Source organism: Fundulus heteroclitus, chromosome 2 (assembly GCF_011125445.2).
Source record: "Fundulus heteroclitus isolate FHET01 chromosome 2, MU-UCD_Fhet_4.1, whole genome shotgun sequence".
NCBI lineage: Eukaryota > Metazoa > Chordata > Actinopteri > Cyprinodontiformes > Fundulidae > Fundulus > Fundulus heteroclitus.
In genome coordinates, this window is record NC_046362.1 from 11,410,309 (window position 1) to 11,470,950 (window position 60,642).

General features: G+C 42.9%; 2 protein-coding genes and 1 long non-coding RNA gene across 7 annotated transcripts; 2 read left to right on the top strand and 1 right to left on the bottom strand.

Moving 5' to 3' along the window:
- The first annotated feature begins 1,591 nt into the window (after positions 1–1,591).
- taf3 (TAF3 RNA polymerase II, TATA box binding protein (TBP)-associated facto) lies at positions 1,592–10,871 on the top strand. Its single transcript, XM_012880390.3, has 7 exons — positions 1,592–2,069; positions 2,389–2,631; positions 4,391–6,228; positions 6,330–6,412; positions 7,052–7,325; positions 7,405–7,511; positions 10,666–10,871. The coding sequence occupies exons 1-7, from the start codon at positions 1,904–1,906 to the stop codon at positions 10,778–10,780; spliced, it is 2,826 nt and encodes a 941-aa protein (XP_012735844.2). The 5' UTR covers positions 1,592–1,903; the 3' UTR covers positions 10,781–10,871.
- A 4,974-nt stretch (positions 10,872–15,845) lies between these two features.
- LOC118566239 lies at positions 15,846–17,037 on the bottom strand. Its single transcript, XR_004932893.1, has 2 exons — positions 16,801–17,037; positions 15,846–16,006 (listed from the first exon to the last, which is right to left on the bottom strand). It is a non-coding gene; the product is annotated as an uncharacterized LOC118566239 (long non-coding RNA).
- Positions 17,038–23,235: 6,198 nt separating this feature from the next.
- On the top strand, positions 23,236–60,408 carry LOC105938553 (CUGBP Elav-like family member 2). Of its 5 annotated transcripts, XR_004932891.1 has the most exons (14): positions 23,237–24,037; positions 39,023–39,213; positions 44,029–44,111; positions 45,662–45,710; positions 47,749–47,883; positions 48,783–48,862; positions 49,971–50,132; positions 51,184–51,247; positions 52,840–52,974; positions 53,472–53,597; positions 53,690–53,866; positions 53,997–54,167; positions 55,583–55,762; positions 56,683–60,408. XR_004932891.1 is itself a non-coding variant. In XM_036147674.1 (13 exons), the coding sequence occupies exons 1-13, from the start codon at positions 23,925–23,927 to the stop codon at positions 55,708–55,710; spliced, it is 1,614 nt and encodes a 537-aa protein (XP_036003567.1). In that variant the 5' UTR covers positions 23,236–23,924; the 3' UTR covers positions 55,711–60,408. The 5 variants fall into 5 exon arrangements, 4 of the variants coding, with proteins under 4 accessions (XP_036003567.1, XP_036003576.1, XP_036003570.1 ...); XM_036147674.1 differs by having other exon boundaries at positions 23,236–24,037; positions 55,583–60,408; XM_036147683.1 differs by having other exon boundaries at positions 23,239–24,037; positions 54,024–54,167; positions 55,583–60,408.
- The last annotated feature ends 234 nt before the right edge of the window (positions 60,409–60,642 follow it).

Below are 60,642 nucleotides of genomic sequence, written 5' to 3' on the forward strand. Positions count from 1 at the left end.
TTGCTGCCCATTTGTCAGCTACTGGCCCCCAGTGCGGAGTGCGGACGACGTTTTGAGTCTGGGGTTGAAGGCGGAAGCCCTGAAACTAGCCATGGGTGTTACTTGTATGCCACGATTTTCGTGCGAAAACCACAGCGAATCTGTTTGGAGTGCTTCTTTTACGACAATGACGGCGCACAGACATCGACCATGTTTGCCCCTGACTGTTTCATCCAACGATCTGTTATCGACGGCAGGGCTTCCTGTATCCGCTCAGGATGTGCTGTTCGTGACCGAGCCGACTTGATCGACCGGTTCGATCCGATGAACACTTTCTCTCTCTCTCTCTCCCCCTCCCTTCTTACGCGTTATACCGACATTTGCCACACACGGTGTGTGACACACCAGTGGGTGGCTGTCAACTCTCACTCTTCTGGAACCAGACCTTACGACCCACGTCTCTCTCATTGTGCTCAGATAGAACTAGAAGAGAAGTGCGGAGTTAAACCCAAAGTGTGTGATCATTACATGCCGTGACTGCAGAGGGCGCTGTTGACTACAGAGGTCACATAGCTCTTACTACAAACATGAACGTCTTAAAACTAAATAAACTACAGCTGAACACGCTTTTTTTCTCTCGTGCGCCTTCTAAGGCCCGATGATATTTCAATTATAATATATACCGATAGAAAAAAAGTCAATAAAAAGTTCAATAGAACAGTTTTCCGTCTTTTTGCATTCTAGCCTATCATGTAGGTTAATACTACAGACATTATATCTTCCGAACCAATCACAGACGTAGAGCCAGGAACGCGCAGTCACCAGGCTCCGCCCCCTTCAAAGAGTTCAAAGAGCACGGTTTTTTTTTCTTCTACACTTGCAGTTTTGATAAAAAAAAAGTCGGTTGAATAAAATGTTGAGATTGAATTCAGTGTTTGTGTGTTTATCTAAAAACTGGTCATTATAAAGCAGCATAAAACGGCACTTATATGTTTAGAATTCATTGATAATTATCAGTAAAAATCAATATGATTTATGTTTTATCAATATGCTTTTTTTCCCCCCTATATGGTCCAGCCCAAGCGCCTTCCTTAACCACCCAGGCACAAGAAAATTGTCAATTTGTGTGGGATTAAAACATTGGCAGTCAGAAAAAGAAATGACTGAATTTGTGGAAAGGTTGTCATCTTTCCACTGCACAGACATATTGTGCAGTGGAAAGATGACTTCTAAGTGAAAGTGATTTCTAGAGTGATTCTTTTCAAGCTGTATACAAACGAAATTTCGTTCTGTATGCACTTTGTGCATACAGAATGACAATAAAGATATCTATCTATCTATCTATCTATCTATCTATCTATCTATCTATCTATCTATCTATCTATCTATCTATGTAGATTATATATATTCCCCACTGCATGTAACTAAAAGCCAACCTAAAGAAACCATATGTGTTTAAATGCTTCAAATGCTGGGGTGTACGGCATCTGTCACCACTTGGATATCACTATATAAATAAATATATAAATGATAATTAAATAAAATCAGACCTTATTATAAAAGTGATAATAATCATTAAAAAAAATCTTGAGTCTATTAAAAAGAGCCGCTTAGGAGCTGCACGATTCGTCTCTCTTCGCTGAGCCAAAGCGTTCGGATATCCACAAGCGCACCGAATTCCCACCGCTGGCCGACAGTCGCCTTTGCGCATGCGCGGAACAGATCTCGGGGATGGGTTTTACCGATGGAATCAAGATGGCGACTCTGGCGAAAGCGCCAATATATCGAGTGAAGTAAATGTCCGAAACTAACCGAGATAGCGGGTTTGGCCTCGTCAGCCGGGGCTTCGTCGCACCATGATGACCGGCGGCATGCCTCTGACGCGGAACTGACGGCGCTCTGTTACCGCCGCGAAGCCAGCGAGATGTGCGAGAACTATGCCCGCTCGCTGCTGCGTGTTTCGGTGGCGCAGATCTGCCAGGCTCTCGGCTGGGATGCGGTGCAGCTCACCGCCTGCGATCTGCTGTCCGATGTGCTGCACAGGTACATCCAGCAGCTGGCCAAGGTGTGCCACCGCTACTCCGAGCTGTGTAAGTGCCCCGTTTCACACTCCCGTCACTTTCTTTCGCTCCAATAAGCCAGAAGTTGTCGATCACGTTGTTGTTGACTTGTTCTGCAACTAGCGCCCCCTAGCACAGGTTGATGTGTCAAAAGTGCCGGAGCTGGACGCCTCGCACGCTTTCCTACCTGCTGAATTTTTTTTCTGTCATTTTTCCCCACTGAGAGCAGGATAAACAGGACACATTCGTTTATTTTCCACTCCTAAAACCTGTTGATCGCCTCTGGCTTCTTCCTCCTGCGGCAGACTGAGGGTGTGAAAACTGCTTGTTTTTGATCCTGTGGTTGCAGACGGCAGGACGGATCCGGTCCTGGACGACCTGGGCCAGGCCTTCAGGCTGATGGGGGTCAACCTGAGCGAGCTGGAGGACTACGTCAGCAACCTGGAGCCCGTGGCGTTCACCCACCAGACGCCGCTCTTCCCTGTCAACAAGAACAACGTGCTGCAGTTCCCCCAGCCCGGCGTGAGGGACGCAGAGGAGAGGAAGGATTACATCCCAGAGTACATGCCGCCTCTGGTCTCCCTGCAGGAAGGTCGGTGCGCCTGGTGACCACTCACTCACTCACTCACTCAGCCCTGGAACATGTATGGCGGTATTTGAATCTAGGACCGGGCTTTGACTAGGCCCCATCAGAGCCGTGCTCCTGTTTGCCGTCCTGCAGAGTCAGCTGACCGTGGGTCACAGGCTGACGGTCCACAGGAATCGGGGTTTCTTCAGCTCCAAAGAGCCGAAGGGATCATTAAGATGTTTATTTATTTTAGGACTGGGCGATAGATCGATTTAATCGATTAATTCGAATTTACAATTCTTTAAGATTTCATTTTTGGAAAATCTGGATTTTATTTTATTGGGTTTCCATGAAGAGAACAGCATGTGATGCTGAATATATGTTTAGGCAAATATATTGTCAACATGTTATTAAGTGGAAACTTTTTTTTTTACCATAATACGAGGTACTTCATTTACTTATTTATTTATTTTTTTTAAACTTAGTTTGAAGTTCACAAGTGCAGTGAAGCCTGTTCTTAGCTCAATGTGTAATACCACTAGCAGCAAATGTTTTGTTATATTTTCATTGTTTATAATTGGCATGGCTACCATCTTGTTTTGCATGTTTCACAGCTTGTTTTTAGTTGCACTTTGAATTCGGGTCAACTCCCTGATGAAATGCTTGACATAAAAAAGCAAGGTTTTAAAATAATTTCTTTAATTTCTTTTTATGAAACAAAAAGGAGGAAAAAATCGATTAATCGGATTTGGTATGATAAAATCTGAGATTTATTTTTTAATCCATATCGCCCTGACCTAATTTATTTATTGGTAAATGTTGGACGGGCCCTTTGTGCTCTGTTTAGTCGAGCGATGCCTACGGAGCTGTTAGCTGTGCTTCTGGGGTCCTTTGTGACGTCCCGGATGAGTAATGGACATCCTCTTCCCGTAGACTCGGTGGCCGGGCTGCTCCAGGGACGGTTTTCTACGTTCGTGGGTCGTGTTGTTGCTTTTTTTAATTTTTTTATGCAAATCCGGCGCCGGTCTGGAAGCGCTCGGCTTTAACTTCTGATCCGTTTTCAGAAATGCCAATTGTGTTTCCCTTGGCCAGCCTGGTGCATGGGGTATGTTTGACTAGGGCTGGACGATAATTCAGTAAAGATATATATCCATCGTTAGACGTATATCGATGATAGAAAAAAAAGGGTCAATAAAAAGTTCAATAGAATAACAGTTTTCCTTCCTTATGCATTCTAGCCTATCATGTAGGTTAATACTACAGTCATTACATCCTCACAACCAATCACAAACGCAGACCCAGGAACGCACCGTCACTAAGCTCCGCCCCCTTCAAAGAGTCCAGAGAGCACGCGTTCTGTTTTTCTTTTTTAAAAACGTGCAGTTTTGGTAAAAAGTTTGTGAAATAAACAGGAGTTGAGTTTGAATTCAGAGTTTCTTCGTGATCTAAAAATAAGTTCGCTAAGCAACAGCATAAAATGCTCAGGGCTGCACTTAAAATATATGTTTTGAATTTGTTGATAATTATCAATATGGATCAATGTGTTTTCTATTTTATCCATATGCTTTTTTCTCTATATGGTCCAGCCCTGTGTTAGACTGCTGTTGCTGTTTAAGCATTTTTACGGCGGCGCTGGACGAGCATAAACGCCTTCACGTGTTTATTGGCGTGTTTTTCTGCCGTTACGGCGCTCCTAGATGTACGGGCCGATCTCTCTGGGATCAGAAATGGCTTTGAAGGCGGTGACGATGGTTGATCTCGACCTGTTTTTGTCTCTGTGCAGCAGAAGAGGAGGAGGAAGAGGTGCCGCCCGACATGGGCACCTCGGCCGAGGCCATGCAGGTGGCCCTGGAGGAGGACGAGGACGAAGCGGACGAAGAGGAGGTGGTCAACGACGAAAACCACCCGCTGAAGCGGCACCTGGACAGTCCCGACGCGGCCCTGGGCATGATGCCCACCTCCAAGAGGCCGCGCATGTACCCCGGCCTCAGCCCGGAGTGGGGGGTGGAGCCCAGGGAGCCGCTCACCTCGCTCAACCCTCAGCGTGTCCCGCCCGGCATTCTGCCGTCCCACGACAGCCTGGACACGCTGTCCCCTGAGACGCCGTCCGGAGCCCTGCCTCCTTTCAGGCCTCAGCCGGTCCTGCCCAAGCACCCGGACCAGAAGGCGCTCGGCACGCCCGTCCGCAAGCCCAAGGTCTCGTCCCCCGGCAGGCAGCGGACTAAGTCCCCCAAAGGCGCCGTCCCTCTGGCGGTGGCGGGGAGCCCCATTCATTCTCCCAAGACATCCAAGGAGCGGAAGAAGTCGCCGGGCAGGACCAAGAGTCCGAAAAGCCCCAAGAGCCCGAAGACGGGTCCGCTGAAAGCCCCTCCCCCCCAGCTGAAAGCGGAAGGCCTGCACAAGCTGCCGCTGTCGGCTCTGAGCGAGAGGATGGGGAAGGAGAACGTCCAGCTGCGCGCCGCCGTGGACGACCCGCAGTTCCCCGAGGGATCCTTCAGGAAAGCCGAGCCCGACAACACCGCCATCGACGACTCCATTGCCGCCGTCATAGCGCGGGCGTGCGCCGAGCACGAGCCCGACCCCTTCGCCTTCTCCTCCGGCTCGGACTCCGACAGCAACGGCTTCTCCAGCCCGAGGAGGCTGACCATCATGGAGCCGGCCACGCCCAAAGCGCCCGCCGTGGTCGCCGCCTTCATGAAGGACACGTCGACGCCGCTCCACCCGCACGCCGGCCTGGGAAACTGGACCCTGGACGACTCCATCAACGAGGTGGTCCGCAAGGCCAACCAGGGCGGCCCGGCGCCTCCTCTTCCTCCGCCTCCCCCTGCCACGGTTCCCAACCCGGCCGAGTACGTGTCGTCGGGGTCGGCGTCGCCGCCCACACCCGAGCCGCTGCTCAAGGTGTTCGAGGAGAAGAACAAGATGGTGCCGCCGGCGGAGGTGAAGAAGAAGCTGAAGAAGGAGCTCAAGACCAAGATGAAGAAGAAGGAGAAGGACAAGCCGAAGGACAAGGACCGGGACAAGGAGAAGAGCAAGCTGAAGGAGAAGAACAAGGAGAAGAACCGGGAGAAGAACAAGGAGTTCTCCAAGGACGCCAAGATGCCCTGGAAGGAGTTTGGAGCGAAGGACGACGACTTCTTCATGCCGCGGGACTTCACGCTGCCCGAGGGCTCCATCAAGATCAAGTCCAGGGACGGCGAGGCCCCCAAAAAGGAGAAGGAGAAGCACAAAGACAAGAAGAAGGACAAGGAGAAAAGCAAGAAGGACAAAGACAAGAAGGAGAAGAACAAAGAGCGCAACAAGGAGGACAAGCAGAAGCAGTCGGCGCTGTCGAGCTTCGCCCTCAGCGACATGCCGCCGCTCTTCAGCCCCTCCACCTGCCTGCGCATGCCCTCCATGCTGCCCTCCCTGGGCCCCCTCCTCCACGAGAAGGAGGCCAAGAGCAAGGAGAAGGAGAAGAAGAAGGACAAGAAGGAGAAGAAGAAAAAGAAGGACAAGGACAAGGAGCGGGAAAAGGCCAAGGAGAAGGAGAGGGAGAAGGAGGAGAAGCGGAAGGAGAAGGAGCGGGAGAAGGAGAAGCGGGAGAAGGAGAAGGAAAAGGAGAAGATCCGTCTGGAGAAGGTAAGCGGCGGTTCTCGTGTGTCGACGTCTCTGCTTTGTGTGACGGCGCCTAACCCCCCCCCCCCCCCCCCCCCCCCCCCCCCCCCCCGACTCGCCTGCAGGTGAAGATGGAGCCTCCGGCGGTCCTCCCGTCTCCTGTCATCCCCCGGCTGACCCTCAGGGTGGGAGCAGGGCAGGACAAAATGTAAGTGTGCCGACGTTTCCCACAATCCCCCCCTTTGACCACGCCCACAACTCCTCGCGCTCCTCGCCGTTCCCTGCAGACGGCCGACAGACCCGCAGATTTTTTTTTTGTTAAATAAACTCTTTTTAAGCGGAACGGCTTAAATCCACGCAAATAAATCACAACTACAACTTTTACAAGCTGCTGTCTGCACCCTGAAATATTTTCTTTCTTGTCCTAAACATAAAAAAAACCCCTAGATTTTAGGTTGTTTTTGCTAAAACTCGTCTCAGGGATAAAAGTTCAGTATTTAGCCACGTTTATTAGTTTCATTTGATCATTTCAGCTTTAATTTGTAAATGTAACTATATTTCATTATTGTTATTATAATATGCTGGTGAAGATTCTCAGTCATCCAGGTCATGGTCATTCCAATAAAAGTAAAAAAACAAAGCAACTGGACATTTCGCTTCCTCTCTAGGAAGTTTTCTCAATTCAAAAAGTCAATTATTATAATAATACCTTCTGATTTTTGCAGTTATCTATACTACAAATGGAGTTTCTCCAAATGTGATGTGTTGTCTCTGTTTGGACCCTAAGTGTCCTTTAACACCACTACGTCCTGCCCTCATGCCTGACTTTCTGTCTTTGTGTCACCAGCGTCATCAGCAAAGTGGTGCCCAACTCCGAGCCCAAGGCGGCGGGTTCCAGGGCTCCGGCCGCCAAGTCGGGTCCCGGGAACCGTCCCCGGACGCCCCCTCCCCCGCCGGCGCTGCCCCCCGCAGTGCCGGCTCTGAAGCCCGCCTCCCCGCTGGTGCCGCCCCCCGCTCCCCCGCCGCAGTCTCTGCTCCCTCAGCCCGCCATGATGGCCCCCAGCGGCTCCATCAAGACGCCGGTCCGCAGCGTGGTGACCGAGACCGTCAGCACCTATGTGGTGGGTTCCCCCGTCTGTGGAAATGTTTGTATGTGTGAAGCCTCTTCCTGACCCGTTCCCGTGTCTGTCTGGCTCCCAGATCCGGGACGAGTGGGGGAACCAGATCTGGATTTGCCCCGGGTGTAACAAACCCGACGACGGCAGCCCCATGATCGGATGTGACGACTGTGACGACTGGTACCACTGGTAAGAGACGTGCTGGTCTGCCTCCTCACGTGTTTACCCTAAACTAACCCTCTGGATTTATTAGGCAGATGGAAATAATAGTCATTCTAATAAATAGAACTGTTTTCTACTATTAACGTTATTACAAGCTGACTTACTGGTTCCTGGTTCACTTTTTTTTATTCTCTCTGCTGCCTTCTTTGGTAAAAGCCCCAGAATGAACTTCATACTGGATGGTTATTCAGAGCAGGGAAAAAGATCTTTCTGTTTTTTTTTTTAAAACGCAGGTTGCACCGTCGCTGGTACGGCTGACGATTTCAAGTAAATATAACAGAAACACGATTTAACTTCTAGTTAAGTCAATCAGAATACAGGACTCAGGTCTCAGAAAATTAGAATATTGTGATAAAGTTCTTTATTTTCTGTAATGCAATTAAAAATCAGCGATATTAAAACAATAAAAGGCTTGCGATATTTCAGTTGATTTGTAATGAATCCAGAATGTATGACATTTCATGTTTTCTAATTGCATTACATTAAAATAAAGAACTTTATCACAATATTCTAATTTTCTGAGACAGTCCTGTATATAGGAAGCTTCATATATGTTACTATTCTATGACTTTCTGATTACTGATGACATGCACTGCAAAAACGGAACTAAATATAAGTAATATTTTCTTAAAATGAGTGTATTTGTCCTTGATTTGAGCAAGTAAATAAGATGATTTGCCATTGGAATAAGACTTTTGCACTTAAAATAGGAACAATTCATCTTCATCATCTTATTTCAAGTGCGGTATGTCTAATTAATTATCTTATTTTAGGGGTCAAAATACTCATTCCATTGGCAGATAATATTATTTACCTGCTCAAATCTAGGACTAAAACACAAATTTTAAGAACATTTTACTCATTTTTAGATCCATTTTGCAGTGTGGCTTTAACTTACCACCTTGCTGAGGGCGAAAGAGCGCCCTCTTGTGGTCCAACCGAGGCTAAAGATCAGCTTTTATCTGCCGAACACTGCAGCTGGATTTGCATCAAACGAAGGGTGGATATGTGGGGATATTTTTGATTAATGGTGCAAAGATAATTGTTCGTTCTCCTATTTAACTTCTACGAAATGAACTAAACAACAAGATCAGGATCTGGGTCACTCCTTGAAAGCACCCGCTGCATGTTGTCGGGTTTACTGAACGGGTTCAGTCCGCCTCTGGGTTAGAGCCGCCGGATGTTTGGATTTCTAAAACAATGCGGCTAAAAGGTCTGGAGAGGCTGTGGAAAGAGGAACGGTCAGAGGTTCCTACGTACCGTGAGCTCTACCTGGACAGGTAAAGCAGAAGTAGAAATAAGGAAATCAAAAAGCTACCCTCGCCACGTCACACCTGAGTTTCAGAGCTTTGCTTTTTGACTCGCTGCCTGAACACCAGGGCGGGAGCAATTAACCGGATTCATCCGTCATTGAAATAACCGTCAATTTAGTAATCAAATTTAGTATTTAATATAGTCACTAACTGGAGTCATTTCTACATCGGGTCGCTTTGGCGTCACAAAGTCATTAAAAGGGCCGGTTGCACGTGTATAGATGATACTTTTGATTTCATAATTTCATTTCACTTCACATAGAAATATATTTTAGTAAAAAGGCACAGTAACATAAAAGTAGCACCCCTAGGCTCAGTTTATACAGTTTATATGCAAGAAAAATTTATATTAGCGTGAGTTACATTTTAAACTCTTGTCATCCAGAGGCAGTACGCTGTTTCCACACCGTTAAAAAAAAAAACATTCCCTACAGGAAGCACAGTTTTAGCCCCTTTTATGGAATATAACAGGATATATGCCTCTACTTTATGACATGATATGCCCTTTTTTGGCTCGAGGGATGGATAAATTGCCTTGAAGGGATGGATACGGCCCGCGGGCCTTGAGTTTGACACATGCTCTAAAACATGCCGTTTGCTGTAAGAACAATCCACTCAGAGCAGTAATAAAGCCACAACTGTACAAAAAGTAGATACATTTTGCTTTCAAGATAAAAAGTGAGTTTTAGCTTCATCAGCAAGACCGAAGCCACGTCTAATGCTGCAGTCAGTGTGAAATCTGCTGCTGCCAATGTGGGACGCCACCTTATATGATGCCAACAGTGCTCGCTGGTTTACTGAAGTAGTTCATACAGTGGCATGAATGTTGCCTATAGTCGGCACATTATTGCTGAAAAACTCAAGCAGCTTATCAGCGTTATTGTCTTGAAGTGACGGCCAAATTTATTGGGCTACCAACACTTTTAGACACGGTGAACACACCGGTCCTCGTTTCCCACCGTAGTCACAGTGAAGCCAAGCGCTACATGCGCTTCGTCGTATTTCCTCGTCTCCGCCTTTATTAAATATGTTTCCGTGTCTGAAATTTTCATGCGTTTCTCCGTTAAAAGACGATCACTTTAATGCATTTAAAACTGTATCCTTTGAATTTGTTCACTTGCTTGTTTTATTTTAAGTTAGTTTGTGAAGTGAAGCCTGTTCTCAGCTTATTGTGTAATACCGCTAGCAGCAAACATTTAGTTATATCTTCATGGTTTACATCCGCAGGGCCGCCATCTTGTTTCCCAGCTTGTATTTAGTTGCACTTTGAATTCAGGTCAAACTCCCAGATGAAGTTTTTGGCATAATTTCTTTTTGTGAGACAAGATGAAGGGGGGAAACAAGCGATTAATCAGATTTGGTATAATAAAATCAGAGATTTTGTTTCTAAGCCATATTGCCCAGCCTTAACAAAAAGAAGGTTCTGGTTTTCACAAGCTGCACATAGCCCGTGTAATTTGGCTGATACAGGAGTCGCTGGTTGTGAAATAGAGTCCAGTTTAAATGAGTCCAGACGCCAGCGCTGAAAAGCAGAAGCCAGCTTCAGCGTTGTTTAGGTCGGAGTGTCGTGGGAAGTGCAGATAAGAGTGCTGCTGGCGTATTTCAAGGTGAGCATTTTATCTTTAAAAGCCCGGGGTGCTATGAAAACTGCAGGAAACTGTCCAAGTGATTGAAACGTACGCAGCTCCGCCCTCCTGCAACGCTGACCCTTGGTTGCCTTACGGCGGTCCAAGCTCAGCAGTACTGCAGGTACATTTTCAGCGTGTAACTCCTCTCTCTCTCCTCTTCTTCTTCTTCTTTTTGCTCAGGCCTTGCGTCGGGATCAGCGACCCGCCCCCGGAGGACCAGCCGTGGTTCTGCGTAAAATGTTCCAGTAAGAAGAAGGACAAAAAACACAAGAAGAAGAAACACAAACCCCACTGAGGCTATGCAAAAAAATTAAAACACAAACTGTCACGTTTTGGACTCAGCTTAAAGCCATCGCTGATCGCTGGTGGCGCCGCTGTATAGAAAATAAAAAAAAAGAGAAAGTAAAAAAGCTGTGGCTGACGTTAAACTCCTGGGGGATTATTTTTAAAGATAAAAAAAAAAAGAAGGTCAGCCACTATATGCATTGTTATCCTGTTTGGCCGCCCTGGAAATTGTGTCGGCGAGGACCACGTCCGCTTTTAGATCAGCAGCGAGAAGCGGCGCAGAGAGACGGGCCGCCATCAGTCGACGGCGTTTCTGCTCGCTTCCCGGCCGGAGCCCCGCGCAGCTCCCTGCAGCACCGTAGAAATGTCATGTATATAAAAAAATGATCGCATCAGGCATGTATAAATATGTAAATACCACCATGAAAGCCAAGCGCGTTTTCTTCTTAGGACTGTGTCTCGTTTTGAACCACTTTCATTTCTTGGTTTTTAAAATCCAACCGGTTTTCTTGTAATGATATCTGTACATTTTTCTCTTTAAATTCAAACTTTGTATTTTTTATTTTATTTTATTTTAATTTTTTTCTTGACTTGGATTAGTCTCGGAGTCATATACTGTAGCTGTGCTGGTAATGTAAATCTTTTTTTTTTTGCTGATATTTCATTATTAAAGGTGAACAGTCTGTGCGCCCACAGACCTAAACAAAAAGTCCATCTCATGTCAGCTTTTCACCTCCCGTTTGGGCTTCAAAAGCTTTTTCTCTTAGAAATGTGATGACTTTACTCTGAACTTGCTTTCTGGGAAGAAAAAAAAAAACTAAGAATGATTTAACATGCTGAAATTTCCGTGCATTTCTCCGTTCACTTTAATGCATTTAAAACTATATCCTTTGAAATTTGCATTGAAAAATCTCCCCTCTTCCTAGAAATGACCACACGGTGTCACTCTTAGCTGTTTCCACCACATTTGAGGTGCAGAAAATCCATTAGATGGATGTGAAACAGGTTTTTTTCCACCCTTTTTAAAGAAGCATAAAGGTAATTTTACAGGTTTGTCTTGCATACTACATGCTGAATCTTTTTCCTCAAACTAAACTAAACTAAAACTCATTTTATACGTCACTATTTTCATCTAGTCACTGTTCAAACAGCTAAAATACGTTTGTGTTATGAGAAGATGTGACCTGATGACGTTTATTATGCAGGAGGTTTCAAAGTTAAATCTGCTTTTGTTAAATGCACCTTCATATAGTCAGGGAGCGCATGCATCGTAAGAAGGAAGCAGGGTCCCTGGTTCAAATCCCACAGACTGACCCTGAGTCCCAAAATGCATCCCACAGTGTCGGCGTGTTACTCCCTAAGGGATGGGTTAAACGCAGAGGACTGTACAAATAAAGAATACTATGGGAAGTAAATGAGCATTTCTAACAGTAGTGATTAACTTTTACGTATTTTTGATTCTGCAATTCTGTATTTTAAAAAGATTCTGTTGAAATAAAAGAGACTTTGTGGTTTTACACTTCAGAATAAGAAGCAGGCACATTTGTTGTCGCTCTACGGTGAAGATGTGCAAAAAGCCTTTACTGACACTGTCTGAAAATGTAGAAAAATCCAACTTTTAAATACAATTAAAGAGAGAAAAAGTCCTTAAGGAATAACCTTTAAAAATATAGAATCACTTGTGGCATAACTGATAATCCCTTTAAATAAATGCAACTGAAAAGTTTTTATAAAGTTAATTTACCATTTTGTCCTGATCAGAGATACCCAGAGATGTTTGTTCTTTCTGCGGTAAATTATCTAACCTAGACGGCCACTACGGGTCGAACAAAGACCCAGATTTCTCCTGCCGCTCCCCTCCAGAGTGAGCAGGATGGTGAGAGAAATCTCCACATATCACTGTTGGATCATCACCTTGAAGCAGCAACCAGCCCTTTAGGGTCTCCATACGTTTCAATATCAACTACTAGACAGCATCTACATGGCCAGCTGGAGGCTGGGACGCATGCTTGGAAAAGGTTTTTCCTGTTCTGTCATCACAAAGATAAACGTGTGGAGTTTTCTGAACCCTAACTGGAACCATGCGCTTTGGTCAGGTGAGGCCAGGGTTATGATTTTCAGCCATAACACTCCAGGTCGGCGTGTTAAAAAGAAAACATGTGCCCAGTGTTAAGTACGGTGGAGGATGGGTGATGCTGAGGGACAGTTTCTCTTCCCAAAGCCCTGAGACATTTTGCAGGTGCATGGCATCATGAAACATTTGAGATACACCTCAAATCATATGTAGTCGGACTCTCCGACCTTCTGAAGTGTCGTGGAGCATTATGTCTTGTTCCCCTGGCAAAACCAAGTATTTGTAGGACAGGTACCAACGAATACACGGCCACTTGTATTTCTGTTTTTTTTTTTTAATGTGAGATTATTATACTGCAATGAGGGGCTTTTTTTTTTATTATTTTTTATTTTTTTTACTGATCTTTACCAGATGTCCCAATAAATGTTTTCATATCTGTAAAACATTTATGAGGGGGGGGGGGGAAGTTTTATGAGTGGAACAAGGACAATTAAATCCCTCTTAATGTCTGTGAAAGAAAACAAATAGATACGTAAATAAAAATGGAGCACATGCTTTGCAGCCAAATGACATAGAAAAGCTAAATGAAAAAAAAAGGATATTGTGAAAGAAAAATTATATATATAATTATATATATATATATATATATATATATATATATATATAATGCAAACATGCAGAACTGTGGAAACTAGCCTTTCTGCCTGTCAGATGAAATGTAACTTCCTTTATAAAACACTTTTTAACACAAGTGGATCTCAAAGTGCTTTACCTAAAAAAATTCCAGACTCAAGAGAAAGAAAATATAAAGGACCAAAATTATGACGAAGATGAAGCAATTTAAAGGAACAAACAAAAAATGTAAAAAAAAAAATAAATTTATTTGAAGCTTTTTTCAAAAAGGAAAGCTTTCAGCTGGACTTTTAACACCGATGCCATCTCAGCATTTTGAACCCAGGCTGGCAGATGATCCCACCTACGAGGAGCCTGCTAGCTGAAGGCTGAAGGTAGAAGGGTTTAGGGAACCACAGGTAAGCCAGCTGTCTGAGAGCAAAAAGCTCTTTTTGGACAACAATGTATAGAAAAGGTGGATCAGAGCCTTTGAGGTTTTCGGTAAGCAAGAGGAGCTTTAACCTTAATCCTGAATTCAAGAGGAAGGGAGAGGAAACTGGGGAAACATGCTGTTAATTCTCTTTAAATCTCTAGCAGTTGCTACGTAGCACTTGTCCTCACATCTAAAAACATTTCTCATTTCTTTCTCATGTGTGGCTCGCTGTCATAAACAGCCCCATGCAGCTGCGGGGGCCACAGGTCGCAGACCCCTGGGTTATACAAACACATCAGCCGTACACTTGAACCGCAGCCTACTTGGACAGCGTGGAGGTGGGCGGGGTCAGAGCTCAGTCTTGATCAAATCATTGGAGGCCAAACCGCCAAAGGAGGAGATCCACGGAGTGATGCCTTGGGAAGTATGGTCAGGACAGCTTTATGGAGCGTTTTACGGGCGGCAGAGACGGGGTTGGCTGTTGTACCTGATGGAGGGATTGGGGCGGTGGATTAATGGATGTAAACACGCCTTTGAGTCAGGCAGAGGGATGGAGACAGACGCTATCAGCGAAGGACAAACCAGCTGGAACCTCCCCGGTCTTTAATCAGGACGATGCTCTCATGCACGCGCGTATACTCTGCAGACGAGCCGGGTAAAGGCCTTCAGAGATATCTCTGAGGGAGAGGCGATGCTCCTCCTTCAGCACCGTCTCCAGCTGATCATGAGACGCTCAGAGCACGAAGAATGGTGAAAAACACAATTATTCCTTGTTACACACATATCTGTGACTTCTTATGCTTGTTAATAATATATTTACAACAGTTTTGAAACACTTTTTTTTCAAACACTGTGCTTTAAGTTTGAATCTACTTCTCATTTTCATCAGGAAATGGGGTCACAAGATGCAGGGACCGTTAAAATAAATACAGTTAAAAAATGAGTTTTTAAGCTGGACAATTTTATTCATTTGAGGAAAAGATTACAACACAGTATGGCGTGCAGGAGGACAATGATCTGAGGCAAACCTGCAGAATCCAAAGGCTCAAAGAAACCAAAATGAAGGCTTTGGAGCGGTCTAGTCAAAGTCTGTACCTTTGAAATCACGCCGTGACCTTAGACAGGTTGTTTATGCTGGAACCGGTCGCTGGGTTCAGGTCAGGGGGCTCTTTCCTCAAAAAATCAAAACATCATTTGAAGAATATTTTTATTGTCTTTGTCTGATCTTAAACATTTGTTTGAATATCTGAAATATGAAAGAGTGACCAGGGAAAAAAAGGGAAAAGCAAAAACCAAAGACATCTGTAAAGTCATTCTTTGTGACGCTGTAGACCTTTCTTAGTCACCTGATTTTTGGGGTTTAGCTCATTTATATAGTTCACTTGGTCCTTCTTCTTCACTGCTTCATGTTCAGCGTGACAGTCGTCTCTGCTCAGGCTGAGCTACACCTTCTGGATGACCTGCACAGCAAGCAGGACATTACTCCCCATTACTCCTGCTTACATTTAGATTTCCTCACTGGGGTTTCTGAAGAAACAAGTAAATATTATTTACATTTCTACTTAAATTCTTATTTTCCAGCTGATCTGAGTTTAAACCTTCCAGACGGTGTAGTACATAGATTTACTTTGGTCCTTCGCTGTAGCTAGCAGACAGAAATGCGCAAGTTTTCACAGCTACAAAAACGATCTGGCTTTTTGACATTTCAACGATCCTTCAATTCAATTCAATTCAATTCAATTCAATTCAATTCAATTCAATTCAATTCAATTTTATTTATATAGCGCCAATTCAGGAAACATGTCATCTCAAGGCACTTTACAGAGTCAAATTCAATCATATTATACAGATTTGTCAAAATTTTCCTATTTAAGGGAACCTTTAGCAGCTTTTCAGGCAGGTCTTTTAAAGACAATAAATAAATTAATAAATAAATAAAGACACTGTAAAACAGGATTCCCTGGGTTATCAGTCAACATTTAATGATAAGGGGCCTCCATGAGAACTGAACCGCCTGCAGGGGAAAGAGAAGCCAGATCTTTTATGTTACATTAGTAGTCGTCAGACACTTCTGGAGCCAGTCAGCACATCAATGCAGGCTGCATGGAGAGGTCCACCTGTTGAGGTTACAGCTCATAGGCCGTCAAACATCATAAACTATAAACAAAGTCATATAGTGATCAAGAATGGATTAAATGTACAGACAATAACGTTTAGTTTTATCAAGCTAATCCAGTTAAGAACCAGACTCATATTGGGTCTTCAGCTGAAACGGCAATCTAACTGAAGACAAATGCGCCACACCCAATGAGCCAACAGGCCGCTGCTGAGTTTTACAAGCATTTGCATTAAAGGTTATGAAAACCTGCTTTTACTTATCCACTTCTCGGTCTCTTTGTGCAGATGGCCTCAGTGGAAATCTACTCAGTGTCATCTGATAAAAGAAAATCAAGGAGGAAGTGGAAAAAATTGATGTGCGACCAAAGAAAGGGGAAGTAAAAGGACTGCTGGCCATGCAAAAATCTGCTGACATTTTAATGCGGTGCAGCAGCAGAGGCAGCTCAAACTGCATGCAAGGCAGTCAATCATGCGAGGCGACGCGGACGTCGTCTGGCACACGCCTGGAGATAGAATTGGTTTTGAAATGATTCAGGCTGAGCCCGAAGGCTGCTTGCACTTTCTTCCCCTGAGCGTGCCGATCCAAACTCTCCTCACGGCTGAGGGTGTCAGCTTTCCCTCCCTCAGTCACACGACCAGGTGTCAGGTCTCACACAGTCAAAGCTCGTGGCTTACATCTGTTGGATCATAAATTTCACCGTGCGCCGCCTCCTAAGATAGAGCTGTGTGACATCTGACAGGAAAACAGCAACATCTTTATTTCTTACGGGGTCAAAAAAGGTCCTTCCCTTACCCAGATCCAGAGAACAGCCTGCAACGCTGCTCTTCCTACTTTACTTTTTTTTCACACTTTGTCACATTACAACCACGACTTAGTGTGATGCCTGGGCAGAACCTGGAGACCCGATGATTCAGCCGACACAGGAAATTAACGTTTGAAAGAGTTTGTTGATAATAAACTGCTGTTGCTGGAGCAAGAACTGACCGCAGCCACTAACCTTCTCAGATCCCAGGAGGTTGCACTGGCTATGATGATTGAGCCTGATGGCTCCAACTGGATGATTCGGATCACTGACTGACTGATCCGAATGTGGCTAGACAGGGCAAAGGCTCGCGGGGAAGTTGTAGTCAATTAGGGGGTCAAACAGGAATAAGACAGTCAAACACAGGAGATCCGAACAAGGAAAAATGGATGGTCTACTCACACAATGGCCTCCAAGAATCTGGCGGTTACACACTGGGAGAGTCAGGAATACATAGTGTTCCTCCCAGGTGGAGCAACTTCCAGTATTTGGGGCCGCAGCAGGTATGCGCAGGGAGCAGGGAGTGATGTCAAGGGATTGCACGTGGCAGCTTTTCAGGCAGGAATCATTACACTTACATGTATTTTGTTGGTTATCCCTGTGATGGGCAAACAAATGACAAAAATTTGGGAAGCGTTGCATGTTTTTGTATCACATCCAACAAAACCATCCGCCTTCCCGAAGTCCCCTAACACAGAAAATAGAGTTAACCTCTGTGTGATTGCATCAATGTATAAATCCAACTATTCTCGCTAGAGAACGTTGATAAACCTGTGGAGACGTTCGGAGCAGGGCTAGATCAGAGTAACCTGACTCCGCCAGATGGATTTGCTTCGCATATCCATCTGGAAACCTTCCGTTGAAGTAATTTTGGGAAGGGGCGAAAATACTGGTTAGCTGATTGGCCTATGTTGGTGATAGACGGGCCAAATAAACCAATCAGATCAACGAAGCATATGACGTACTAACAGCGACGACGAAAACACAACCACAAGCTCTTGCCGAAACCAGTCGGGAGAAGAGCAAAAACATCTTTTCCTCTGAGAAAAGCCTCCAGAGCAGTGTTTTGCTCTACTTTCAGTGAAGAAGTACTCTGTAATTCCGATAAAACTTGCTTGATAGCCACGCTAACGCTAGTTTCATCGGCTGAAGCCGCCATGTTCTTTAGACTGAACTGTCGATCTTCTCGTTGCGTCACACCTCAACCCGCCTCAAAGCCAACGATGATTGGACGTCCGTTTGGTGAACGGCTCCAAATTTTCTTTAACGGAAAGTAGCCAGACTGATCTGCGAGTGAAACCTTGAAAGCTCGCAAGATCAGGATGGTCTCACGAGGCTAAGATCAGGGAGCCACATTCAATCCACCATGCAGCAAATGAAACGAGTACGGCACAACCTCAAACCCTAATATCACAGCTCAGAAGCAACCGAGATGTCCCGAGTGACTCTGAAGGGGCTGCAAAGATTCACAGCTCGGGTGGGAGCCAAAATTATTATTTTTTTTGCCTAAAAGCTAAAAGTGTGTGCCAGAAACCCAACCCTGCAGTCACCCTGAAAACACCATTTTGGTGGCAGCGCCGTGCTGTGGGGGGATGTTTGTGTTTAGCGGAGGCAGGGAAGCTAAGCAAGGTTAACGGGAGGATGGATGAAACCAAACAAAGGAGAACTCTGGAAGGAAAACCCTGTTGGAGATGTTCTCCTCACAGTCAGAGCTACAGCAGAACGACTTTGAGGAAAGCATATTCTTGTGATAGAAGAGGATAATCAAATTCCACGCCTAGATCTAATTGACTGCATGTAGCAAGACTATAAACCTGATGTTTATGCAAGAAGATCACAGATACTCTCGGTCCTGTTTGACTGAGCCTGAGCTGTTCTGTGGAGAAAAATGGACAAGGATCTCAGTCCCTGGTGAACATATCCAAAAGCTGTAGTTAGATCCAAAAGCTACTGGTGTTTGAGAGCTAAATACAAACATGAGATGGAAACCATGTACATTTGTTCTTTTTTTGTCGGTCTGTGCCACAGAATCCCAACAGAAAAGGTGAAAGTGAGCGGCAGGAAAGTGGCAGCATGTAAAAAGTTCAACAGGCGCCACAAAGCCCTCCATCAACAGCACATTATTATGCTGATGTTGTACAAGGTGCTCACCATTTATGAACCTGTGCTAATTAGTTTTAATTCTTCGCCGCCGAAGCTCACACGCCTTATTTGTCTTCTGAGCGCTCTGCGGAGCAGAATGCTCACCGAGCTGCAACGGTTTCAGTTTCAAACCACAAAAACACAGACGGCGTTTGTCTGCTCGAACGGTCCCAAAGGAGCCCGGGGAGTGGGCAAAAAGGGAAAGCTTTCGCTCATCCTGGGGCCACCTGCAGTGCCTTAAACATGTGCAGTAATTTGACTTGTTACGCTACAGACTTGAGTGCTTTTTGTTTTTCAGCAGCCGCAGCAGCAGCAGCAGCATTCACTGAGGCCCAGCAACACTCCCTTTCACATTTACAGTGAACGCGAGCAGGATGTGGCCGTGCTTCTTGCACAAACACGCCCTAAACGCATTGAGTTCTCACAAGTTCTTCGTTTTTTTTCCGACGCTCTTTAAAAAAGATGAAGACATAAATCTCCTGCTCTATTATTTCACCTCTGCAGGCTCCTGTGCTGTTAAGGATTACAGCACACATGACATTTTGGAGTGTGTTGGTGGATCAGGGCCGCAGCAGAGTCTTTCGGCGATTCTGCGTGTGCGGAGTGGTTGCCTGTGGGTCTGACTGTAATTCTTAGCAGCATCACATGAAAAAAAAGAAAAAAAAAAAAAAGTGGATTTCAGCATCGTTGCCTGAAATATTCATGCTGGCAGAGAGGCCGGAGTCAAAGCGAAGAGGCTTTCTGCGGCACGGTTAAGAGGAACTAGATCCCCTTCAAACTGGTTTTCTCACTTGTGAAAGCAGCCCACGCCGACACCGACACCGTTTCAATGACTTTACTGCACATCACAAACAGTGGGACCCAATACCTGTGGGAGACTGAGACCTACATTCAGCTCTCTCTTTTTTTTCCCCTTTCCTTTTTGGTAATAAATGGCTTCCAGGTTTTTAATCTGAAGTCACATGGCTGCAGAGCCTTCCCAGCGTTAGTCATGTGAGGAAAGTGCATTTTTTTTTTTTTTTTGGTAGTTTTTTTTTTGCAGCTTCAAAGGCGGCTTTGTCTTCCTTGCACTCCTACCTACACGGCTCAGAACACATTCAAATGAGCTTTGTCTAATGCAAATGAAGGCGCGAGGCTCTCTTTTGAGCCTCTCTAAAGTGCTGCTGTATTCTGCCATCAGATGGGCCCCGCTGGTTTATTCACATTCAGCCGCCGGTAGAAATATATGCAGCTGCGTCGCATTTAGCTGGTGCTCTGGACGTTTGGAACTGCCTACGATGGTCGTCCAAGCTATAAACGACCTTATTCCAACAGCGCCGGACCACATGCAGACCGTGTGTAGGCTGAAGCAGAGAACATGGCTGCTGGTATTCATCCTGCTCTGGCTGCAGTGCTTGCTGGTTTTCTAAAACTCTATCGTTGTCGCTATTTGACAGGAATGCACCATTCGCCTGTCGAAAACTTTAGTGTTCACACCCTTTGAACCTTTTCATTGGTTCGTCAAATTACGTCCACAAATCTCAATGTATTTTTCCCACAGGAGTTTCCTTCTAAGGCAGCGCCTAAATGCAGAAAGAAAGGAAAAAAGATATGTGGTTTTCAAAATGTTTCACAAATTAAAAATATGAAAATAGGTGGCGTGCATGTGTATTTAACTCTCTTTACTCTCCATCCATTCATCTGGTGTGACTCACTTTGGGTCATGAGGGGTAACAGGCCCCAGGGACACTCCCCAGGTTGTTTTAGGAGGATCCTGAGCGTTTCTAGGGGCCAGAAAAGACATACTGTATATCCCCTCCAGTGAACTCTCGGTCTGGCCGGATGAAATGTGCAGAACGTCCAAAGGGAGGCGTCCAGGATACCCATGATGTATCCTCAGGGTTGCGTGCAGGATTGGGTGTGTTTGTGCTTCACCTTTACAGGGTGTGACTGGCGGGTGTGTCCACCCGGCTGGAGATCGTTTGCACCAATTAGGAGGAGCTCAAACGTACTTAGCCACGCTTAAAAAAACATACCAAAACCGTTTGATCGTGATAAAATAAGGTTATATGCACCAAGCGTCCATTCTGATAGTGTTTTGATATTCTTTTTTGAGGCTAAACAGAACCCAGGACCGGGCGAGATGAACAGATGTAAACAGACGTGGCGCCATCTACCTGCAGTATCGCAGAACTATCATAATGCCGGTTTGCCTAATTAACAAATCACTGGTAAATAATGCAGGACCGAGCCTAGACAGTAAAGCGACAGCTCGGTGTGATCGAAGACCAACCCTTATTAATTAAATACACCGATCTCAACTTTAAGAGCCTCGTATCAGAACATTTACTCACATCAATCAACTCTGCGGTCACATCTGAGCCTCGGCAGAATTACTGTCCGTTTCTGTGAACACCAATGGTCATACTGTATTCCCAATGACATTCCAGTCTTTTCCCTCTTGGAATCATAAATTTTTTGCGTTTTTTTTTTTCTCTGGATCTTGGACCATTCTTTATTGTTTCGCTGGGAGATGCTAACACCCGTTAGCCGCTCCCTTGTTTTATCCATTGATGAGCATGCGCTGTGACGTACTTCAGTTTTTATTGTAAATAAACACAAAAGGCTTTATTTACTAACAAATTGAGTGAAAACAAAGGATAAACTAAAATAACAACTAATAAAAGACGTGATAATCGTTCATAAACACAGAGTGTGCTACTGACATATAAATTAAATTGGCTATGCACATTTAAAGAGTAGTTGATTCCCCGGATAAAGACCAGATAGTTCTCACTCTAACAGTAGTGACAAGGCCTCCTAATCTCTAGCTTTCAAGCTCTCATGATCCTTAGCTTACCTCCTTTGTGTTTCCTTCTCTGTAGGCTGTACGCTCTTGGTCTACCTGGAACTCCTCGGTGGTCTCATGGCTTCCAACTTCGTCTCCGGGAACCCCTCCGTAAAGTCTCCCTACTGCTCCTCTGGTCGCTCCCTCCTGGTTCTACCATCTGGGTCCCACCACAGTTCTTCTGTTCACTCTCCTGCCTGTCCATCCTCCAACAGTCCACCACTCCATCGCCGCTTCCTTCTTTCCTCCTGGAAGCGAGGGAAATACTGCATCAGCATCCGTACTGCACACATTCAACCTGCCAACGTCAACTTCCAAGCCAAGGGGAAACATTTATATATCTTGCAACCTCAATAAATACTTTTAACCATTGGTGTATAGTTCTTGCCTACACCAGGGTCTCAATGACAAACTCCATGACAGCCTAAACCATCTGTGTCCTTTAGATATGGAGCAGCTTTTAACCTACTCCCCCCGGGACGACGGAGCTCCTCAACCCATCCGTTTCCTGCTCCATCCTAAAACCATTCTTGAAAAAGGCACCAAAATACTTCAACTCCTCTGATTGAGGCAGAGGCGGACCCCTGAGCCAGAAGAAGCTGTCCATCTTTTATTTGATTTTTCCCGATGACGTCTTGATTTTGGGACATCATCGTCATTCTTTTCTCTGATACTCCTAAATAAAATCCGTTGCAAGCAGTTGCCTTCAGACTTCAAAATGGAACGCTGTTCAAACAAAAAATGGAAAGAGTACGGCATAATTCACATTTAATAAGAGACATCTACTTAATAAAACTTCCTAAACTGACAAACCTGGCAAGTCCATGGCAACTCAGGTGGGCACATATCTTAAAAGGACAACTTTTAGCTGTGGATTTGAATAAAAGCCTAAAAAGGGCCTGTTTGCCGTTTTTTTGCAAACCATAGGGGACCCGGATAAAATTTGGAAGAAGGTGCTCCAGTCAGATGAGGCGACAGTGGAACTTCACGGTCAATATGCAAAATGCATTGTGCAGAAAACTAACACACCACGTCACACCCTGACCACACCATGCCTACGGTAAAACACGGACACAGATCTTCAGCAGGAACAGGGATGCTGGTCAGAGTTAAATGGAAGACAGACGAAACTAAAAAACAGGCCAACCCCGATAAAGAAACCTGTCCGACGTCGCCAAAGAAGACCAGATGTGTAAGAATGGCCCAGGCGAAGACCAGACTAAAACAATCTGAAATGAGAATCTGGGGCAAGACTAAAAAAACGATGTTCCCAGATGGACTCCATTCAAGCTGACTGAACTCAAGCTAAAAAAAATATATATCTGTCTCTAGATGTGCAACGCTGGTAGAGAGATCCCACCCAATACGTCTACACAGTTCTGACTCAGGGGGACTTAAAACAAACGCATGCCAAACTTTTCCGACTTTTAACTGGAAAAGAAAGTTATTCTGGTTGGTCTATCACGTCACCTTGAGCTACCTTGTCGTGGCCTAACACAGAAAGTCCCATTAAAACACGTCGATGCAAAGCACTGCTCCTCACTATCAGTTGACCAATGGGGAGAGTGCATGGGGAAGCTTAATGTCACTATTTTACACAGATCCCTTATTTGTACGCAGAATGGTTAAATCAGTTATAATGCGAAGTTTGTCGAATGCAGTTGCTCTGCTGTTGGCCATCATCAATGCCGCTGTTTCAAACTGGATCCACAGAAATGTGTCACAGAACCAGGAACGGGCCTGGATGAGATCTTCTGGAAGTCTCGGGCGATGTTTCCTCCCAGCTGACAGCGGGAATTCATCGCCCATGGTCAATATTCTGAAGCTTTTCCTCCAAAAGATGAGTTTCTATTAGTGCAAGAGTGCTGCCATGGACACGGCTCCACAGCCCGCGAGAGCCGGGGCTGCCGCAGGCGGCACAATGCATTAGCGCACGATGAGCTGTCAGAGAGGATTATTTCAGCCACCACAGTCAGTGAAAGGGGGTGGGTGCTGCTCTGCTGCACTGAAGCAAGGAGAAAGAGTGGGTGGGAGACAGATAAAGGAAAAGGAATCACACAGATAGAGGAAAGAGCGGAAAGAGTAACAAAAAAAAAACTAAAAAGTCTCCATTGCACCAGTTGGATTTTCTTCTCCAGAGCACCGATGTTGGAGCACTCCTCTGAGCTGGCCCTGGTGCAGAGTCTGTATGCCAACAGCATGCGCTGCCCCCCCTCTGCGGCCGGGATCTCTGTCAGGACCGAGGACCTGTCTATGAGGTACGTTTCGGGGCTGGCCCCCCTCGCTCAGTTTTGGATAAGCTTTTGTGGAGCGGTCTGTATTTGGACTGCCTCTTTGTCTGGGCTGGATCTTCTCACAGGATGTATTGTTTCCAGTTGAGCGTTCATCTGTAGGCAGGATGGTCTCTCTGTTGGTGCTTCCACAAATGTGTGTGTGTGTGTGTGTGTGTGTGTGTGTGTGTGTGTCATCTGCCTGATTATACTGGGTTTAGCTTTTTTTTAGTCAACTAATTGTCACCCAGGAAAAAATTGTTTTAAATCTAATTTAATTTAAATTACATCCCAATATCAGAGCACCCGATTTAAAGTTCTTCGGCGACTAATAGTTTCGAGAGATATAAATAAAGCAACAGAAGATGAATGTGTCAGTGATGGACATGACATCAGCAGTGGCCTTGCTGCTCAGAGTCTGTATAAAACAGCTAAAAAAATATAAATTACCTGTAAATAAGAGGAAACATTTCCATGGAAATGGTAGGAAGTGAAGGGAAAAGGCTCGAGCCGGGGGCTCAATCAGCAGCATCCCTTCATCAGGCATCACAAGATGCAGTTAACCCTCTCCATTTTGAGAACCCTTCAGCCGTCCTTCATATAATTTCATAAAAAGGCAGAGTTGAGAGGAAAGAGAAGAAGAAGAAGAAGTGATGTTTTCGGCGCTGATGTCGTTTGTCAGGGCTTGAAGCTGACCTATTTTTACACCCTGCGGTTTGCGATCAAGTGGAGCGAAATTAAATGCACAGGGGCTGACGACGGGCTTTTCTGCTGCGGGACGTGTTTGATGTAAACAACAAAAGCGTGGCTGCACGGAGAAGATTAAGATGGGATTACAGTAGTAATAATCTGAGATTAAGAAACAAGTATTAGAAGGTGCTGGCAACTAAACGTTGGGATGGGGGGGGGGGGGTTCTGTGGCATCAACTCAAAATAGACATCTCATGGAAAAGCAAATGCTCTGCCAAACAGAATTAGAAAATCTGCACTGTATGCCCCCCCCCCCCACACACACACACCGCCACCACCGCCGCCTCCTCCTAGAAATAGAAGATAATATGTGGACGCTCCAAATGGGTTTACATTATCGTATCCAGCCTCCATCTTGATGAAACCTGACTCTCAAGAGAGGTTTGCACAACCTTTTAATAGCAGCCCCTTGCAAGCTTAGTGCTAGTTCACGCGGGATGGTGGGCTTCTCCCCCAACGTAGGGCGGAATAGTTTGCATTTGCACATCCTCCACACCGACCACTTTATGAGCACTATTTATTTAATAGAGCGTGCTTAATGCCGGCGCCAGGTTGCCTTGAAATTGCTATGGATACGAGGATTAGGTCGGCTTTCATAAATGGGCTGTTTCTTAACGCTTGCTATGAATAATATTTCCAGGACCGTGCAGCTGCCGGAGCAATAATGAATGCTTCGATAATTAGGCTAAAAACCCTCCTGTCTCTCTGCCGTGGCGAGCTGCACTTGACAACGACCCCACGTCAGCCCCCCCTCCACCCCTCCACCCCTTCCTTTTCCATTTGCCCCCCCGTGTATGGAGGGCCTCGCCCAGCAAATCCAGCACAACAAAGAAAGATAGGCTCCCCCTCCCCCAGAGAAACAACAGCCCAGCACCGGCACAAAGGGGGATATGACCTGTGACACGGGAGGGAGGGAGGGCGGACGAGAAAAACTACATTTCAGCTATTTCACGTTTGGCTTTTCTGCTACGTAAACCAGAGAACAAGCTGGAAAATCCGGGTGACTGACATAAAGGCCTTGTAAAAAAAATGGGAAAAGCAAAAGAAAAGAGGGACAAAACGCTAAACTTTTTAACGCTTTGATTGACGCCATGAGAACCCAATTAACCTGAATCACAATCAAAAGTTCAAAAATAGCAATCATAATGAAACCAAGAGCAGTGCGATCTACATTTTTTTTTTTTTTTAGTGCTTTTCCTTTCGTTCCAGCAAAGAGAATCAGATCACATCCGGGTTGGACCTTTGAGATCAGAACTAAGCTCAATATACAGCTTTACTGAGGTGTACAGTGGTTGTGGTTCTGAAGCACACAAACAGCCCCCTTATCGTTTAAACACCCAGGTACAGTAAGGTCCATCCGTCTTTGTCTAAAACTCCTCCGTTTTCAGATGTGGAATCAATTTTGTCATTTTAGCTGCAAGAGTATTTGCAAAATACAACCATAGTGCATTTAATTACCATTATAAAGTTACCTGCAAAAGCATCTATTACCCCCTTGAACTTTTTTCACATCGCCTCATATTGCTGAAATAAACTCAAATGTATTTTACTGTCAAATTTGTTATGAAACAGTAGTTTGTAGAACCACCCTTCGCCTCAATTACAAACGTTTTTGGGCCGCGCCGCTCAGCTAAGCACATCTATCTTTGAAAAATAGGTCAAGCTCAGTCTGAGATCATCTGCTTGCCAAGAATCCTCAATCGGATTTAGGACTGGGCTTTGACTAGGCCATTTTAACGTATGCGCTAGATGACAGCAAAGTGGGACCCAAGTCAAATTACTTCAATTGTTAGCACAGACCTGCTGAATAAGGCTGATTCTGGTGTCTAACTCCTTCCATTCTAACTCTGGCTGTATGTTTAGGATCGTTGCCCTGTTGGAAGGTGAACCTTTCGCCTGGTTTCCACTATGCTGCAGCCTCTGACAGGTTTTCTATAGCTTTACCCTCCATTCATCTCCCCATTAAGTCACAACAGCTTCCCTCACCCAGCTGAAGAAAAGTTTCCCCACAGTATGATGCTGCCACCACCATGCTTTACCACTGGTGTGTTTACGGTAGTTTTCTTCCATACGTGGCGTTTTAAGATGCCAAAGCAGCTTCATTTTGCTCTCATCTGACCAGGGCTCCACCCTCCTTTTTTCATATGTTTGATGTGCTCCTCGGACAGCTTGTGGCTCTCTTCTGGACGCTCCAACACATAAAGGCAAGATCTGGGAGAGCATGTCTACTAGCTGGTCTGTCAGATCCTCCCACCTGAGCTGTGGATCTCTGCAGCTCCTCCAGAGTTACCACGGGCCTTGGAAGGGAGGGCTGCAGCTGTGCCATAATCTTTACACATTTGGATGATGGATAGACGACGTCAGAAGGCTGAGATGTGCTTTCACAACCCAATCCTGCTTTTAAACTTTCAATTGTCTGTTGACTTCCTTGGCCTTGATGATGCTGTTTATTTCAGAGCAAGTTTTGAAGGTCGGCGGCTCGACACTTTATGTTGGGGGTAATTGTGTAAATGCAAAAAGAATGCCACGCTTTTTAAATTTGTTTGTTTGTTTGAGCACTGTTTCATCGCGGTGACAGATGTTGATGTCTGGACTGTGCAGAGAAGATGTATTCAAAGTTTAAATGCTATAAGAAGGCAGGAAAAAGGTCCAGAGGCAGTTTCCCCTCCTCATCTGTGTTATTTCTTCTCCATGTCTCTGTAAAAACCTCCAGAATAGCTTTGCCCCCCCTTTTTGATCATTTACAATAACACCCCTGCGAATATGAGTCAAGCTGGTCATTTCTATTCGGGACTGTGGAAAATCTTTCGACACAGAAGCACAGCAGCGACTCTTCTGCCAGTAATAGATAATAAAGTCTCCACGGAGCACCAAGTGGGGCGCAGATTAATTTTCTATGGGGGTCAGAGATGCTGCTGGCGGCGTGGTTGCAGACTTTTCCTGGCTCTGGCCACGCCTCTGGTTTGCTGCAGTTCGGCGAGCAGAGACAGAAAGCAGCTCGCCTTGCCCGAGTTTATTTCACTCGGAAGACGAGGGAGAAACAAGGCGGACGCTGGTTGCCCCCCACACACACTCCTCCTCCCCTCTCTCTCTCTCTCAGCTTTGAAGAAGAAGAAGAAGAAGAAGACGCCCCCTCCCCGCACCTGCTCCGCTTCGTCTTCTCGTCGTCTCGCAGGAGTTCAGCCTCTCGCTCTGCTCTGTGCGGGCGTCGCTTCTCTCATTGTTCGACGCTGTTTCCGAGCCATGACTTCGACGTACAACCTAGATTTCCTGCCCCTCGCCGAAAGTCGGTTAATGACTTCGAGCGACACAATGTAAGTAGCTCGGGGAATCGATTTATGTCGCGTCTTCGGTTCTCGAGAAGCCCTCGGTGTTTTTCTTTTTTTTTTTTTTTTTTTAGTAGGAGGGAGGGACAACACAGTTGGGGCTAACGCTAGCTTCCTGGTATGCTAACGTTGCTAACGGTCTGAGCGCTGACGGGCTCCGCTCACCTGCACTCTAAACTTCGCCGTTTAAACTTTGGCGAATACAAACAGGTGGGCAAACGGGGTTTAGTCGTGGGGGGAATGCAACCATTTCCAAGAAAAAGGGACCTGTGCTGTTTTATTTATTTTTTCTTTGGGGTGGGGGTGCTAAAATGTGTTTTTTTTTGGGTCGAAGAATAAACGCAGTTAGCCGTGCGCGCGAGGCGCAGCGGAGTCAACTGACATGTGCTTCCGGAGAATCACACGTTCCGGTATCAGTTGAGAAAAACAACCCGGGGCAGCTTGTCCAAATAGTGTCTCCTTATCTATGTGGGCTTCTGTGACTGAACAAACGCAGCACCAGCTTCGTGCTCCGAGCCTTGCGCTGTGCAGCCAAGAAGCGGGCTCCGAGGGCTTAACCGAAACGGTCGGTGTTTTAATTAATATCACTCTCTAAGGCCGAGTTTCGTCGACAGCTTTAACTCGGTTTTTCTGACAGGCTTTAGTGTTGTTTTATTTCCTCTTCTCCTCCAGAACTGCATTGAGTTGAAACCTGTTTTGACGCCGCTTTTTTTTTTTAGTGTCGAGCAGACATGGCTGTCAACGTCCATGTTGAAACGCGAGTCCTCAACGGCAGAAAACACGTGGTTTGCTACATTATTGAGCCATTAACGCGAGTCTTGTGAAAGAGTTTGTAAACAAGAGGGGGTTTTGGGGGTGCTGGGTGCAAAGAAACATTGCCTAATTTGTTTGGGGAAGAGGGGGTGGGGGGTATGGAAGTTGAGCAACTTCTCCTTAAAAATTAAGGGATGCACATTTACTCTTAACCCTGCTGTAATAATTGTTGCTATGCAGAAGTAGCAATAGCTGCTAAACTGGTGTTTTTACACAAGGCCATTTGTCCCGTGAGAATCACGTACTAACCCGTGCCTTATGGTATTTGTAGTTCATTCTCAGTTTCGTTAAAATTTCATAAGATGCATTTTCCTGGAAAGTAAAGGCGCATAACTAAAAGACTGCTTTTATGTAAGAAACACTAATAGCGGCAGATTTTGGCAGAACTTCCTAAGTTGTGCTTCTATTTGGTGCGTTTCATTTAAAATGGACATTGTTGCTGTACAATAACCGTGAGTAAAAATATGAGTATGGTGGTATTTAAGTTAAATCAAAAACCTATAGCATGATCTATTTAAAACAGGAAAGTGTAAATAGAATTCATTTTTTTGTTTTTATGCAGCTGGAAATTTTCCCCAAAGAAATCATGTTTGCCTTTGTATAAGACGGGAAAAGTGGAGTAGCCATTTTTTAATTCTCATCCCACAGACCGCAAGTGCACAGCAACAGGTGGGAGAGGGACAGCGATGTGCTGCTCCATATACCGCTGAAAAAGCTTCAGACGCTTTCTCTGGCATATCGATTAAAGGACTTTAAACTGTAGGAGCGGTATAAAGGAATATTTGTGCAATTTTGAAACTAACTTGTAAGCCTGTGTATACCGTGATGCTGGTGACTTTAAGTTTTGTGACAACCCTAATGGTTCCTTTGCCTGTTAGAGGGAGGTTTAAAAGCACCTCCCTCATTTTAGCTGATTGTTAGCAATTTCAGACGACTCGTACTAAAAACTGAGCGTTTCAGCTATATTCAGTAGTGGGATGTCAATTATTTAAACTTTCACAAAAGACTCAAGAATCTCTTCAGGCGAATTTTGTCCAAATTGCTATTCTACACCTATGCTGGTGGAGACTGGCAGCTGTAGTCTTTTAAAATTTCTATTAAACCTTTTATTTAATCAGGTGAACTAGAGATCAAGATGACTTTTCACACGGGTGATCTGGAAATGGAAGCCAGCCGCACAGATGACCAATAAAATGTTTACATTGCAAGAAATTTGACAAAAGGCAGGCGGTAATATTAATGTGACAATCTGACTTTGAAGCAGTAATAACTAAGATTTAAAATAATTTGCATCAAGCCGCCTGATCAGCTCTGACCCGTCAGTCTGCTCTAAGTCGACTAAGGGGGAAACCTTGGATTGTGTTTCAGGGTGTTAGTTGTGCAGTGGCTTCAAAGATACCAAAGTTAATGCCTTCCTGGGTTTTTCTGGGTCTTGTAGTTCCCTGGAAATTATCTTGTTGGGCTCATAATCAGCTGCTCCCCTCAGGATTCCTTTACTTCTCTATAAGCTTGTGGCGATAAAACTTTCTACTGCTGTAAGAACTATTACTGATCACTTAAAAATAAACCTGAACTATTCTTTTTAAGGGTGCAGCTTTTTTTCCTAGAATGACGGCATGGCTTTTCTCCGTTGGCAAAGAGACGTCTTGATTTGTATATAACAGTGTAATGGCCTTCATTGTTTCACTTTTTTATTGATTATAATTGGTTCTATCGTCTGATAGGTTGCCCCAAGATTTTTGGCTCTGTTTTTCAGCCACATATAGTGTCAACTTATCAAAAGTCCAAGTTCCTTTGTACAAATATTCAACTACATAGTTTTCTTTCTTTTTTGTGCTCGCATTTTTCCCCCAGAGGATCTTATTTGCAGAACTTCTAATGGTGATTACAGCTTGATAAGGCTGCGTTTAATTGATTTGTCTGACTGGTTGTTGACAGTAAGGGTGGATGTCAGGGCTTAGACATGATCCTTTGGCAGCCAGCAGAGCCATAATGCTATGTCAGTGAACTAAGTGACACTGTAATCCTTTTTCTTCTGGATGGTGAGCTGTTGATCAGTTTGAAGGCAATGGTCTTGGCACAGAGTACGGGAGCCTTCTGGGCTAGCTGATCTTTCCTCCTTGTCTTGGGGGGGGTCTTAAGGACAGCTTTTATCTAACCAGACACTAAAAGCCAGAAAATGAGTAGGGCTCAGATCTGGTTTGTCACCTGTTTTTCTGTCCTGCTGCTTGTGTTTGAGGTTGTAATTACAAGGCCGGGGACACGTGCACCGCTTTGAAACGCTCGTAATCATGTCTGCTGTGTTTACGGAGGGGTTGATCGAAGACCAAATTCTTCTGCAAGCTTTGCCAACAAAAAATATCAGGGGGGGAATTATTGCGCAAAAGGAAATGCGCCCAATAAGCTCATGAATGCTCAGTATTTTCTGTTCTTGCATTAATATCTAGACCAGAGGTATTTCAAGTAAGAGTATACATGAAGTGCATGACTGTGTAAACACTTTTATTTATGAAAAGTTGGGGTCAGTGTGGCTGTGATCGGGAGGTTAGTGTCTTGCTCGCATTTAGTGGGGTCAGCTGTTGAGTTTTTAAGAGCGTCTTGAGCAAACAAGTCAAGCGGAGCCCTGACTGAATGGATAATAAAGCATGTGACAACAGGGGAAAGCAAGTCTTGGGTTCATTCGTGGAGGAAAACTCGTTGCGTTTGCTGAATTTCTTGTAACTACGTGACTACATTCTTTCTCCTTAGGCTGTCACAGTGTAGCATTTGATTCCTGTTTCCTACGCCTATGGAGAAATGTATAAACTCAGTATTGAAGTTGGATTTTTTTTTCTTTTTTAGTAATAATTTCTTTTATCTAGAGGACAAAATGTTGACTTTCAGAAAAGTAGGTTATTACGTTGCTAATTAGACGATTACCCTCATTTTGGGTTTGCCACATTGAAACTTCGGTTTCTGCCCTGTAAAATGATTCATTTGGTTTTTGTGTTACTAACAGATAAACAATCCCTCTCAAAAATTCAAAAAGACAAACATTTTCATGGCCTCTAGATTTTAAACTTGATCCTCTTAAACTATTTGGTTTAGATTTGAAAGCATTGAGATCTTTGGTTTTTGGGATGTTGCAACATGAAGGCATAACTGATCACTTTTCTAGGAATCTGTGTTTAATTCTAGTTCAGATTTTGTTTAGTATTACATATTTTAACTCATTTAAATTTATCCAGATGCCAAAATAAGCAAAACAGTCCTTAACTATTCCCCAGAATTGAGTCCAGAAAACGCATCAAATTTTGAAATGGAAACCACGTTTTTGTCTTTTTTGATGTGAGCCAAGATTATAGATTTTACAAATGCAGTTTGTTTAAAGGTAACTACATTTTTTTGGAAGCTAGAGAATAAAAGTGAGTTCTGTATTTAATTTTTGTATTTTTGTCAGAGCTTTTTGTCATGGATGACTGACTGTCAGGGCTGCCAGCACCCTGAAACCAAATATATAGTCTGCTCTGACTTTTTTCTTTGTCTCCTGAGCTGCATCACTGAAGCCAAGTTTCACCCAAAGATTGAAATGAATTCTTAGTATTTTGTCTGTTTGTTGGTTCACAAAAGCTTTTTATTTGGCAACGTCATCGATAAACGCCAGGGACACTTAGTGCGATTATGTGGCTAATGGGCCTGGCCTTGTCATCAGATGCTGGCCGTCTGTTAACATGCAGTCTGTTCAGGGGCTGATTGAACACGTCTGTCTTCATCAGGGGAAATGCAACAATGGAATTAGGCCATTTCCAGCTGAATTGGAGTTGATACTAGAAGGAAAATGTCTTAATTTCTCATCGGGACCACAAAGCGCAGATTAGCTCAGCCACTTGGTATGAAAAATCAAATGACGTCCCTCTTTCTCCTTTAGTGCCTGCAGCAACATCCATTCTTGCTTGTTTGTTTTGCAAAACATGTGTCAGAGCAAGTCTGCATCAAGGGTTTCGTAAATCCTGCTCCTGTTTTCTTACTGAAAATCTGTCATTATTATTATTTATTATTTATCATTATTATAATATCAAGCGTGTAAAACAAATTCTTGTCAAAGATCCTTTTATAAGAATTTCTTTTATGGCAGAGAAAACTCTTATTTTCACAGATTTTAAATGTAACTTTTCTTTTTTCTTTGAATCGACTGATATGGACAGCGTTCTTGGAAGAAAACCCTCTTTGGGTTTTGAGCAGAAACTATTTTATTCACACTTTCTTTTTCCGTCATGCTTAAACAACCATAGGCAAATAGGCTCAGCTTCAGTTTCTCCAATGTGCAAACAAAGTTTGGTCAATAATACCGCAACATTATCAAGTACCTTCATATTAAAAGATGGATAGTAGTACCGGGGTTAAAAATCTGAAATTTGAGCTTTAGCTTTTTTCTAAGTCTGGATAAATTTTTGAGAAAATAAATTCTAAAAAAGTACCAGATATTATTCCCCATTACAGTACCCAAAAGCTGAACCTCTGAATTTCTGAAAAATGTCTTTTAATGTTATAAACAAAATGATCAAGTTAAACATTTATGATGTGGCCTTGATGTAAATATAATAGTGATGGAAAGCCAAGAGATCAATATAAGAGGCTTTTCACAGCGTTTAAACCTGTGGTTTCAAACTTAAATCCTTGAGGCTCGTGTCCTGCAACTTCTAGATGTGTCCCTGACTCAAATGGCTGAACTACATCACTATGAGGCAGTCAAGCTCTGCTATTGAGCTCATATTGGAGTCAGGTGTTTGAAGCAGACACACTTAAAAGCTGTAGGACCGTGACCCTCCAGAACTGGAGTTTGACTCCGCCGCTTTAAGCCATTGGCTCTCAAACTGTGGGGTGTGGCCCCCTAAGGGTCGCATGGAGATGTGTCAGGGGTTGGGGGTGTTGGAAATGTCCATGGGGGACATAACAGGCTGCAGGTACAGACCAGACAGCAGGTGATGATGTTGTCCCATGTCCCAGGATTTAGCTTTGAGCAGCAGAGGATTCTGGGTAATTCTCGGAGTAGCAAACTGCTTTGAGGTAACATGGCTATGAAATTCTCTGGATGAATAATGATCTCCTGAAAGAGTATATAATTTGAAGTAACTGTGTCTTTGATGGTAGTGGCTATTACTATTTTTGCCCGTGTTTCCAGCTGGTCTGTTTTAGGTCTGTTACTGATGATGAGGTTCACGGCTAGCTAAAAGCAGCGTGCCGTGCGTCAGGAGAGAATATGCTGTCTGCAGGCAGCGAACATTGCATTCTTCTTAGGGGAAAAGCTAGAGTCCCTCTCCTTTAAACACACTGTAGATCAGGGTTTCCTGTTGTTAAATACAAAAAGGAGTGAAAGATCACAAACATGAACTTTATTTTAGTCTAAGACGCTCTAGACGAAGATTTCTAAATGTAGTTGATTGAAGTTGGTTAGGATGCCAAGAAGTAGCCAAATGGCTCTTTAACCCACTTGCATATTGGAATAAACAGGCATTATTATTGCATAGTCTGTAGAACATAAAGATAATAAAACGCAACTAGGCGAATGTTGTCAGACGATCACAAGGTTTCAAAATTGTCCAAAACAAAGAAATTTGAGTCTGGATAAGTGTGGCATACAGAACTGGAAAATAAGCAGGAAGCTGTTGGGTGTTATTCAGCTTTTCAGAAATATTGCACCTTTTTATAACGTAGAGTAGGAAACTGAGACTGGTTTCCATCAGTTTCTGTGGAAACACCCACAGTATTGTGACATTTGTTTCTCTATCGCTGATGGTTTAGCTATGAGTAATGTCCAAACACATGTGCTGAGCTTTTAAAATAATGTGCACAATCAGGCAGAATGGCTCTTTGTGTGGCGGGCGCAGCAGAGGTGTCCCTGGCATAGTTGCGCGGTCAAAGCTCGCAGCCCAAACGCTCACATGGTCCAGATAAATCTTCTGCTTTTATGAGACCTGCAACAGTAGACATCTGACGGTCCTGACTGCGGCTTTGGGTGACGGGCCAGCTGCTGTAGGCCGTCTTAGAGCTTGTAGAACTGTCGCAGAACTGGATCGTTGGTGAAAGACCCCGTTCTGCCTGTGACAGCTGTGGTCGAGCTGTCTATATTTAAGTGAACTGTCCTCCTATAACGGCGAAATGTCCTCGGATCTTATCTTGCACAAAACATTCTGAAAGATGATTATTTTTTCTTTATAGGAGATCCACTTTAATAAACAGTCCCTACTTTTTGATAATGATTAAATCAGTGGATGCATCTTTAACCTGCAATGCTGATCTTTTTCACTCTGAAATTAACACAAGCCACTGTCCAGCAGTTTCATTTGCACAAATTATCAGTTGTGGCGTTGAACTTTAACGCGCCAATCATGACAGGGTGACACCAGAATCCCATTCATACAGAGACAAACTACGAACAAAAGACAAATCGATCGAATGCTGCTGGAGCGCGTCGTGCAAATGAACAATCCTAAGACGTCTTGCCGAAGACCATAAAGGGAAATGGATCAATTACCCTGACACTTCCCATTTTTAAAGAGCCTTTTTGCGTAATTTGACACTAACAGAGCTTTGGATCTAGACAAAGGTTTGGGTCAGTGCTAAAACCACTAGAAGGGACTGCATTTATTTAGACTTGATATTTAAAGTCATTGTTTTTTCCTTTACTGAATTGAAGTTGGATATTTGGGAACCATTTTCGTGGTTGTATGGTATCAGGAAATTGAGCAGTAACGTTGAATGTGGCGCTGACGGTGTGACTTGTGGTGATTACTAAAGTCAACAGTGTCATAAAGATACTTATTCAACAACTTTGTGTGTGCCTACAGCTAATTGACAGGAAATTATATCGCCATGCTGCTTATTTCTTCCAAACGACTTTATCAAAACCTATTAACACCCTCTTAAAGCATTTCTGTTAAGCAACAAGCTTGCAGCGCATGAATGCATTGCATTTATGTATTTAGTCTAATTCTTTCCAGTCTGTCGGATGCGCACTGTTATGAGCATGAATTTGTAATAGACTGTTAGCCTGCTAGTTTTTGCTGAAATTATGTTAGTTAGTTAATGTGATAAGTGGTCAGTGTAAGCAACAACACTCATTAAGATGTGACTCTGGCCTGGTTGCAGGTTTAAACACAGCATTCACTGCAGCCTCTGATTTATCCAGGCATACGTTCTGATTAAATATACCCGTACTGGGCAGGGTTTGGGATCAGGGTCTAATCAATGATCTGCTCTTCACCCGCTTTTAAATGTTTTTTAAGCTTTGTGTACAAATATTTAAGTGAAATTTCTCACTCCGTCTCTGAGTTTTAAAAAGAGAATTCATCTATACTACTAAACGGTACGCAATAATCTCTTTGAGCCAAGAGCAGACCAGTATAAACGTAAAAGTAACATTATCAAGGTATTAGTACATACCACCGTTGGGCTTCTACAGTAAGGATGGGTAGCATAATTGCAAATCTCTACTGCTAATGGGCCAAAGTAAACATGTTTCATGTGTTAAATGTTTGATTTCTGATAAAACCTCCTTGTAAAGCTGAGATTCTGACTAAATGACTGTAAATGTTTAATCGGCCCCAGGAAAGAACCTTTAGTTGAGTATTTGACTAACAAACATGCTAACTCTCATAGCGTGGTTGAAGCCGAGCTCTTGTACTCTGAAAAGGCTGCAAGTACCTGGTTTGAACCCTGCAAACTGCCTCTGGGTCCCTGAGCAAGGGTCCATAACCCCAGCATGGTCCATTTTATTGGAATGTATGTATGTTGCAATGACAAAGATTAATATTATTATAATTATTATTGCTGTAATAGCCAGCTGACTTGCTGTGCATTACAGGTAGGGGAGGGGGAGCGCCCCAGAAGGCTGATGCAACACAAAATTTCAGTGGTTTTGAAACTTTAGCTTTTATAACACGTTGTGTTATATGTTGAAACTGGAAACCAAGCTGCTCTTAACCGCTACACTAGAGAAAGTAGACTGTTCCAACACAAATGTGATTACATGGTCTAAATTTCTCTGGTTTCATTTCAGACATTTCAGTTCCCTGTTTGAAGACTGAATTATTACAGCCTCTTGTTCGTCTTGCGCTTTAACCACACATTTGATGAAGACCTGTTTTACAGTCCAGAGACTGATTCTAGTGCTTAGTCTGTTATTTATGATCATATCGGACTGTGATAAAGGAATAGTTGAACATCTATAGTTGATACCAATTTAAAAGATGGAGCTCAAATGCGCAAAGTATTAATTTGCTGAGTGTTTATTATGCTACAGGAGAAATAATGAGATTAACCAGTTTTGTTTTTTTATAAAGACATGTGTGGGTTCAGGATATTATGGAACATCAAAGCCACTCCGTGTTAACAGTGTATCAGTGTGCTTCAAATGCTTTTGACAGATCCAGTCCAGGAGAGGTTTGCTCTCAGTACACGTAGGTTTCGATCAAAAGCTCCTCAGTAAAATGGCGTGAAAGACCCTTTTTTTTTTGCAGGCGCTGAATAGTGTTGCACACCAGGGCTGCGGCCTGCACAGACGAAACCCTCGACACGTTGCAAAGCATCCCCTCTGACTCGGCCCATTGTGCTGCAGAGGAACGGTGAATAGTGTTCTCCGGCATGGGGTAACAATCGCATATTGTTCCCCTGCTGTGGCGAAGAAGCTGTAGGTTACTCTGTACCATCGCCAGAGCGCCTGAAGAGAAGATGCGCCGCTACGTCTCTGCCTGCTAACCAGCCATTTGTTGAGGTTCAGACCTCTGCAGTGCCGTTTTCTTGTAGCTGTTACTAGCTGCTGGGAGGGGAGGCGGGGCGCGCACCTCTTTTTCAGGGGAGCGGATTTTGTTTCACCACAGCTTTGCTCCGTCATGATTTGAAAAATAATATTGACAGACTCCAGGAGGAAAAGAAGAAAACATTTTCTACCGAGGCTGAGGGTTGGATTTCAGAGGGACAGGAACTGAACCACGGTTTGTTAGCATGTCGCTGAAGTCCCTTAAGGAGTTTGGCGTTTCCGCCGAACGGCTGGGCTCGATTTATAAAAGATGGATGGCTCGTGTCCAAAGGTCTGTGTGGAACCGTTTTGTGGTTGAACTTTTTATTTTACTTTCAGTTTTTGATGTTAGAAGTTTGTGTAAAGTCATCGTTCATATCCTGGTTTCCATTGGATTCAATGACCTCTTGTCCCCCCCTTTCTTTATCCTCGAATGAATTTGTGTGCATTAGCATTATTTGTTTGACACTGTTAAGTGTTTTTATTTTGGGGGGGATCTGACCTGCTGAGTTTGATTCTGTTAAGATCATTTAAGATTATAATGCAGATAAGAAAAATATGCTGCAGGTTCTTTGGTGGTAGAATCCACTAAAAAATGAATAAATTACAAGATTCTTCATGAAGGGACGTGTGCCTAACTCTTTTATCTCTAATACATCAAAGTGCATATGGGTGGTGCTTGGTGGATGCTTTTGTAGCAGAGGTTTAGTCTTTTTGCGTTTTAATAATGGAAGGGAGTGGTGGGATGTATTTTCCAGCTTTTGAAAATGTCTTAGTTATTGTGCAAGTTAACCACTTCTTGCAACATTTGCAGCAAAATAAGCCTCACAAAATGTGGTAAGATGTGATTAAATGTGTTGGATCTGCTGAGAGGTCATTTTAAAGAACTAGCTGCTTTTAGCTTAGTTCTTTTTATTCTGATCTACTTCTAAAATCATAAATGTTGAATCTATTAATTGATTCGGTCCTTTCACACCAACACCCTATTATGTAATGTATCACTGGGTCTAAATGGATCAACGGGCAACACTTTCATGAAGCAGATGATCCTCATTGGGCTTCCTGAGTGGCAGGAAACTTTGAGCTGGGAGGAAATGGATGCCATTGCACAAACATAAGATGAAGCTGTTGTCTCTGGCGATCCTTCCATGAAGTCATCGTTAAACAAATGTTAGTTTGGTTTCACCGTAGTACTTCCCATTCGAGCTTCACGGCAGAAGTATTTGCAGCGGCAAGAAGGAGCGATTGAAACTCTGGCGGTTTTGCATAAACCCACTTCTATTTACACTTTCGTTTTGTTTCCCCTAGCAACGGGAGCAAGATGAACGGGTCACTGGAGCACATGGACCAGCCGGACCCAGACGCAATCAAGATGTTTGTGGGACAGGTTCCCCGGTCCTGGACAGAAACAGAACTAAAAGAACTTTTTGAGCCCTTTGGACCCGTGTACCAGATCAACATCCTCCGTGACCGAACTCAGAATCCTCCCCAGAGTAAAGGTATGACTGCAAGCATTTTTATTAATTTCCTGCTTTTTTTCCCCCTCGGTGAACAGGAAGAATCCAATTGAGTCGTTGACCAAATGATAAATCTAAGGTCTTCCCGAACGGTTTGAACAGATAACAACCAGTCGTTTGTTCATCTGTATTTGAGAGGTATTCCCTCTTTTACTGCAGAACATTAAGTCAAGGTCTGCTGTCCAAAAGCTGATACCTGGAATAAGTTACTTCCTGATGCCTTCTGATTGGCCACGTCGACTAATCACTGTCCAATCAGTTTGAGGTCTAAAAGTAATCCCAAAATTTGCATTTATATCTAAAGATGAACACGTAGATGGTAACAAGTTGGTTTTTATTACCTGGCTGGTGGTCAGGTGTTCCCAAACGGCACAAATTTTCATTACAAATACAAATGTTCTCTACTTATACATTATCTCCTGAGTTACAAATGCTAATCACATCTACATTTATTTATAAATAACTTTTTTTCAAGTATAAATGTATACAATTTGTGCCCATAGCTTTTACCATCATTCTTAGAACTTTCAAAGTATCTTTTTTTTTTCTTTTTTTTTTTTTTTGTTCATACTTCCACTTGATGATGGGAGCATTTGCTGATGGAGCGAAATTAAGTGTAGAGCTGCTCTAAAGTGACTAAATAAGACATAGATATGTTGTTGGTGTGCTTTTCACGGTACTAAAATCAAAACTTGATCCGATATTAAATACAGCGGCAACTTTTTTTGAAGGCACCAGACTTTCTGGTTAAGAGCAAAAGAGGAGAGCAAATACAATAAGACAACATTTTAACTTCTTTAATTAGGCTGAAACAAATGGGTACTGTGCAATTCAGACGTTTAGAGAAATATCTCTAAAATGTCTCTTCCCTGTTTGATAAAACGGTAGACAAGGTAACATTTAGTTTGTGTTAATATCCTATATTGAAGTGTTTAGCTATTATTCAGGCGTGCAGATATTTTATAGTTGTTTGTCTTTATTGTGCAACAAGGTGCTTCTGTTTGCTGTCAATACAAATACGTTTTTACTACTGGGGACAAATGAAGGATCATTCTGTACTAAAACCGTCTTTAACAACAAACATGGATCTGGCGCAAATGTAAACACATTTTTACAGTGTAAGCAGCAATCTGGTCCATGCAAATGTATCCAGCAGCAGCCCTGTGTAGCGTCTGCCTTTATGGTAATTTTGCAGCATATTTTCTTTGGTATAAACCAGAGCTGCTATGCTTTCTTAGGCTTTTCTGCTCTGTCAGCTTCAGTCCGGCTCCAACGTATCCTGTGTCAGCTGAAGAACATTTTCCTGCGTTGATTCGTACAGCAGTAATCGCATTGTTTTGAACTGCACCCCTGCGATGCGCAACTTGATGAGCGGAGTTCAGACCGACACAATCATTGGGCTGAAGCTGATATTTTTTCAGCTAGCATTAGCTTATATCGCCTGGAAGGTTTTCTACTTCACTGTTGCAGATCCAGGAGCTTTACTGACCTTTTTACGTTGCTCTCAAACCTCAGTGTTGTAGTGCTAGCATAGATAATTCAGTTTTTCTAGTCATTCTGCCCCATTGGGAAGGTTCCTCTGAACATTGGTTTTGTGTTTGACATGTTGGCTAAAGAGGGTCACCTGGCTTTTCTGTATTGTACAACACATGTTGGCAGAGTAAAAACGCCCAGCAGCAGGTTTTATGGTCAGGTGACCTGGAGGGAGCAGAAGGGCTGAATCTGAAAATGTGCCACAGTGTGGACAAACATGAATGGGTCAGTTTATATTTTTGACACAAATGAGTGTCTTTGAATAATTAGTATTTTTGGTATCTATTGAAATATTTTAACAACCCAACTTTACACACACATCCTTGAAAAACAAAAAAATCCTTAGTTCCAAAAACGGCCATTAAAATATGTTGATGGTTGTGGATCTTTCATTTGTTCCTGGAGGCAGCAGTGTGTTGAGTTTTTGTCCTTTTTCTTTAAACTATTAAATTACTTGCATTAAATACACACATACATGGGTGCCTTATCTGTCCTTAATTTGCGTGAACAACATTTTTCCACCTGACCAAATGTTCTGGTGCTGCCTCTTGCAGAAAAAAACACGGTGGAGCTTGTTGGCCTCTTTGATTGTGAAAACGTCCTCTCCTCAGTGCAGTTCATTGGGCGAGTTCAAAGCGCCTCTTTTAAGATCAGCCACTCCCTTACTCTGTCAGCTGTGATAGCCCATTGACATGATAATGAAATGTTAATTTATTCTGATAGATAATCTGGCCTGATTACAGCTGTCTTTTTGCTCACTGAGAGAAAAATTTCCTTCAGTGATAAAACTGAACGCTGAAGCGCTCCCCTTCTGCTGCTGTGAAAAGCCACGACGGTTTCACCCAAAACATAATGGCCGACTGGCATCTGACAATGTGAGAAAATATAAAGCCCACTCATTTTTGTTTTTCCTACAAGGAGGAAGGGGTTCAGAAATAAATACTTTAAAGTAGCATGCCACCTTTTAACATCTTTTTATTTTACAACAAACTTGGGTGTATTTTATTGGGAATTTATGATAAAACCAGGGACCACGATTGGGTTTGGGAGCCCTGGTTTAGATCTAAGGCCTTTTCATGTTAGAATAGGCCAGGTGAGAACTTGTAAATGGTTTTAGACCCTTAACAGCCTTTAAAAATAAGACCGTGCACTACTTTGTGCTGTCTGTCACATAAAATCCCAATAAAATACATTAGTTTGTTACAATGTGGATGGTCATGCAGATTATACTTTTTCGTTTACACTGTAGCTGCGGTTCGTTCACAGATCCATCGACGGCCCTTCAGGTTTCTGATGGCTTTTAGGTCGCACTGTGAGCAGGTCATGACAAATCATCTGACTCTCATGCCTCTCTGGATGGTTTATTTAGGCTCCGACAAATTGGAGTCCAGGCTAAGCAGAAGAGAAAAGGGGCTGTGAGCTGGTTGTGAAAGAGTGCAGCTTGATGCATATTAGAGTTCAACAGCCCTCCCCACAGCCTGGGAGCTCCAGTAACAGAATAATACACACTATGTAGGTCAGAGACGCTGCAGTGCTCCACTTCCCCAACCCAGTGAAACTGACAGGCTGGAACGCCACTGGCGGTCTACTGGGACGGAAGGATGAGGGGCTTTTTTTTATATTTTTCACCCTGCTCCTCATTTCTTTATGCCCCTCCTCCACCATCTAGCGTCTTGCTCCTTCTCTCTTTGGTCTCTTTGTGCTCTTTTCGTGCCTCGTGTGCATTTTGTTTTTTTGGTTTGATTCTTGCATAATGCTGAAATACTTTGCCAAACATGTTGTTTTTCTGCTGCGGCTCGCCGGCACCGTTTGGACCCATCGACTGTGAATCAGTTTCTGACAGCTTGCCAACGCTGGTCATCTCTCTGGCCATGGCAGTCCTCTCTAACTTGTGGTCATTGTGCACAGTCTCACTATTGCTGCCTTCCATTATCTTAGCAAATTTTATACATGGTAACCATTTCAGAGAAATGTATCATTGTAATTTAGATTTTCAATCTGCTCTTTTTCAATAAAAGGCTTGAGCTGTCTAATCATTCAAGCTCTTCATAAACTACAAGATACATTTATTTATATATAATTGATTATTTGTATATCATTTATTTCTAGCAGGAACAGAGGTGATGACGGGCTGTGTACCTTTTGAGGACAGTTCCTGTAAAACCACTTGTTAATCTTTTAACCTTAAAACAACAATTATATTTTTATAACCACCACCACCACCTTTAATAAAGTAGATTTTAAAAAAAAACTTGCTAAAAATAATTCTGTATTTGTTATCTCTGGAGGATCTAAGTACTGCAGGTGGCTGGTGGTAGTTTAATGTAAAAATCCAAGATGGCTGCAAAGACTTAGACCTTTTTTATACTGTAAAAGTTCTAATTTTGTAGTCTTAACAGGAAGTAAATTGTTGAAGAAAAAAGTCATACAACAAATAAAATGTTATTAAATGTTATGGGTGAAAATGTTTCGGCCATGATGCATTGGTCTATACAGCCACATTTAACTGGTCAGTTCAGAAGTTAAGGGCATTTCTTCAATTTGGTTTATTCTTTAAAGGAGCATAGCGCAAGTTGCAGAGTTTTAGCAGACGTCTGACCCTTTGGCGACAAGTTAAAATGAGGCTACTGTGGTAAATGGAGGAAAACTAATTTTACTTGTTGGACAATTATAAGGGCATGTTTGGAGGAAAGAAAGTTGACCATTAAATCTGTGCACTGCTCCTTTAAGCTTGTTCAGATTTTAATGTACTCTACAAAATCTGTCTGGACAATAGTCAAATGTAAATATCAACTTTACCACAATAAATGACATATCTAAATGTTTTGTCTAAAGCTGTAATAAACTGTTTGATTTGTGATGTTTGTTTATTCCCTTATCAGACTTTAAAGGAAAACAAAGAAAATGTAATGTTTTAAACCATCTTATATTGGTGTGTAATGTGGATAGTGTAGCCTGCTGCCTTCCTGTTATCTGCTGGATTTCTTTCAAACAGCTTTTCTCTGACTCCTTAAATGCTTCACTGAGACCCAACATGGCTAATTCTGATTGGTTACACCAGTAGTGATGTTAGCGTAGCTTTATGTGAAAGGATTGGATTTTTGAGCTTCTAACTAGTCCATTCTTGCCTGAAAGTTTGATTTCTGTGATGTTGAATTTCTGTAGTTTTTTTTTTTTTTTTTGTAGTACTGTGCGCTTAATGTCGTTTCTGTCTCCGACTCTCCCCTTCCCCTGTTTTTTGTTATTTTTCCCCCCACTCTGCAGGATGCTGTTTTGTAACTTTTTATACAAGAAAAGCTGCACTGGAGGCCCAGAATGCACTGCACAACATAAAGACCTTAAGTGGGGTGAGTAAGCACAGCATGGGATGCTTTTAGCCCCCCCATTCCCCGGTAAAGCCGCACACTGGTCAGTAATGAGCTCTCGGTTCACCGAAGGCATGTGTGACCCTGGAAAAATATCAACCCCTCTGTGTAACATCACACACAGGACTGTCCTGAGTTAAACACAGACACACGTGACGTGTGATTTAAAGAGCGTTTGGCCATGCTGCTGATCATTCATCCAGACATGCTGCTTAATCACCACTAAGTGGAGCAAGTTAGAAAAAGGCTGCTCTTTATGAATCATTGATGTCTGTGTATGTTTTCATTTCTCTAAGTGAAAGGGGTGCGAGTTGAAGTCTAAAAACTATAGGCTGCTTGCCCCGAGTGGTCCCATGTTTTCATTTGAGTAGTCCAGTGAGATTGCACCCGCTCAACCGGAGGAAGAGCAACGGCTTGTAAAAGCTACAAATCTGTCACGCCTGCAGGTCGGACTAAATGACGCCTTCCGATCAATTAAATCTATACCAGACAAGTCCAGGTGTCGATTTTAAAACTGTAGCTCAGCCTGTTTTGAGAGGAGCCACTTTTCAGGAAGCTTATAGCTGCGTATCGAACCGCGTTGATGAATGAGCCTCGAGGCCGAGTGTATAGTTTGTGGCTCTCTTCACTGGAAGACCATCCATCAGCTCGACATTTCAAATGGTGTGCTTCAAATGTCAATCCCTGGTCCTACTGTTACTGGCATTTAGGCAGGTGTGACCGAGTTTGCTTTGTGTCGCGGTGGAAGAGCTCGTTTCAGTTTTACTGCCGTCTCTCCCTTCTGCGCAGCGCTCTGCTTGGTCATTGACGCTAGCTGGTACCCACACTGAGCTGGCCATCTGTCGCTTCCCTTTAGCTCTCGTCAAAAACAAACCCACCATTTCTCAAGTACAACGTGCTCAGGCATCTAATGCCTGGGTGCGTCTCCTTTCATCTCGGTATGTAAATACTCTATAGGCATATTGGTTTTAGGTTGTCTTTAGATGAAGGTGTTCACTGAATGTGAAATGACAAATCCGGCTGCATTTGTCCTGCCTCCACGTTTCTTTCATAATAAGATCGAGAATGAGCAGCGTCTTGATGTTGTTCTGGCTAAAATTAGCTTGTTCACATCCAAGATTGGCCGCTCCTGTCTAATTTGTTTAGGATCAGATGGCGTTAGGGATTTATTTTAGGTTCTAAAACTTATCATCCATATTAAATGAATGCTAAAGTAGTATGCTTGTCCATATTTCTGAATTGTTCTGGAGATGAAGGAAGTGGGCAAGAAGGATCAATAAGTTCAGTCCCCAGTCAACACTACAGCCGGGAGAGAAATTGGATACTGGAGATTTGATATCGCCCGGCAGCATAGACATTTGCCCCCTGGATCTCAAAGTGGTGTATCGTGGTCTTAAAGTTACAGAACAAAACCCGATGCCGGCTCAAAGATGTGGGAAGTTATGAGACCTATGTGATGAGACTGCAACAATGTCTGCATAGTTTATGCTGATGACTGACTGCGTCTTAATCATTACTTTCCTTCCCCACAGATGCATCATCCTATCCAGATGAAACCTGCTGACAGCGAGAAAACAAGTGGTAGGTGGCTTTATTTGAAATGTGGAGAAACAAGCCCCAAAGGATTAGACAAAGGGAAAAACTTGTTTGTTTATTTATTTATTTTTTCCTAATAAGGGGAAAGAGACAATGTACTGAGGCTGTCGGTCTTCAATGTCAGCTGTCCTTGGTTTAACCCAGCCCCCAAAAGTGTCAAGTAAAAGCATTAATGGCTAAAGATTAGTTTAAAAAAAACTTTACAAAAGCAATACTAGTAGAAAACGATGTGGGGAAAAGCATTTTCAGTTTTTAAAATGAGGCTCTGGCTGGCCTGCTGCATTTGATGGGAAACTAAACACCTTTGAAAACCATTTTATTCTGTACTAATGTTGCGTTCTGCCGCCACGGTGGACACAAGGTGGAAAAGGTGGCATCCTGTCAGGCTTTGGCTCTTCCCCCTTACTCGTGTAAATATACCCCAGAAACACGTTTTATGGTGCGTTCAGCTCACAGAAATAACATTTTAACAATATTTAAAAAGAAAAAAACTAGGAATCCCCTCCCTTAAGTTTTTAACATTAAAATGTAAACCTAGAATCTGCAGAATTTCAGACCATAGTTGGACTGTTTGTATATTGTGGTTTTCATGTCAGTCTAGGGTGGTCATTATACCAACAAATCTTTTTAAATACTTTTTTGTTTTCATCGATCCAGTAAAGGTTTCATAATTCTCAATCTACACTAAACAGGTTATTAAAAACCTGGTTTAATTCAGTTTAGATTTTTAGGACTGTTGGTATTTCTAGATTTTGAACTAGAGCTGATCAGTCTACAGTCCTCAGACTGAATTAACTAATCTAATACTGCCCTATAAGCAGCAGCCAGCGTTTGAATTTCAGCGTAGTAGTTGCTGTGTTGTACACCAGCGTTTTCTTTAAAGGGGGGGGGGTGCGTCCTTATTGCCTGTCTTGCTGAAGAAGGTTTACAACTGCTGACTTCACCTGGATATTGCTCCAGCAGATTTCATGAGATGATGTGCCGCTTTAACGCATTGAGATGTCCAGCTATTGCACCACTTTCTCATTGCAATGATGAACTGCAGTCAAGTAGACATCAGAGAGGCAATCTTTCTTGTTTATAAAGCAATTATTACATTTGCCTTGAGAAGAGCAAATATTAACAGCTTTATGACAAATCTATTTGTTTTTAATACAACATTATATGGAGTGGGTTAAGAGACATAAGTAAGATATTTACTGTAAGATCAACCTAAATGATTCTTATTTGTCACCTGGGATGGAAGTAAAATGCCCTGTAAACATCAACAATGTTTTAGTCACATTTTTTTCTCCTTTCAAACCTAGAGGTTACGGTCTGCAACCACTTTGGTTCAGAGTGTAGCAGTGTTTACTTCCTGGTTCCTGAGCCAATCATATGAGAGCTCTGAGTTCCCCACAGAGCGCAGCATTTGGTATTTTATGTCAGCAAAAGAGAAGCAGCCTGTTAACATGGAAGCCAGTAAGAGAAGTGGATCAGAAACAGAAAAGAATACAACATATAGCTGTCCTGTGGAAATAAATATTCAGTGGAGTTTCACAGCAATGGCAGGTCTACGTGAAGGGCATTGTGCATGTGTGGTTTGGATTTTAACCACTAAGTGTTATTATTACTTATAGCTCCTTTAAAAGCTCTGAACCTTTTTATACACCCTGTGTAGAAAAAGGTATTGCTGTGCCAAAAAAGCCTCTGGTAACTTGTAGTACTGTTTTTTTAGCAGCTTATTACTGAGTGTTGAGTGTAATACTATAAAAAAAAATTTCACTTCAGTGACTAATCTGAAAACGGTGCTTGTCCATGTTGGGACCTATCTCTATTGTGATGAGTGACATAGAAAGAGAACTGGCTTAAAACTCAGAGTAAAATTAAGCTGTAAAGTGCAGCAGTTTGCTTATTTTGGGTGAAACACGGGGAAAGTGTCAGGAAGGATGGTGATGTACCTTTAGGCGGGCTGGTGACTGCTGCCTTCATGGTTCCCTAATTGTTCAGTACTAACCGTTCGTTCTCCTCCTTCCATCTGCAGCAGTGGAAGACAGAAAACTGTTTGTGGGAATGGTTTCGAAGAAATACGGCGAGAACGAGGTCAGAATGATGTTCTCGTCCTTTGGGCAGATCGAAGAGTGCCGAATTCTCCGGGGACCAGATGGTCAGAGCAGAGGTAAGTGTGCTTTTAGCGTCCAGGCACTTAGCCCTGAGCATTACAGCCTCCACCCCTCTGAACAGCCAGGAAGGTCTCCTCATGAAGAATTTATGGCGCCCCTTCCGTGTTTAGCCTAAACCCCCACCAGCCACAGACCTAGAGCTTCAGCAGAACCCTTCCTGCCCTCCCGTCTCTGACTCCGAGCCCCTCCACATGTCGCGGTGAAGGGCTGCTGCACTCGCTGTCCGGCACAATGGCCCGTCTCCTTGGCAACTGCTGGCGGCGGGTGTTCATTGGCTCAGCTGGCAGACGCCTCAGCTCAGCTGCTCCTTTGCCACCTCCTTAATCATATACTGCAAAGGCTGGAATTACCTCGTATCTTCTTCTGCATAGCTTTCTGTGGCGTAAAGACTCAGCTCGCAGCCAGCAGTGAACTCCAGTGATGAATATATATATATATATATATATATTCTCAAGCCTTTATTTAATACAGCCATAACCTTCAGCTTTTTCCACTTATGTCCACAGTGCAAAACGCAGTTAGAAATGGGCTTTACTAGATTTTAAATGTCTGCAGGCCTGATTTATTCCAGCAAATCACCCGTGTGTATGTGTGCATTTGATGTGTATATAATCATGTCGACGTCTTCCCTTGACACCACATAGTCGAGCCTCTGGGTGGCGATTAAATCTGTTGATCATTGTGCTCATGTGACACGTGTTACTGTTCTCTTCGTTGTGTTCTTTCTCCGTGTGCTAACCAGTGAGGGTGGTTCTGTGTGCTTGGGAGTTGCCATTTTCTGTACTGTAATGTCTTTTTTTGGGGTTCATAACGAGTTGTCCAAACCTTTTTTTGTCTTGTTTTGTTTCTTCTTGTCCCTCCCTCCCCCCCTTTCCTATTGTTATCCCCCCTACAGGCTGTGCGTTTGTCACATTTGCTACCAGGGCAATGGCACAGAATGCAATCAAAACCATGCATCACTCTCAAACTATGGAGGTACTGTACCCCTTAGCACCTATTTCTCATTTCCCCTTTTACCCCTCATACATTTCTGCTGCCCCCTTGTGTTGGAAATATGAAGAGCTTGTTCTAGCAGAAGGCATTAAGTCGTCAGGGCATGAGATGTATCCAAAATGACTGTTGCTAATTACAAAATTAAACGACGGTTTGCATAATAATCGAATCAAAGTTGAAGCATCTCCAGTTGTAGCTGATGAGAACGGCCGAGCTGAAATAAATGCACCTTGTTGGTTCTGAGAGGTTTTATTTTATTTATTTTTCCCCCCCTGTCACAATAAAAATAACCCACTCCATCAAATGTAGGTGAAAACAAAATTAGCCGCCCTTTTCCACGCCTTGAAACACTGTGGCTGTGCTCTCCTCTCGCCAGTGGAGTCTGGAAGTAGAGCAGCAGTAATTTGACAGCTAGGTCAGAGGCTCCCCAGTGAAGTGTTGGACCCAGTCTAATTAGGAGCTCAACCAAACGAGACGCTCCTCCTACTAGATTAAATTTAAGCCCCATTGGGGGGGTGGCACCACCTCCCCACCCCACCCTCCTCCCAGTATCGTTTCCCAGTTTCTTAGCTGCCATGGGAGGTGCTGCTGGTGCAGAAGCCATTTTCCCTCTCCAGCCTGGTCCCTGTCTGGCTCTCAACTCTGGAAGAAAAAACAAAAAAACACTTTTGCGCCGCATGCCTTGTCCATGCGTCTGTCTGAACAACATGTGACTGTATGTTTGCGAGACTCTCTGTGTAATATAATGCCTTTTTCCGTTATGTCCGCTGACATCCATGTTTGAGTGTTTTTTCAAACGTCGTGTCCATCTGTTGTGTGATATCCGTGGACTGAGTTTAGCTCTGCAGAGTGCTAAAATTATTCCCTGTCTGCACCATCGTCCCATACCCCCCTTTTTTGGAATGTAGCCTGGCTCAGCAATGCATGGCAGATGTCCTCTCTGTTAGCCTCGATATGCATGTGTGCGCTGCGTATCGAGGCTAATTCCTTTGCCACAATGTGACTGTGCATTGGTCAACAAAAGGTTAATGCCTGTGTGTGTGTGTGCTCTGGAACTAGTCTAACATGTCTTGCCTTTCTACCGCTTCAGGGTTGTTCTTCACCTTTGGTTGTAAAGTTTGCTGACACCCAGAGGGATAAGGAGCAGCGGCGCCTGCAGCAGCAACTGGTGCAGCAGATTCAGCAGCTTAACAACGCCTCCACCTGGGGAAACCTGGCAGGGCTGGGCACCCTGACACCGCAGTATCTAGCTGTAAGTGTTGGGGAAACAAACCGTCTACTCCTGCATGCATACCTGGCCTAGTTCTGATTTCCAGAAATAGTATTATTACACTTTATGGGTCACATTGCAATCAAAAAAAATGAAGTGGAAGAAGATGGATGTGTGGTTTATATTTTCTTGTAACAAATAAAAATCTGAAAAATGTGACATGCGGTAGCATTCAGCCCCCTGCACTCTAGTATCTCTAAATAAAATCCTGTGCAACCAGCAGCCTTCAGCAGTCTCCTAATAATAGGGTCCATCCGTAAGTAATTTAATCTTTAATCCCTTAAACAGGTAGAACTGCAGTGGAAACATTCATTCTCACAGTATTAGCAGTAAAGGAAAAGAAATACACACCATGCTTTTGAGATTATTTTGCTAAAAATTAAAAATATGGTTGAATTTTACTTTTTTGTTGATCTAGGGCATTAAATCCCAATATAATAGACAGGTTTGTGGTTTTAAAAAGAAAATACAGGATCAAGGATTATGAATAATTTTGTAACCTTTTTACTTTTCAGTCAAGCAAAAAGCCAAAAACTTTCTGCAGTGATCAAAAACGAAACTGAAAGGGAAGCGGGCAAAATTTCAGCACTGAAACTCGACGTCTAGTTCGCTGGCAGTTGTGCCTAATAAATCTTGAAACTTGAAATATTGTGCAGTGATGGAAGTCTGATCCATACACCCATTTTGTTGGCTCGGACTAGCAAACATCTTCACTCCCAGTTTGTGTTCTGGCTAATGAGGAAAGGCACGTGACCTGCATGAGTGTTGGCTAACTCTGAGCCAAACACCATGTGACTCCAACACGAACAGACGAGCGGTTCTGTGTCTGCCAAGAAAACCAGGACAAAAAACTGGCAGGCTGCGATGTCATCAAAATTTAAATGTGTATTTTAGTAGAACAGGAAAATGCTCAGTAAAATATTTTAAAATGTTTAAATCTGTTTTGCTGTCCTTCGATTTCTATTTATATAGATTTTTGGAGGTAAAGTTCTCTTATGTTTGATCTCTACCTTTTTTCTCCTGTTCTCCTCAGCTGCTCCAGCAGGCGACGTCAACCAGTAATCAAAGCAGCTTCAACAGCATTCAGAGGCTAGGAGGTGAGTTCTTACAATCAGATGTTGACTCATTATCTCATTACTTGGTCTGTAAAGATTTTATCTTTCATGAGCTCAACAACCCGCTTCTCTCCACCTGCATGTTTCAAGTGTAGGAAATCACGCTGCTCCTTTACATCGGGGAGCTGGATCCTACGCATTGATTGAGCTAATGCAGTGTTTGCAATATAAATAATGATCTAAAGTTTATTATTATATCTAGGGCGGCGTTTTTATGATGGAGTAGTAATTTATCAATTAAAAATGAGAAAATCCACGTGAAGGCGCGTTTAACTGCTTGCGGTAAAAAATTAACCAGGCTGTTTTGAGCATGTTTTTTTTTTTTTCTTTTTCTTTGAACAATATACTCACACAACTGTGTCAAAGAAAAGGCTTTTTTTCTACCACAGTATTTAAAAACCCATTTTGAGACGGCGTTTTGTTTGCACCGTTGCAACGTGGAAAGAAATTCTCGACTTTGTCATTATTAAAAATGGAGAAGCTGTTCTGTGTCCTCAGCGAAACCTGGAGGAAATCTAACCTGGGTTTAAAAAAAAAAGCACTTTATTGTAGATTGGTAGCACTCTGGGCTGTTCTATTTTGACTAGTTGGGTTTTTTTTTTTTTTAATGATAGTCAATGCTTATGTGATTATCACTGTTACACAAGTACAAGTCCTTAAATTTAATCCTGAACACTTTAGGACGGAAAACGTTTTAAATAAGTCTCCATTTTCCTGCATACATGGATGTTGCTTAAATTTCATCATGCCTAGATTTTTCCATTGACCCGTATATTTATTATTAACTTTTTTTGGTCTAATCCAGTTGTTATGATGTTACACTATTATTCCAAAACTCTGCTTGTTGTCTTGTTGGATGGAGCGTATCGACTGACCACCAGCCGTTCTCAAAAAGAAATGTTGTGAAGCTGGCTTATTGTTTAAGAAGATCAAAAAAATGGTCTTCTCATCCGTTATCGGCTCCTTCAGGAGACTGAATTTTTAACAATTGTGGGTGACATGACAAATGAGGACTCCTGTAGTTGGCTAAAATCCCTCATCCATAACTGATGCTGGGCAGGTTACCGTGTGGAAAGGCATTAAAGCTGCAAAAGCAATTGATTCACATGCAGGATCCAGGATGATTGTTAGATTTAACAGCCTACGGTGAAACAGACTAAGCCATAATCTCTGCATGATGAAAATATAAAAAATCTCTACATGCATTCAAATATATGTACATCTTGTTCTTGTAATCTTTTATTTAATTCCCTCTAAAGTTTATATATTTATGCACGATGTTGACCAATAAAGCTGAATCTAAAGTTAAAGTATCATACTGAGTAATTAAGCTATGTTTAATCGTCAATATAGCTTTGACCTTTTTTAAGATCATTCAAAGTCTTGAATGTGACTGTCTGTAATACAGACTATCAGGAGAAAATGTAACTTTATACATTTATCGAAGGCAGCTCAGAGAATATATTCTGCATGTTTGCTTTCTGGGCTGTAAGAATTTGAAGAGGCGTATGCCTGCATGAGCGTAAACATGTCCTTCGCCCATAATCACCTCTGCTTCTCTGTATTTTCTGCAGGCGTGAATCCTCTTCAGCTGCAGAACTTGGCCACGTTGGCTGCCGCCGCAGCTGCAGCCCAGAGCTCTGCCAGCCCGACTTCAACCAGCGCTCTGTCAACCAACAGCGGGGCCCTGGGGGCTCTCGCCAGCCCAGGTGAGTTTAACTCTAACGTGAACTGAGATTACTGCGCGTTTTCATTCAATAAGGTGCAAATACAGCGGTGGAGAAACGGCTCCAGACCCCCAGAACGACTCGCAGGATTCAGATCAAAGCGTTGGTGTAACCTGGACTACCCTCTTATTAGCGGTTTTAATTTGTGGATGGATTTGCTGAATTTATTCTCCCAGTGTTGTTTCCCCTCAGATAAAAATTTTCTGACCAATTAAGATTTCCAAAGTCGGTCCTCCAGTGACTCTCCTCCTCCTCCCCAAATGTCTCCCGGCAGCTATTTGCTTAATGACCCTCATCCACTGCTCATATATTTTATGGGGCTTGAGCAGCTGCTTCAGATGTCATAAAAGTCAATGTTTCCCTTTCAACTTTGTAAACATAGATTACTTAAATAATTGGCCACTTTTTTTTCTCCTTTTTTTTATTATTTATTTATTTTTTTTATCATGAAGCTGACTTTCTTTATAATCTGACTGCAGGTTCAACAGCAGGGTCCAGTGCTGGCACTGCCATGAACACCTTGGCCTCTCTGGGCACACTCCAGGGTCTTACTGGTACTTCTATGGGCCTCAGCAACCTTAATGCTCTCACTAGCAGTGTCAGTGGTGAGTCTCCTCTTCATACGTCTCATACAGCACTGAAGGAAGAACCTAAACCATTTCTAAATGAAACATGTTTTTCTGTGCACCTTTTGTAGGTATGGGGGCCATGAACGGAGGCCTGGGAGCCTCCATGGCCAACGGTTCGGCTGCCAGCTCCATGGATGCACTGACACAGGCCTACTCAGGGATGCAGCAGTACACGGCCTCGGCCCTCCCCTCCCTCTACAGCCAGACTCTGCTGCAGCAGAGTGTGGCTGGTAGTCAGAAGGAAGGTGAATACGTCTTTAACGAACACCCAGCACTTTCCACAGGCATGATGATGCATGTCTGATTTGCTCTGGACTGATGAACTAGACACAAATTGTACATTTTTAATACTTACAAACTTGTTTGTGACTTGAGTTCCTGGTTTCTTACGAAATGGAGTAGGGCCAGAGGGCGCCAACCTGTTCATCTACCACCTGCCGCAAGAGTTTGGGGACCAGGATCTTCTGCAGATGTTCATGCCTTTTGGAAACGTGGTCTCTGCCAAAGTCTTTATTGACAAACAGACCAATCTGAGCAAATGCTTTGGTAAGTGCTATGATGCTGCACAGCTGGTAGGTTTCAGGTAACGGACGCATGAGTTCATTATAACGAGCCGTCTCTGGTTTCAAGTATGTGAGCTTAAAAAAAAAATCACTGGATCTGAATATTTTTAATGGTCTGTTTGGTTTTTACTGTGAATTTAAATTTTGTTCAAAGATCTGAGCTGTTTAATCTGTTTAGCTCAATAAATCCTGTATTTTATTTGACAGCATCCGTTGCATAATGACGAGGAAAATATTTAGTTTATTTTTAGGTTTTAAACCTCAAGTCAAGCTTTTAGTTCTTTTTCAATTTATAACACAAAAAAACAAATGCAAGTTTACACACTTGGTTTAGATGTGCTTAGATGGTGAGGAACTTGATATAAATACGAGATTCTCTCAATGCAACTCAGAGCTGTTGGACCAGAGGATCGTTTAAAACATGCTGGGCTGGTCCGTCCTCGATCCATAACATTTATTGATGGGTATTTTAATATTAAGACTTAATCAAAAACATGGGATCAACTCCTGTAAGCGCGTTAGTGTTCAAGTAAACAAGCTTATTGTGCAGCGCCTTTTTCTACATTTCTTTAGGGGAGTGGTGGCCTAGTGGTTAGAGCACAGAGCTTCGGTCCCAGAGGTTCTGAGTTCAACTCCCACAGACTACCACTCTGGGTCCCTGAGCAAGACCCTTAAACCCCAATTGCTCCCCAGGCGCCGCACAGTGGCAGCCCACTGCTCCCCGAGGGGATGGGTTAAGATGCAGAAGTGAATTTCTCCATTGTGAGATCAATAAAGGTCAATTATTAATTATTATTATAGTAGATAGAAGCAGATCGTTGACCTGGGTTTCAGGAAAAGAATCCACTTGTTTATAACTTTCTATGTATGGAAGCTTTTAACGTCTTTATGCCTGAAATCGGGTTGCACAGAAGTGTCTGTGTTTCAGTCTCACCCACAAAAAGCTAAAATAACGTGTTCAGTGGAAGTAGAAATGAAGTATTGGTGAAATGAGCCAGAGAAGAGAGGGCCAGGAAACTACATTTTAAACTGATTTAAACGGGTAAAGGCAATAAGTAATATAAACATTTAGCTCCCTTCCTCCAGAGATATTGATAAAATGCCCTTTTAAGCTAAAAACACTTTGTGGCCGTCATAAAGCTTGACCGCTAGTCAAAATTGGCCAAGTTCATTTAAATTGGTTGCTTTCTTGGCACAAACTTGGCTTTAAAGCAAACTTCTAAATGTTTGAACCCGGCTGACGATTTTTTGGTTTTAACCGATTTTACAAGCTTGACGTCGGCCTGCCTTAATCATTCATAATCCTGTTTGGTGTTTTGGCCATCGGTGTTGGTTTAGGACAGCTAGCTTGTTTAGTTAAAGTGTTGATCTGTAACACGCGTCTGTTTTTGTTTTTAGGGTTCGTCAGCTATGACAATCCCGTCTCCGCACAGGCTGCCATTCAGGCCATGAACGGTTTCCAGATCGGCATGAAGAGGCTGAAGGTTCAGCTGAAGCGCTCCAAGAACGACAGCAAACCATACTGATCCTTGCCTGGGGCCTCCCCCCCCTCCCCAGCTCAATTCTAGCACTGCTAGGGTAAGTTCACCCTCCTGCCACGGTCACCACAGCAGAGACTCAGGGGGGGTCAAGGGGACAGGAGCCCACCAGAGGAGGAAGACTCACCCTTTTCCTTAAACAAAAAAAAAAAAAGGTTTCTAAGATCTCTCCACGTTTTTTGCTGTATTTCATTCCTGCGGTTTTATTATGTACTTTGAGTCTGAACTATTTTAATGTAAATGATTATTTATGACTATCACTGGAGTCAGTGTTTGCTGGAGGTATTCTGTGTCACTGTATTTAGTGGAGAGCATCAGCCGTGTTTCCATGCCACTTCATTGCCTTCAGGTCAAGTGAGACAGGTTGACTAAGGATCAGTTGTTGTGTTGAAGGGCTGAAGCGAGGTCACGCAGACCCTGAGCCACAGCTTCAACTTGCTTTTCTGTAGTCTGCCTCATCTGTGTCGTCGTGATGAAAAGATCTAGTCTGCGCAGTCTCTTCCGTTTTCCCCCTCCTCTGTTGTCGTCCCTTTCCATTCATTATCTAAGCCATGTTAAGCTAGGCTACCTCTCTTTGCTCTATTAACAACCTCCTCCAGTCATTCCATCCATCCTCCGAGTCTCCCTCAAGGGACCGGGCTCTAGATGGATCTCTTTCAGTGCCAAGTATAAAAAAGACGTGCATGTCAGAGTCTGCCATAAGTCCTGGTGGTGTCCCTTCTGTAAATCTGTGTATTCTTTTGTATGTTGAGAGGGGGGGGGGTGGAGGGCGTGTTTACCCTGCTGTCCTTACTGTTATGTGGTGACTTGCATTATTTTTTGTTGTTTGTGCCTCATGGCTTTAAAAAAAAACAAAAACAATTTCTTGTGCTGTGCCCCTAACTTTCTCTTCTCTCCTCTTTGTCCTGTCTCTCCTCTCTCTCTCTCTCCTCTCTCTTCGTGTTTTTGTTCCTTTTTTAGAACAAATCTCCATGCCTGTTTGCTCATCATTAGCCTAGCATGTCTTCATGGTGTTGAAAGCCAAGCCAAACCCCCCTCCCCTCCCTCCCTGGCCTCATCATCCCACCATTGTCTGTGATGTCTCTCTAAGCTCGCCTGACCAATACCCGGCCACCCACTGACCCTGACCTTAGCTCAACCTGATTTTTCTGCATGTATGATCATGTATTTTTTTTTTTTTTTTTTTTTTGCTTTTTCTATATGAAAATGTGACGGGCAGGAGAGAGGTCAAGCATATTAATGTGAAAAACTTAGCTGCAATTATTTCATTGAAGAAATGTTTTTTTTTTTTTCTTCTGTTAATATTTTTTTTAAAAACCTGTGGGATTTCTGATTTTTAACTTAGCTATGTTTTGTTTTATGGTTTTCTTTTTACCTCTCTCAGTAAAAGTTCACTTGAAAGTTGAATACAGGGATTGGCACACGTCTGTGCTATTTGGTGCCATTAGCAATATTTTGGCTTCTTTAAAAAAAAAGAAAAAAAAAACAGATCCTACAGACCACTTCTCCAACACTTTTCAAAGTCTGACTAGTAAAAAAAAATAAAAAATCGCTCTGGGCGATCTGTTTCGATCTCTACATTACGTGGGCAGTGTGACGATTTACATCTAGGCTATTTGAAATATATTTTCTTTTTCATTTCCAAATACGATCGAGTGTATTTACCTTTTTATTAAACTATCAATGGCACAACAAAAGGTACATTTGCTCTGCTGAGAGAAATGACTACCTACATGAGTCAACTTTTTTAGAACTGATTCACAAATAGACAATCTGTGGTTTAAATGCACACTTAGATTACCTATATTTTATACCATTGAATCTATAGAGGTTTAACTAACAGAACCCAGGCACAACTTTGGGTTTCTTTTCTAGATTTCTGTTGTAATGTCATCTATGTTGTTGGGAGGGGGAGGGGGGCTGTTATGAGTTGATTAGTCTTTTTTTTTTTCCTTCTTTAAAAAAAGGACTAAAAAAATAAGTTTGGTGACCATTTTAGGGTCATTTGTAGTAAAATTAGTAAAAATTGGTTTAATTAAAAATGAATGAGTTAAACATTTTAAGGGTCAGATTTTGAGGCTCATTTTTTTTTCTCCTGTTATATAAAGTTTTCAACTTCAATGGTACGTCTTGTTGACTCTGTGAATTGTTTTTTTTTTTTTTAATTACTAACTTAATCGATGGATGTTTCACTTTGGTTTAGTTTGGATTGCCTCATGTTGAAAAATTATTTCCAATGTCTGTTAATCATACATGGACAATGTTTGATTTATTTTTATTCTTGTTTTTTTTTTTTTTTTTTTTTGGTTGTTGAAGTGCCCATGTGTCAAACTCTTGTTTTTGAATACACAACTTTTTTGGGGATTTATTTGCTGTAATATCTAGTTTTTCTTTACACACAAATACACAACAATTGATGTGGTTGCAACAGTGGGAGCCCCTGAAGAGGAGATCATTTGGACAAAAACACAACCTGTGGGTCTCTGCACATTTTAGACACACGTTTGCTTTTTTTTTTTTCTCCCTCTCTAACCTGATTGCTGTTTTTAATTTTTTTATTTTATTTCTCGCACGGCACATTTGAAAAGCTCCACCACTATAGTGTTAGGATACGAATACATTCCATTATTCTGCACCAAGTTTACACTTTTTATCAGGGTGAAATTTTCTCTCGTGCTACACATTTTTGAAACAGCCCTGCTAAAGTAACTTCTTCACCCACCCTCCACCCCTTAAAAAAAGAAAAGCAAAAAAAAAAAAAGGGTTCCTAAACAAACTGCTTACCTGGTGGCGCTAAAGAGTTGTCAACTCAGGGGTTTTTATGTGTTTAAAACTTCAACACGCAGGATTACAACACAAAATGCACACTTTTCTCACCATTTTGAACCTTTTTTTTTAAGTTGGGATTTTATTCTTTTTATTATAACCCAAAAAAATATATATATATTAAAAAAAAAGAAATATACCAAATTTGCAACAGCGCTTGAGAAAAGTGTTCTAGTTTTGTAAGGAAATGTTAAGCACAATTGTGGGAGCTAAACACTTTGACAGAATGTGGTGAATGTGTGTGTGATTTTGATCCAAAATTTTCAAGGTACCACTGATTTCTCTTTTAATATGGGCATGTGCTTTTTACAGTGTTTTTTCTATCCAAATGCAATACAATATTCAAAGTGCCATATATAAATACATGTCTAGAAACTGCCTAAACATTGTTAATAGGCCTTGGTTTAGAGGTTGCTGCAGTTCGCCTTTTTGTTTCATTTCCGCTCTGTTGATGCCAGTGTCATAAAGCTCTTTACCTGCTAATGTCCCCCCCCCCCCCCCCCCCCCTCTCCCCCCTTACTGTGTGCTGACTTATTGGTAAATGTGTTTTGTGATGTACTCGATTTGAACAGTTGGTTTTAAAAAATAAATAATTGTAGATAAACAATAAACTTCCCTATACATTTGAAGGTTAAACGTCTCTCTTAGTGAGTGTCGCAACACTTCGTGATGCCAAACCGCATTGTGATCATCGTCTTTGTTTTTTTTTTTTCTTTCTTTTTTCTCCGGAGGGGGATTGGAGTCGAAAAACGAGCTAAAGCATAAAAGGCAAGCTGGGGTAAGGTGTTGAAAGTCAATAAGGTTGCTGGTACTTTGCTAAGTTCATGGTGTAGTGTGTGTGTATATAATATAAAAGAAAAACCCAAAACTAAAAAAAAAAGCACAATGTATAGTCAGAGCACTCCCAACAGGAACTGGACTCACTTCAGGGGCTTCCATCACAAATCTCCATCTGCTCTAACAATCACTTTGACTCTTCTTGTTTCTCGTTTTGAAGTGCTTTTCATTTTCTAAAGTGTGGTAGCTTTGCATCTGTGTTCGATGTCTTGGGTCTGAGGGGGAGGGAGGAGAAAAAAAAAAAACAAGTAGAATACGACTTTTAATTTCTTGTCTGCTGATCAGTAGGACTCGATTCATGTTTCCACCGATAATTTAGTGTCTCGTCTCGAGGAAAGCCAAAGTGAGTGCATCTTGATGTGATCTGTGTTAGTTTATTTCTGTTCACGCTTATGGAAGAAGGGGTGGGATTTGAGGAAAAAAGTAGACGTACACAGGCTGTCCCAATTTCTACAACTGGTTGTTGATATGTATTTTGTACCAGTGAAGCTTTTTTATATTGGAAATTAAAGGAAAAGAGAAAAAAATACTATATTGAAAAGAGAAATACAAATGTGTGGCCTCTGAATGTGGCCTCGCCTCGACCAGGTCTTGAGTTTGGCCCTTTGGCGATGTCTAGCTTTTTATTTTTGTCCTGCTTTTTGCCTCTAAAAGATGCCTGAATTTGATTTACGCTTGGATCTCTACATGGTCCTCTCTTGGTTAATCAGTTTCGGGGGAGGGTTGGGATCCTCTAAATCGTGGTAAGTTTCATGCTAGTGATTGTGCTTTCCATATAATTTAATGGTAAGGATTTTTGACAACTTGTGTGAATAATTGTCTTAGTTAAAAATTTAGGTGTTTAGTTTAAAGCTTTGCTTTTTACTCGTGTACTTTTTTTTTTTTTTTTTTCCCACCATAGCGGAGTGTGTAGGTGAAAGACTTTATTTTTTTCCCCTCTCGTTTTGTTTTTGATCAGTGTTCGTTTGTGTGGTGCGTTTCTTTGCCTCTGTCTCGAAATTAAACCATTTCCCCTAATATGGACTGTGTGTCTTTGTCTGTTTTGTGCTCGTCTGGTGTTGTACGAACATTTAATGGACCACCCTTCCCTTTCCCAGTGTGTCATGTCTTCTCTTGTGCTTCTTTGCTGTAGCATTTATAATGGGGAACAAGCCTGTTACACAAGATCTGCAGTGAAGGTTCTCAAAGGAGCAATAAGTAATACTGACACCTAGTGTTGCTAAACGGAACAACACAAACACAATGCCTTCATAGAGA

Excerpts from the sequence above, each read along its gene's own strand:
- taf3 (XM_012880390.3), top strand. The coding sequence starts at position 1,904 with ATGTGCGAGAACTATGCCCGCTCGCTGCTGCGTGTTTCGGTGGCGCAG. Across the intron at positions 6,229-6,329 it reads AGAAGATCCGTCTGGAGAAG|GTGAAGATGGAGCCTCCGGC; the intron begins GTAAGCGGCGGT and ends ACTCGCCTGCAG. Across the intron at positions 7,512-10,665 it reads TGTGACGACTGGTACCACTG|GCCTTGCGTCGGGATCAGCG; the intron begins GTAAGAGACGTG and ends CTTTTTGCTCAG.
- LOC105938553 (XM_036147674.1), top strand. The coding sequence starts at position 23,925 with ATGTTGGAGCACTCCTCTGAGCTGGCCCTGGTGCAGAGTCTGTATGCC. Across the intron at positions 53,598-53,689 it reads TCTCACTAGCAGTGTCAGTG|GTATGGGGGCCATGAACGGA; the intron begins GTGAGTCTCCTC and ends CACCTTTTGTAG. Across the intron at positions 53,867-53,996 it reads GGCTGGTAGTCAGAAGGAAG|TTCCTGGTTTCTTACGAAAT; the intron begins GTGAATACGTCT and ends TTGTGACTTGAG.